At 34.8% G+C, this 60,948-nt stretch overlaps 2 protein-coding genes and 3 long non-coding RNA genes across 7 annotated transcripts in view; 2 read left to right on the top strand and 3 right to left on the bottom strand.

Annotated features, from left to right (window-relative positions):
* Positions 1 to 568: 568 nt before the first annotated feature.
* Positions 569 to 15,943, bottom strand: LOC145736803 (uncharacterized). 2 transcript variants are annotated; one of them, XM_081991228.1, is made up of 6 exons: positions 7,295 to 7,429; positions 7,044 to 7,237; positions 3,289 to 3,506; positions 2,988 to 3,232; positions 1,091 to 1,214; positions 569 to 1,034 (listed from the first exon to the last, which is right to left on the bottom strand). In XM_081991228.1, exons 1-6 carry the CDS (start codon positions 7,392 to 7,394, stop codon positions 623 to 625), a joined length of 1,293 nt encoding a protein of 430 aa, XP_081847354.1. In that variant the 5' UTR covers positions 7,395 to 7,429; the 3' UTR covers positions 569 to 622. The 2 variants fall into 2 exon arrangements, with proteins under 2 accessions (XP_081847354.1, XP_081847355.1); XM_081991229.1 differs by lacking the exons at positions 7,044 to 7,237; positions 7,295 to 7,429 and adding an exon at positions 15,682 to 15,943.
* Positions 15,944 to 24,940: 8,997 nt separating this feature from the next.
* LOC145736633 (uncharacterized) lies at positions 24,941 to 26,432 on the bottom strand. Its single transcript, XR_014180059.1, has 3 exons — positions 26,205 to 26,432; positions 26,029 to 26,148; positions 24,941 to 25,973 (listed from the first exon to the last, which is right to left on the bottom strand). It is a non-coding gene; the product is annotated as an uncharacterized LOC145736633 (long non-coding RNA).
* A 22,078-nt stretch (positions 26,433 to 48,510) lies between these two features.
* Positions 48,511 to 49,401, bottom strand: LOC145736819 (uncharacterized). Its single transcript, XR_014180118.1, has 3 exons — positions 49,044 to 49,401; positions 48,868 to 48,952; positions 48,511 to 48,810 (listed from the first exon to the last, which is right to left on the bottom strand). It is a non-coding gene; the product is annotated as an uncharacterized LOC145736819 (long non-coding RNA).
* A 118-nt stretch (positions 49,402 to 49,519) lies between these two features.
* Positions 49,520 to 50,316, top strand: LOC145736748 (uncharacterized). 2 transcript variants are annotated; one of them, XR_014180089.1, is made up of 3 exons: positions 49,520 to 49,746; positions 49,912 to 49,995; positions 50,054 to 50,316. It is a non-coding gene; the product is annotated as an uncharacterized LOC145736748 (long non-coding RNA). The 2 variants fall into 2 exon arrangements; XR_014180090.1 differs by having other exon boundaries at positions 49,520 to 49,750.
* A 10,158-nt stretch (positions 50,317 to 60,474) lies between these two features.
* Positions 60,475 to 60,948, top strand: part of LOC145736597 (uncharacterized) — a 5,605-nt gene continuing 5,131 nt past the window's right edge. Inside the window, exon 1 of the mRNA XM_081991037.1 lies at positions 60,475 to 60,882. Within this exon, the coding sequence (XP_081847163.1) occupies positions 60,544 to 60,882 (339 nt within the window). The 5' untranslated portion in view covers positions 60,475 to 60,543. The remainder of the gene's footprint in view (positions 60,883 to 60,948) is intronic.

Below are 60,948 nucleotides of genomic sequence, written 5' to 3'. Positions count from 1 at the left end.
TCTGTTGTAATAAGTGGCCCTCGAACTTTTGGCAGTTTGCAAGTAATAATTAGGAATCAAGATCGAACAACAATTTGTGCAAAAGCTGAACATTTCGTGGCCGCAGCAGTGCATCGAAAATTCAGTTTGTGGTGAAAAAAAAAAACTGTTCGTGCAATTAACGTTTGACATGACAAGTGCGATATTTATTAGCACATCGCTTGTTATTCGTCAGATTTAAAAAGACTGTGTATATGCTCTTCAAATAAGAGTTTTTCGAGGTTCTCCCTACCAATTGCAGAGCATACTTATTGGCTTAGAAGTTCTAAGTTCTAATACCGATAACAAAATAGCTGAAGGAACTGTAACATTGACGGAAGCCCAATTTGAACGCTTATTGTGTAGATTAGGCAGTACTAACATTACACAAACCCAATGTAGTTTTCCTTCTTGCTCCTCGCGTTATAATGGTGATAAAGACAGTGACGTACGGGCATTTATAGATGCTGTTTTTGTTTCATTTCTCCTTTTTTTATTTTGGTCGCACAAATCCACACTGCACCCTGTATAGTTATAATAAGTCATCTAATTAGAATCCATAAACATTTTACTTTATTTATCATAACATAACGTATGCAAGTAATTAGCCAAACAAAGAAGACAATTTGTTGCGTACACGTTTAGATATACGATCCCCTAACGAGCTTGGAATGCGCCTCTTTTTCTGAATAGGTTTTTTGACGGTGGAATTGTTAAAGCGATATAGAATTGTGGGCATTTTGCTAGACAAAAGGTTGAGATGTTCGTAGGTCTTGATCATAGGTGCAACGAAACCTCCGTATCCATGTCCACCCTTGTAGAAGATGCCGGCCCCCTTTAAAGGCACCGCCGGTTTGCTGTACACTGACTGCATATCTATGAAGGGTATGGTGGTCTGGGCCGCGTCGGCACTCCAGGAGGTGTGCGTAAACTTCACGTAGTTGGTGTTCCATACATGATACGAAGATAACTGGCTAGTTCGAGTTGGCACGCCCAAATCAATCGGTTGCTCGATCCTGTAAACCAAATAATTTTGTGACATCATTTATTTTAAAAGATATAACAAATAAACCATTGTTCGTGAAGTTTGTAAATCTCCTGGGTTTGACTGGTATACAAAGTGGCGTTGCGCCAATCAAAAGGGGTAACGTAGATTCTGAGGCGAACCTGCCAGCCGATGTAGTAGAAACTCAGCCCTAGAAGAGTAAAAAAACGTAAAGTAGTAGGTTTTACATGTTCCCATCTTACTTTTTAGAGGTCTAGGTTACAACGGTACATAATTTAAAAAATTTTCAGAAAAAAAAAATACTAAAAACTTGAAAATATCATTTTAAGATAGATCATCTTACTCAAAAAAAGGAAGATGTAAACGGTTTTGCTCTATTTTCAACCGTTCAATTTATACAGAAACTGATTAGAATTAAAATTGTCTAGATGAAGCAACAGAATCAAGAAAAAGCAACAGTTACTAGAGATGTCGAACGAAAATTCGTTGTTGTCACTGATTTCATGTGAATCGGCAACGTTGATATCACGAACATATTTTAGATGACTATGAAGGCTTTCACGGCCGGTTAAAACTAAAATACAAAAGTTATCCGGGCTTATAAGCTGTGGTCCAATGGAATTTCTTCCTTAATATTTTAGATGTATTGTCACGTTTAAATTGTAAAGCCCTTTTGGCCCAACAAGTTAAACGAGACGTGCGTTTATTACTTTAATAACAGAAGACTCAATTCGCAAAGAAAAAATGAGTAACTCATCTCAACAAACATATAAAACATATCTCCATACAATTGTATACCTAGACCGTGAAATACCATTTTGTCAGGCAAAAGAATGTTTTTTGTCCGAGGTCGTCTTACGGCGGAGGACAACCACCTTGAGGACGACAAAATAATTTCACAGTCGACGTGTACACAAAATTTGTTGTTCAAACGACATGCACTTCGAAGTTCTTAATTTTTTATCAATAAAAAGGTTTAGCAATCACCGAAATAATATATTACATACTCAGGTGGAAAGTGTTTGTTTTCTGTCGAGAAATTAGGTAGTTAACTTTATCTCGAGACAGAAATTAAACTTTCTACCGTGGTTTGTATACTATTTTATTTTCAACCATTTATCAAAATCTCATCGAACTTCTAATAAATCATTAAGTTGAAATACTGATTGCTAATACTCTCTCACAATAAGGTAGTATAGGTGTACGAGTAGTTATGACTTCAACCACAATAAACGACTGGTGATTTGTTTACAATCTTGACAACGTTATTATTATGCTATTCTGTCTTTAATATTTTGAGCTAAAACGTTTCTTAAAGTGCTTTTAACATGGAGATTTCTGAAGACGCATATGCTACTCATCATTACCAAAAGTGGAAAGTGAGTACTTTCCCCCCGGGTGGAAAGTAAAAGCAGGTAATTTTCATCTTTCCACCTGGTTTACACATAAGAAATAACGTTATTACATACCTGGTTGAAAATAAAAGTTTTTTCTTATGTTTGTTGGTTATGCATTGTTAATGGGACTTCAAATATTAAACTGATTCCTATCAGAAACAATTTCACTTGAAAAATGAAAGCGTGCAAACAGAATCCTGTACTCTTTTAGTTAAAATAAGCGGCACATTTTTCACAATGGTTACATCGAGAAATCATAACCAGCAACCATAACAATAGACGTCACAGTGATTATTAATTAACTTTTTTCTTATATTTTACATTTTCTGCCTTTACTATTGACACCGACCATAATTGTGAATTTCACGGCCGCTAGGCAACACGTGAAGTGAGTACTTCACGTCTATTTAAACAAAAAATATTTTAATCAAAATAATGCGGCGTTATCATATGTAGCAATCTATGAAAAACTCCCGAAACAAGCAGTAGGTTATTAGTGCTTCCTTTACGACCATTAATGGTTATTAGATTTGCAGACACATGAGTAAAACGATTGTAAAGCTCACCTGTCACTACGTGAAAATTTAGTCCGTAGGCCGTTGGTTCATTAAGAGTCATTCGATTGTTTGTGCTATCCATTTCAAAATAATCTCTATTACGTGCCACTCCATAGTCAGTGATTTTAAAGTTGTCCACCGGCTTCCAACGCACACTGGCCTGGTCAATTTGCCCGTAGGGTATCAGTTTGCCTTCCTGGATTTGCAGGTGCAAAATACGATTGTATTTAACAAATCTGAGTCCCGTAACAACCCTAAAATTTTTACACTGATAAATAACAGCGCAAATTTGGCAATGCGATTCGTTTACATGTTCTGTTTCACATCTGATTTCACAGATCTCAAACTGATATATCGGTCCGAATTCGGTCCTGATTCATCACACAGACATAGGCAATAGTCACATCGAAAGAATATCCACCAGCTCCAAAACCTCAAATAAGTTTTGTTATTGCAAGAGCCATATCGTCCTAAGACTTTACCAGTGTTTTCCGATCGTATATAGTCATATCTTCTACTCGCTGAACCCTGAAAAGAAACAGTAGTAATAGTTTGTTCACCGATTTTTCTGTGAGAGCCATAATTCACGTAGGTAAGTCATCGAGGAGATTCTATTACAGGAATATTGGTTAATTTTTTAACAGTTTAGAGAATTCTTATTATTGAATTCCTATACAGGTGTGATAAACCGAAAATCGACTATAGAAAGCCGTCTATCGGACAGAGAAGCATAGATAATTGCATGCGCGGGATTGAAAACAAAAACGAAAAAAATATCAAGTGGGCCAAAATTTTCTACCAGTGTTGTGAATTCATCGACTGAATTATAACTAGTTACCTAACTTGGTATTAGAAAATTCCTATACAGGGTGTCCCACGACGAAAGACATCGATTGATATTGGAAAAAGTATAAATAGCAGAGTTTTGAAAATTTGGCAGGATACTGATGTCGGCATGCCCAATCTAACTAAAATATTTTCAAGATGGTTGCACTTCCGTTTATACCGGAAGTTGATCACAACTTTCTTATTTTAAATAGAACACCCTATAGTATTACATATTTGGATTCCTCACAAAATTTTGACCAACTTTTGTGTACAATGCCCTATGCCTATCTCTAGCCGTTTTCGAAATATTTGATGTTTTTCCAAAAAAGTGACAGTTGCAACGCTCAACATATTTTTGTACTCTGTCAAAACCGTATTTTATTTTGCTATAAAACTTTGGGTTATTGTAAATAAAGGATCGTTTTATCAAACTGAGGGTGCGTAGTGACTCATTTGTATAAAGGGTCGTCAAAAAAAAAAAAAAATCATAATCTTGCCACTAAAAAAAAAATGAAAAATTTCAAGTTTTTTAAATAGAAACCCACATTTTTTATGACGGAATCATTTTGAGCATTAAAAATTACTATACGTTTCAATTTACTTGCCTATACCTAAATCCAACCCATTTCGTTTTATTTGAGAATAAAGATTTTTTATTATTAAAACTCCAGATTTCTTCAAAATTTCTCTCTCAAATTACGTGTGGATTTATGTCACACCAGTAGTGTGAATTATGTCTATTGAACATTTGGCATCGTCGCTCTAAATAATATTATTCAAAAACAATTCTTCTCCATAGTGACTAGTCAGCAAAAACTCACTAAAAACCACTCTCTTCGGAAAGTCAACCTCTTTTAAGTGTTGCACTAATATATATATATATATACAATCTTTATTCTCCAAAAGAAAAGGCTATCGGCCCTAGTGGCCTTTCTGCCCATAGTAATAACATCGTTTAGAGATTAATAATATACACTATTTATAAGCTATCTATATGTATGTACAATTTCAATAATACAGTACTTATATCTAATTGCACTAATTTAAATGAAAAAGGGTAAAATTTATGTTTTTTCAAGATCCTTTGAATTGAGCTTTTGGATTATTTGCTTGACAGCTTTTGGTGATGGCTTTCGTTTTTCTGGATAACTAGCGGCAAATACCTCATATGTTCTACTCACAACTTTATCACGATCTCCGTAAATAATAAACAGATTTAAGTAATCTTGGTTTGAATAACGTAACCGCGACGGCGTATTTTCAGTTGTCAAAACACTCAAAACTAGTGTTATTAACATGCCCTGCAGGTCTCCAACATCACCGTGTGTCAAAAGCATGACCAACTAGAGTACCAGCTAATCCCAACCATGTAGCCTAATAAAAAATGTTTATTCTCAAATAAAACGAAATGGGTTGGATTTAGGTATAGGCAAGTAAATTGAAACGTATAGTAATTGTTAATGCTCAAAACGATTCCGTCATAAAAAATGTGGGTTTCTATTTAAAAAACTTGAAAATTTTCATTTTCTTTAGTGGCAAGTTTATGATTTTTTTTTGACGACCCTGTATACAAATGAGTCATTACGCACCCTCAGTTTGATAAAACGATCCTTTATTTACAATAACCCAAAGTTTCATTGCAAAATGAAATACGGTTTTGACAGAGTACAAGAATATGTTGAGCGTTGCAACTGTCACTTTTTTAGAAAAACATCAAATATTTCGAAAAAGGCTAGAGATAGGCATAGGGTATGGTACACAAAAGTTGGTCGGAATTTTGTGAGGAATCCAAATATGTAATAATAATAATAATAATAATAATAATAATAATAAATATCTTTATTTCACAATTATTAATATATAAGGTGTTCTATTTAAAATAAGAAAGTTGTGATCGACTTCCGGTATAAACGGAAGTGCAACCATCTTGAAAATATTTTAGTTAGATTGGGCATGCCCACATCAGTATCCTGCCAAATTTTCAAAACCTTCCTATGTGTACTATTACTTTTTCCAATATCAATCGATGTCTTTCGTCGTGGGACACCCTGTATATTTCCCCATTTACTTTTATAACATATTTATTCCGGTTTCTGTGTCATTAGTTTCAAAACTTGAATAATAATAATAACAATATATGTTATAATAATAAATGTTTTTCGTTTATTATTCGAACTCACGAACTGCTACTAAGTTGCAATATCTCTCTAACGTGGTAATCTTTAACTGTCAAATGCATTACAACCTAACCTAAATAAAATCTGTGTCCTACCAAATGTTTAAAAACAATAACACACAGCCATAGCAGTGACTACCACATAATAAGCAAGTATTCTACCTCTATATTATAACATTTTGGTAAAACAACAAAGAATGATCCTTTTTACGTCATATTAAAAGGTCACTGAAGGAAGCGGCAAAGCTAACATGTACTACTTACATTACATTCACATTGAGACTTGAAGTAACTGAATTGAATTGAAAACGAAAAGTAATGAAGGCAAACAACACCATAACTTATTCCGTCCAGCAACCAAAGTGAGATTTAACAATCCAATCCATAAAGGATTTTTTTTTAAATAATAAAGCAACCGTATCATCAACAATGACCTGTTTATCCGCTGCTCGACAACCGCTTATAGAGTGCAGGCTAAAAGTTTAAATTTCCTCATTTTTGTTCGTGTTTTACGACAAAAAAATACAAAAAACTAGTCCGTGATAGGTACTACAACTTTCATTAATACGATTTTTCAATCAAATCAACCGTACAGGCGTAAAAAAATCAAAGCCGTTTTCCCATGTTAATCTCCTATGTCCAGGGTGTTCTTGGACACCTGGTATATAAACCGACCGAGCCGACGGACAGTCAGTTGTGAAATAACAGGGGCGCGATAAGCAAAGAACGAAGTAGTGAAGTGGTAAAAGTGACTTTAGTGGTTTAACAACTGATCTCTAGTGTTGTAAATTGTTGTGTAATTGGTAAATAAAGTTTGTTGAGTTGATTCAAAGTCTCACTTATCAAAAAAGAAACCAGTAAAGTGTAACAGTATGTAATATGAAAAAAGTGAACGCAAACTTTTAGGGAGATTTCTGACTTCCCCTCTGAAACTATCATTATTTCATTATTACTTCAATTTCTCCTTTTGTAATAGGACGTTACTTATTGTATGTAATTTATTATTACAATTGAGAGTGAATGTTTAAATCAGTTTAACGTAAAGGCTACTAATTACTCACCGATAAGCATCCTTCCAAATACGTATCATAGAAAAAGCAATTATAAAGTTTGCCACCGGGACAAGAAGGACGATGATATAGTTCGTCTGAAGAATAAGCATTGCAGTCTTCATGGCAGAACCCTTTCGGGTGCAACTCATTTTCCTGTTCGATACGGCCTTGCACCAATCTGGTAAACTCGTCGTAGTTTGTACCTTTGATTTAGAAATACAGTATTAACGGTAATTTTGTTAAAAAATTATTCATTTAACCTTTGATAAAAGTACTAGGATTGCTCGTAATGAGTTGATACGAGTGCCACTCGGTCTTAATCAATTGCTGGTAAACATTTAAGGTGTTCTGTTCAAACATTTTGCGGGCATTTTCTGACTGTTGCACAAAGTGTCCTAGAATTTTAGTTCTTATAATAATCAGGATAAAAAAAAGTGAAAAATGAGCAAATCGAGAAAGATAATACCACACTAGTACTTTCCTAGGTTGTACAGGATGATTGTATATATTTTTCACAATAGCTCAATCCGTTAGTTTTGATCTGACAGCATAGTGTAAATTAGCAAAGTTGCAGTGTTTTTCCTGAATCGCCAAAATCTGATGTCAAAATTGACATATCTTAATCACTGGTCACTTTTTTGATATATGTTTTGATTATTTTAAATGAAATACCTCATATTTGAATTGCTCAATAAGAAGATCTCTTTTTTTTTAATTTATATAATTTATTGAGATTATGTTGCTCACTTTCCAAAAAATATAAATTCTTTAAAAAAAAAAACTGAAAACAAAGAACAATTAAACTTTTACTGGTAATAGATAGATTTGAACTTTAAACGTCAATGTCGCACACTAGATGCTTAACGATTATGTTATTACAATTGTCAGAGCTAACAATATTGATTCCATGTATACTACTCGTAAAATAATTAAATTATTTTATTGATATTAGCATTATTATTTTATTCAAAGTTTAGAGGTTTAAACCTTAAGGAAAAAATTAAATTAACAATCACTATGCCACCGTCTACGCTTATGGTTGCTGGGTATGATTTCTTCTATGTTACCACTGTGTGCACCGTTCACAGTAGTACACCCACCCATAGTACATCAATCTTTGTCTCCCGATTTCATTTCCGCGTATATGAAAAACAAACGGAAAATATTTCTGTCAAGAGTGAGTTTATTTTTTAACGTGCCATGCCCGGCAATAACCGTCACCGTGATTGCTTGCTAAGTGGATATCGTTTGATCAAAAAATTTTGTGTTCACCTCGGCCGTGAAATAATTTTTTCGCCCTCAAGATTGTTGTCCTCGGCCGTAAGACGCCCTCGGACTTCAAACTTTCTTTCATTCGAAAAAAATACCACTTTACGGCCGAGGTATACAAATAAAATATCGATTTATCTATCGTGGTGTGAACACTGCAGTTCTCTATCTCTTCTGTAACACGAGATATCAGGAAAAGTCGGTAAAAAAACTAAAAAGCTTTGTTACAGTTCTAAACATTACATTACTGATAATAAATAAGATAATTACTGATAATAAATAAGATAATAATTAAAATTTTAAAGAAGATTACTATATGTTCCAAATGCGGTGGTTATAATGGCAGTAATTAGTATACACAACTCCGTTTCATATCGAAGCATTTTTTGTTTTCCATCCCGATCACTTTATATGAAGAGCTAGAAAGAAAAGTTAAATAGCAAAATTGTTTGTCGAGAACAGGCAATTACGTTTATCGTATTTTTGATATACTATTCCATTTAACTTTTCATTTTTTGGGTATTTTTCATTTTAGTGGTATCAAAACGCACCCTAGTGATGGATTTGGAAAACTGAAAATTATTTCCAGCATTTTTCGTCTTCACATTTACTAGACATATTTATTTTCCCGAAGCCCTACTATGTATAGTTTTCGAGAAACAGCCGCGTGCACAGCTTATTCGAACACCCTGCACAAGCAGTGTACAATTCACTTTACATAAAGCAGCGGTCGAGATTTTGTGGTTACAATGTTTATTTTGCCCCTAACTTTTTCTTCTACTGTTAAAACATTTTCTATAATCGTTTTATGCACTTTAGGAATTTTAATCTCTCAGTGATATAATAGTTATTTAACCAACAAGTGTATTAATGAAAGCGATTAATAATCGAAATGGTTTAATTAGTAGTACAATTGAAATTATTAATCACTTAATAATATAAGAGTTGGTTACAACATTTTTACCGTCGACTGTAGTCTATAATAAACGTTTATTATCTTAAAAAGTTTGAATAAAAACTAATTGTCAATTGTATACGCGACACTGCAAACCAAAATCATAGGCACCCTTGACATTGACAGTTAGTTCTGTCGGTAATGGTGGATGTCAACTAAATAATGTGCGTCTATTTCTCTCTGTTTAATACAAATAAAGAAGGATGGAACTATACGGTGAGCGTATTAGGTTGCCTATGGTAAAATCGCGCATTAAAGTAAAACAATTGAAAATGCATTATGGGACTCATTTATAAACCCAAACAACTTGACAATTGTAAATCCACTATGCATAACCAGACAGACTAGACAATCCCGTTATCTTTTCCCCGCTCTCACCCTGTTAGAACATTTTAATTAGAACTTTTTTTTTTCTCAATGTATAATTTGTATATATTAATTAGAAATAAGATTACCTGTACATATTAAAAAAACATGTATACATAGGCAGAAAGACCGTAATGGTCGATAGCCGTTTTTTCTTGGAAATAAAGATTGTTTATATATATATATAAAAAAAAATTTGAATCACTCCGACATTTGCTTATTTACAGATGTAAACAAACAAACATCCATGTCAAATACAACAAAAGTACAAATTAATAGAACTGTAATTTTCGTTATTTTTAATATAAAACTTCGAAATTCAATAAAATATTGTATAAAACACGTGATTTAAACCTGTTTATTCACTCGAAGAACTTAATGTGTCTCTTAAATTGTTCTTTTTGTGAATAAAAAATGGTTGTCACTTGCTGTATAAATAACTATTAATTCTAATAAACTTTTAATGAACGGCTTGGGTGGCTAACCCTGTAGTGTACAGGGTGATTGATTGAATTTTGACCACCCTCTTAACTTTCTTAATTTTGATTTTAGCAAAAAACGTTAAATACAAAACTAGTAGATATTTAGGTCTACTTTATTTTTAGATAAACAGTTATTATACCAAACTTATGTTTTTTTAAATACGATGACTAACTTTTTATCCGATATTTGCATTCTACGTCAAATTTTAGGAATTGATGTAAAATTTCTGTATCGATATTCAACTGTTTCCTCAGCATCTGTTACTTTAACAATATTTCCTCGACTATGTGATTAAGGGTTAATTCAGTTACTCAAATTTGGGGCAGCCTGTATAATAACTATTGTGTGTATTAGTAATAATATAACATGTGTATATCTAAGAGTAAAAGTAGACCCAAATATCTATAACTGTTGCTACAACTAGTTTTTTTACTAAAATCAAAAATAGGGAAGTTAAGGGGGGTGGTTAAAATTCAATAAATCAAGGACGCTGCTGCGGAAACATTTGAATATCGATACAGACATTTTACATCAATTAGGCCTAGAATTTGACGTTGAATTAAAATATCGATTAAAAAGTTAGTCATTGTTTTTAAAAAAAACATGTTTGGTTAGCTACTTAAATGTGGGACACCCTGTATAATAACTCTTTATCTAAGAGTAAAGTAGACCTAAATATCTACTAGTTTTGTATTTAACGTTTTTTGCTAAAATCAAAATTAAAGAAGTTAAGAGGGTGGTCAAAATTCAATCAATCACCCTGTACTACTTGGTGCAGTTTGTCCCCCACCTGGGACTCGGCTTTATCGATATTTATGGCCTCGGCATTAAATTGATTACCGGCATGTGGTCGTTATTAAGAGTTCTGCGTGTGGTCGGCTTTAAATCAGACCACGGTAGGGATAATTTGCATGGATTGTTTTAGTGGCATGTCAGGGTTGTACTGGCATTTTAGGTAACGTTTCCCAAGCTGAACGGGTTTTAAAATAAAAGAGGTCGTGGGCGCCTTCTTGGATCGATAGAGGGTGAGAAGTCTGGGGGGCTGGGAACGAATCTGTCCCTACAGTGCCATATATCAATTAGGGGCAACTGCTTTTCGGGCAAAAATACCTGGGACAACAAACACGAAACAGTGGACGCTGTTCGTTTTCGTTTCCTAGGTGATTTACGAAGTGTACGTTAAGGGATGGGCGGGCAGCGAATTTCTCCTAGTCCACCCATCCTTTTCGAGGGTTGTTTTTAAGGCTTTTAAGCTTTTAAAGGCGGTTTACGTTCGTTTCAACCCTTCAAGACGAAAAAATACAGGGCTTTTAAAACAACCTTGGCCAGAACTTCAGCGTATAATGCAAGCCATTATTTCTCGGTCTCATAATTCCATAAAGCGGGAATAAATTCCCAACATAATGCTACCTGGGGGTAAGTTAGTATCCTTATTAAACCCCTTTCGGGGCTTCTCAGCTGTCCTGGATTTATTAGCGCTAATAAATCGTTTCGGAAAAAGATTTAATCCGCATTAATCTTCACACACAGTTAAGCCACTTTTGGCATAAAAATAAACTTTTTTAAAAAACTACCCCAGTGTGGAAAATCCAATCTTCTTTGAATCCTACAACAAATTCTAGACATATTTCATTCATTGTCATTTACCCATCTGTATCTCTTTCTGAGATATTTATTATTATTATTAATTTATTATTATTTACATTTTATGTAAAATTGTACATTTGTAATACCGAAAACCATTGTAATTTTCACATTTCAGAAAACGTTTTTTTCTCGGGTATTATGTTTTGTGTTGTTAAACGAAGTTGGATGCATAAAAACGTTAAAAATACGTGGTGGTCAAAAATTGACCTTAAAAAATGAATTTTAATAAGCTACTAAAGTCAAGATCTCTAAATGGTAAACACCTGTATTTTTTGACAAGTTTGTATTATGGTGCCTATTTGAAAAATGTATACTTTTTGAAATAAACACAAATAAAAGAATTTCGATGATACATAAGCGTTCTTCGCTATTTCAGTTTTGCTTGAATAACCTCAAAGTAGGCGTTGCATATGTTTGACATGTTAAAGACGGCAAATTTTACGTCACAATGACGTAATTGAACAAAGTAATATTGTAACGTCAAATTCGCTTGATAGAAAGTCAAAGTGATATTGTAACGCGATATGAAATGTACAGCTTACTACCATTAATAATCACGAAACGGTATATTAGGCGTTTGAGGGATAAAAATCGTTTATTTGTGATTATTTCAGAAAGTATCAGTTTTCTAAAGAAGTAACATAATACAAACTTGCCCTAATTTTAGACAGAATAACAAGATAAATTTTTTAATTAGGAACTTGAATTCTCGCACTTTTTAAAGTCTACCCTGTATCATTATTTGTGTCAATTGATTGATTTTGTATAAAGCAGTGGCAGAGATTTTGGGTTGATAATGTTTTGTTGCCTTTAACTTCTACGCCACTGGAAAATGGATGCTTTATAAATTTTTCAAGAAAATGGCATTTTATAAGGGTAACTGTTAATAATATATTATCAAGTTCAATCTTTATAAAAAATATCAAAATCTAACTTTTTTTATGATATAAATGTTTCCAATTCATTAAACTGTTTTTCTTTAAGTTTCATGTTTTTTAGTCATAAAATGTCGTTTTGTTAAAAACCAATTTTATTGTCGGTTTTTTGCAAAGTTACGGAAAATATTTTTTGACGTAGAAAACTCCAAAGCTTGAGAGAACGTTTCTAAAGCACTAATTTTTATTGTGATGTAGAAGTTAGGGGCAAAAAACCTCTTAAACCACAAAATCTCCGCCCCTGCGTTATGTAAAATCAATCGTTTTTGATCATAACCTTCAATTTACTTCAAAAACGGTCAGTTTTTTGAAAAATTATCAAAAGCAGTTTTTCATAAAGTATGCAATAAATTCGATTAAAATTTAGGGAGTTAACTTAAAAAAAATGCTCGGATACGCATGTTATCATTTTTAATTGCACATTTTTTGAAAAAAAAAATTAGATATTCAGGGTGTCCAAAAATTGAGAGACGACCTTCCAATTGACATTTTCAAATACGAACCCCCATTTTGTATTGCATACTACGTCAATTTCTTGCTACTTTTCATGTAGCATATCCTATGTCGATATACAGATGTTTTCTAAAATGTTGAAAAAAAACTTCCACCGTACCCATCGGACTGGTGTTTAGTTTATTGTCACAAGGTTTGATTTTTTTTTTAAATTTTTATAGCAATGCCATTCTCATTCATTTTGAAGTTTCTAATTTGTCTGATTGCTTTGTCTGTGACTTTATTTCAAACAAATAATAATATTACAATGCGTTTATCAACAGCACAAAGAATTGAAATTCTGATGATAATTGGGCATGGCGATAGAGTGCGAACTCAACATGAGGTGAGTGTTTTATAACAAATATCCAGAAAAGCCAATAAACCAGTCAGTAGTTAGTAAAATTGAAAGGAAGTTTTGAGATACACGTTCTGTAGAAAATAAGTAAAAAAATAAACTTCCTGCGATAAACGAAGACGAAAAACGAACTGTTTTATTATCTGTGGAAGTAAATCCGCATATTAGTATTCGTCAAGTTTCCCGCGACTATGATATCCCTCGTTACCTCATTACAGCAGGATGGTGCATCCCCACATTATGCAATACAAGTCAGACAATATCTTAACGATGTAGCATTTCCCAACAGATGGATTGAAAGGCGTGGATCAATTGAATGGACTTCAAGATCTCTTGATCTCAATCCTTGGGATTTTTTTTTTGTGAGGCCTTCTCAAAAATCTTGTTTATTAAACTAAACCTGAATCAATTGACGACTTAAAAATTAGAATTAGAAGAGAGTGGGGCAACATTAGTCAAGAAACCATAAATTGGGTCCAGCGTGATTTTATCGATCGTTTGGGATAATTCCAGGCACAAGAGGGGTTTCAGTTTGAACATTTAATAAACGAATTTATTGTTTTTTGTTATTAAACAATATTTTCATTAAAACATGTTATATTTTTCAACTGTTATTTTCTCGAAAATAGCTGATTATCGACATAGGATATGCTACATGAAAAATACCCAGAACTTGAAAAAAATGGGGTTTCCCATTTGCAAATGCCAACTCGAAGGTCATATCTCAATTTTGGGACACCCTGTATATTTAATTTTTTTCTCAAAAAATGCACGTTTAAAAATAATAACATATTTGTCCGAGCATTTTTCTGAATGATGGGTGGCTGAATTGTAACCGAATTTATTCCATACTTTATCGACACACTGTATATAACACTCCCATGCTTTAGAAAAGTAGCATCTATTTGCTCAGTGGCTTAAAAGTGGCAAACAAAACATTGTCAACCCAATATCTCCGCCACTGCTGTATGCAAAATTAATCGACTTACACCAAAATCGACTCCCTGTATCTTGAAGAAAGGGCATTTAAGAAGATATGTTTAGATAAACTTTTTGTCATATTGTTGGATATACCACCTCTCCTTACAGTTTGTGACAAATTTAGAAACCCCGTGTATAAGAAAAAAAGTGATAAGTCTACAAATACAAAATTAAAGATTTTAGACAAAAATTGACTACGCCAATGAAATTTATGTAACAAACCCTTTAAGTGGCCGTTCTCAGTTTTCGGCTAACATAAATGACAGCTGAGATATCTGAAATAATCGAATATAGCCAATTCCCAAAAATCCTTTGTATTTCCGAAACAAATGACGACAGGCCAATTTTGATTGGACCAGCAAACTAAACTCGAAATTCGAGATCGCAACACCTCGCATCTCACTTTTTGTTCTATTACCATCTGCTCTGTACCCCCGAAAAACCAACCGAAAAGTGACCACCCTCTACACTGTGTCTAGAATATGGTGGGTCACTATGAGGATCTTGAAAACGTTTAGAGATAGAGATTTGGTTAAATTGAAGAAAGGTTGCTTAGCCTTAACAAAATGACATTTACTAAACGTTAATTGTTTTTTGGTTGTAGAGACATTTTAAAAAAAGGTAATTTTTTAATTATACGTTTTCATTTTTCGTAACGTTAATATTGTACTTAAACCAAAACTAATAACACTTTTCTATCCTCTTGTCTGCAGTTAGACAATACTACATGGTATTCACCTGGGATTTTTTCAATTTCAAAATAATCTGGACAGATTTGAACCCAATCGAAAAGTTTGACAGCTTCAAATTTCTTTAGGCTGTAATTTTAATGCGTTTTGAGGTGGCACATGTGACAACCGATACTTTTTCCTAAGAAAAGTTTGTCCGGACATTTATTTTAATTTTGCATAGGTTATTTTAAAAATTTTAAAAAAATTTCAAACAACTATTTCAAAATGGTGAACAGGCAAGTATTCTACAATCAATTTAGACCACCTTGTATGTAAGTTAACGTATATTTCTTGTCAAATTTTAATGGTAAATCGAGCACAGTGGGTAGTTTGTGATTGGTTACAAAAAGCAGCTCGGACCAGACACAAACTACGAACAGATCTGCGATTTAGAGAAATACGAAAAGTGTTTTATATTAAAACCACTAACCTTCTGTAATTGATGGTCAATCTCGCCGAATTTCTTTATCAGATACATTTCTCCTTTCTCCTTTCTCTTCCTCAGCAAACCGTTTACCGTTAAGTTCCATAGAGAATTCTCTACTTCCAAAAAGTTGTATCTTATCTCGTCGACTTGCAACCATGTTGCATTTTTATACGCGCAACTCAAAGATAATAACTGTGATAACACTAGCGAAATAACAAGGAAATATAGGCAATACATTTTGCGCGACGCTGCCCGTTTGGACGAATTTAAAATTGCGCTTAATTTATATTACACCGGAGGCTACCCCTCTACAATAATATTTGAAATAAACAAGATAAGCGTTAATTTAGTAAGTAATAAAATTGGCTAAACTTATCGTAAAAATAATAAAATAACCAAGTTTTATGATTCAGTAAAAAAATTCACTTTTCTGCTGCAGTGCAACAAAGTTACTTTTCCACAATAGTGCAGAAAACTATATTGATCAAAAATTAATATCTTGGTTCTTTAAACTTTTAAATTATAAGGGTAATACCCCGACCCATATTTAAATTAAAGGTATTTAGTAGTAGATAATTAAGTGAATTAGCATGTAGTTTAGTATCATCTTTTTTCTCCAAAATAAAATTTATTCAGCTTGGTTAAGTGATGGGTTAGTTGTAATATAGTGAGCGGCAATACTATGGGTTACTTCCTTTATTGTTCTAGCAACCAACAAAATTCAATGAACTTGTCTAGTTTGACCAATGAGAGCCGTTTTATACTGATGATTTCCCTCATTGTACTAGCAGCCAATAAAATTCAATAAACCTTTCTAGTTCGACCAATGAGAGCAGTTTTATACTGATTAAATCCCTAGCTGCAAAAATTTAACAGTGATTATTTCCCTCATTGTACTAGCAGCCAATAAAATTCAATGAACCTTTCTAGTTCGACCAATGAGAGCCGTTATATACTGAATAAATCCCTAGTTGCTAAAATTTTCCACTGAATAAACACCTCCTACCTTTTTCGAATACGTTTTTTTGAAGAACATTTGATATTAAACGAAATGGGATTTAGACACATATAAAATTTAAGCTATTTTCTTCAATATTAACAATTAATAAATCACTATAACGTAGTTTCCATTAAAAAATTACATAAATTAAAATATTATGACGTCTGATTGTCAATCTGAAATGTAAACAAAAATATACATGGCTGAACGAAAATCTGTCGTCTGCTGGGGTGAGTTCAATATTATCATTAATTTCATCACGTTTAGTTTAGTATTTGTGTTCTAACTAAGGTGTTTTCTTGTTAATAAACTAAAATGTGAGTTTTCAGGAAATAATCTTGACATAACCCCTCGGCGTTCACGTTTTATCACGTAAAATGTGCATTGGTAGGTTTTTTGCAAAATTTTTCTTTTAGGCAAATGGTTTCGACTAAATAATTCTTTGGAAAAAATCCTTCGACCTGCGGTCTCAGGATTTTATCGTCGAATTATTTAGTCTCAATCATTTTCCAAGCAAAATTTTGCAAAAAATCACCTATGCACAGTTTACCCGATAAAACTTGAACGTCTCGGGATATAACCTATGATTAAACACCAACTACCTTTTTCGAATACGTTTTTTTAAGAACATTTGATATTAAACGAAACGGGATTAAGACACAAAAAATTTAAGTTATTTTCTTCAATATTAACAATTAATAAATCACTATAACGTAGTTTACATTAAATAATTACATAAATTAAAATATGTTGACCTATGATTGTCAATCTGAAATGTAAACAAAATTATACATGGCTGAACGAAGTTTAATATTATCATTAATTTCATCAGGTTTAGTTTAGTATTTGTGTTCTAACTATGGTGTTTTCTTGTTAATAAACTAAAATGTGGGTAATAATCTTGACATATAGCCCTCGGCGTTCACGTTTTATCACGTAAAATGTGCATTGGTACTTTTTTGCTAAATTTTTCTTTTATGCAAATGGTTTCGACTAAATAACCTGCGGTCTCAGGATTTTATCGTCGATTATTTAGTCTCAATCATTATCCAAGCAAGTTTTTTCAAAAAACCACCTATGCACAGTTTACCCGATAAAACCTGAACGTCTCGGGATATAACCTATGAATAAATTTGTTTCAAAGTCAAGAAATATTTTTTTAACATTCTGCAAGCACATGTAATTTATTATTTTCTGTTGCTCATTGATTGACGTAGAATCGGCATATACATCAACGTAATAGTTATGATGCCAAACTTGACTTTTTCAAATAAATGTGAATTCGTCTCAAAAAGCAAATTATTAAAAAATATATTTCCCGATTTTTAAACGAATTTATTCCATTGGATTGCTGTGCACTATAGTGTGTCCGTAAAGTCGCGCATAAATTTTATTAAAAATCAGGGATTTGTTTTCTGGGAAAACGCTCGGACACGTCAATATTTATTTTTTATTTGCGATTTTTTTGATAATAAATTTATGTATACAGGGTGACCCAAAAACAAGTTACGACTGTCAACTTTATTTTTTCAAATGGAAATCTCTATTTTTTATTTAATTTTTGGATTCTGCATCGAATTTCAAGTATAACCTAACTTAACCTAACCTAACTTAATCTAAATATTAATTGAGTTATTTTAACCTATTTTTGGTTCACCCTGTATACATTAATTTATCATCAAAAAAATTGTAATCAGAAATAAATATTGACATGTCCGAGCATTTTCCCAGAAAAGAAATCCTTAATTTTTAATAAAATTTATGCGTGACTTTACGGACACAGTGTATAATATTTAACATGTGTTTTGCTGTCTCCCCTATACAGGGTGTCCCACGACGAAAGACCTCGATTGATATTGGAAAAAGTATAAATAGGAGAGTTTTGAAAATTTGGTAGGATACTGATGTGGGCATGCCCAATCCAACTAAAATATTTTCAAGATGGTTGCACTTCCGCTTATACCGGAAGTCGATCACAACTTTCTTATTTTAAATAGAACACCCTATATATTATTACATATTTGGATTCCTCACAAAATTCTGACCAACTTTTGTATAGAATGCCCTATGCCTATCTCTAGCCGTTTTCGAAATATTTGATGTTTTTCCAAAAAAGTGACAGTTGCAACGCTCAACATATTTTTGTACTTTGTCAAAACCGTATTTCATTTTGCAATGAAACTTTGGGTTATTGTAAATAAAGGATCGTTTTATTAAACTGAGGGTGCGTAACGACTCATTTGTATACAGGGTCGTCAAAAAAAAATCATAAACTTGCCACTAAAAAAAATGGAAAATCTCAAGTTTTTTAAATGGAAACCCCCATTTTTTATGACGGAATCATTTTGAGCATTAAAAATTACTATAAGTTTCAATTTACTTGCCTATACCTAAATCCAACCCATTTCGTTTTATTTGAGAATAAACATTTTTTTATTAGGCTGCATGCTCGGGTGCATGGTTGGAATTAGCTGGTACTCTAGTTGGCCATGCTTTTGACACACGGTGATATTGGAGACCTGCAGGGCATGTTAATAACACTAGTTTTGAGTGTTTTGACAACTGCAAATATGCCGTCGCAGTTACGTTATTCAAACCAAGATTACTTAAATCTGTTTATTATTTACGGAGAATGTGATAAAGTTGTGAGTAGAACATGTGAGGTATTTGCCGCTCGTTATCCAGAAAAACCAAAGCCATCACGAAAAGCTGTCAAGCAAATAATTGAAAATTTTAAGAATACGGGATCTGTGAAGATAAAAGCTATTAAAACAAAACCAATCCTTAATAATACAAATGTAGAAATTGCAATTTCTAACCAACTTTTGTGTACAATGCCTTATTCCTATCTCTAGCCGTTTTCGAAATATTTGATGTTTTTCCAAAAAAGTGACAGTTGCAACGCTCAACATAACATGCTTTGCAGTTCTCCAATATCACCGTGTGTCAAAAGCATGGCTAACTAGAGTACCAGCTAATCCCAACCATGCAGCCTAATAAAAAAATGTTTATTCTCAAATAAAACGAAATGGGTTGGATTTAGGTATAGGCAAGTAAATTGAAACTTATAGTAATTTTTAATGCTCAAAATGATTCCGTCATAAAAAATGGGGGTTTCCATTTAAAAAACTTGAGATTTTTCATTTTTTTTAGTGGCAAGTTTATGATTTTTTTTTGACGACCCTGTATACAAATGAGTCGTTACGCACCCTCAGTTTAATAAAACGATCCTTTATTTACAATAACCCAAAGTTTCATTACAAAATGAAATACGGTTTTAACATAGTACAAAAATATGTTGAGCGTTGCAACTGTCACTTTTTTGGAAAAACATCAAATATTTCGAAAACGGCTAGAGATAGGCATAGGGCATTCTATACAAAAGTTGGTCAGAATTTTGTGAGGAATCCAAATATGTAATAATATATAGGGTGTTCTATTTAAAATAAGAAAGTTGTGATCGACTTCCGGTATAAGCGGAAGTGCAACCATCTTGAAAATATTTTAGTTGGATTGGGCATGCCCACATCAGTATCCTACCAAATTTTCAAAACTCTCCTATTTATACTTTCTCCAATATCAATCGAGGTCTTTCGTCGTGGGACACCCTGTATAGAAAGACAGTCGGCGCATTTTCGGTCTGATAAGCTCATGATGGGCACTTAAGTCCTCGAAACATGTTGAGCGCTTCTTTTAATTAGAGGCTTAATAATCTTATTGTGAAGAAAGCTGTGTGTTTCTTCATCTTTTTTCGTATGCATACATCTCTACTGTGAGAATATGGGCTAGTGTTTCACTTTAGAAACAGAAATGTTTTGAATGTAAGGCTCGATGTAAGGTTTGTCACTTGCCACAAGTCCGTAATGTGTTATTTTTCCTCTGTCCAATAAAATCTAACCTAAAAATAAAAAGTTATGTATCTGTGTGTCAGTGTGAATAAAGATTTTCATTTAAAAATTCAATTTCATTCAAAGTGTGTGCATACCCAATAATGGCGTTTGACAAGTACTGTCAAGTAATGTTCATAAAACTTCTCACTAACTCAAAGCCAACTTACGTAAAATTAGTTTTAATTGAATTATTTGGTCATTTTTGAAACAAATCATAAGTGACCACACATAATGAAAAGTGCCATTTTGTTGTTGAAAAATCCAATATGGCCATAAGAAGAAAGAAAAGTTGATGATAACATAAAGAAATATCCGACGAAAACGTTTTCTTCGGTGCTCTTTACTTTTTCTTCTTTCCTGTAAAGTGTTAATTTGGAGGTTACTTTAAACCTGGGTACTTGGTCCTTTCTATTGCCTTCCCTTTATCCTTCTGCATCCCTGTCCACTTGTCCATATTTAGATTAGTATGATTACGATTTTATGCGCACTTTAAGGAAAAATTGTTAATAAGTCAGAAATGATTGAAGTTAGGTATAGGCAGAATATAATGTTCTTTTATTACAAACCATAATACATTGGTGTATCCATTAAAAAATGTTTTTTTTTTCTGTCCGACTTAACGGTAAATATTGTTACGGTTTGGGCCTACTATGCTCGATACTCCATGAAACCGATGCGCCGCAATATCTGGCCGCGCGCGTATTAAAGTAGGCCACACAGTTAGGAAGCGCTACCTGGAATATTCTTGAATGGTCAAGGCAACCCGCGAAGCGTTTCGCGGTCATTCTAGAACGTGGTTTGCGAATATAAAAGAAGCGGCGTTGACGACGGCGTAGTGAGTTAGTAGTGTAGAGAGTAGTGAATTTGGAAACGCGGTAAACTTTAAATAGTGGAATAGTTGTGGAATTGTAGTAGTGTTTTAGTAGCTGTGTTAATTATTGTACGGAGTGTTTTGAAGTGTAAATAAATTTATTAATTGTTCAGTTAAATTGACTTTGTGTGAACCCACGGGAAAACCGTAACAATATTATTGACCATCCTGTTGTTTTTTTCAACGAATTTAAAAATGAGATTAGTAACAGGGTGTTCTATTTGAAAATCAAAAGTTAATGTTCTTTCCAACTGATCTGGCAACACCGAAACGTCCAAGATATTTTAAAAATAGAGTTTGAACTAAACCTAGGCTACACTTCAAATTTCAACGAAAAATATAGAGCCGTTTTATAGTTATTTTTAATATACCATCAGCGTGATTTACCCTGTATATTTTAACGAAATTTTGTTGGTGACCTGTTATGAAGGGGCATGAAATGAAAAAAGTGTTTTTCAATTTTACTAGTGTCGTCCATAATATTTTTAGAGAAAAAACGGTACGGCACTGCTTTTTCAGGAGAAGAAAATCAGTCCTGAATTCCTCATTCAAATTAGAAAGAAGATCTTTTGTTATTTCTCGCTGTTGTTTTCGAGTAAAAAGCATCATCATATACAGTGTGTTCAGGATAAGGAGGGCCACTATGGGGATCTTAGAAACGGTTAGAGATACACATATGGTTAAACTGAAAAAAATTGCGTAATTATGCCCTTAATAAAGCGACACTTAGGAATTGTTTTTTTTTTTGGTTTTTGAGATATTAGAAAAAAGTTAATTTTTTTTTGTTTTATAATTTATTTTTTTGTGATGTTAATATTGAATTTAGAGCAAAACTAATAACACTTCTCCACAGCAACTTTGAAAGCTCTTTAAAGTGGCATTATCAGTTTTTCATTCCGACGTATCGTCTTTGCGGAACCATTATCAACCTCATTTTTGTAAGTGTAGTTATTGTTTTTTAATGTCAGATTCTCAAAGCCCACTTTATTCCGAATTTACTGATGTATGTCATTTTGTGCTTTAAATGTGTTTTACTCTGTTTTTGACCTTAATAAAGAAATGTTCTATTAGGGATCTAACTTAAATTTTTTCTTAAATAAAAATTGCCTTTTGCAAACGTTTTTTTAATCCTAAAATAAAAAAAAGTTAAGTTGCTTACATTATGGAATTCGGAATAAAAAGGGCTTTCAGAAACTAACATAAAAACATCAGTACCGCATTAAAAAAAAAAAAAGTTGATGATGGTTCCGCAAAGACGAAACTTAAAACAGCTTTAAAAGTTGCTGAGGAGAAGTTGTTACGTACGAAATAGAGTTTTCGTCCGTAACTCGTTTGGTTTGTGTTTTTAATGTCCGTGGGCCTAGTTACACTAGTAGACCGATTCCGATCGTTTAATAGCTCCATTTGAACTTTGTGCACATTTTGTGGTTAATGTGGGTGCGTGACCTGATGAGTTATCAGGTGCCGTAGTCACGTGATTCGTTTCGATTTTTGTCGGGGAAGCGTCGGTTTGTGGTCGTGTTTCTTTGTGTCAGGTGCCATGTGGCCTATTTAATCACCCCACTTTGTGATATCGGTCCTTTCACCACTACAGCACCCGAACTGCCGACATCTGACCTAGGTTCTGAGCGTTGTGGCACGTGTGTGACTTAAAATTTTTAATCCGTGATCATCTGGCCGAATTACAGTATTGTGTTCGGCCCGACCGGAGATTCAAGGGCTTTCCGACCAGAGATCTAAAAGATTTCCGACCAGGGATCTAAGGGCTTTCCGACCAGAGATCTGAGGGTTTTCTGACCAGAGATCTAAGGGTTTTCCCGACCAAAGAACTTTCCTCTCGGGGATTGAATAAATCTAACCGGGACTGCTCCGTCCAGAGTTTTCCGGACCAACCCACATGTTGGAAAAGCCGACCAGCAGCCACAGAGTTTCAGAAAGTCAGAGTTGAACCACCAGGTCAATTCCTTACTTGATTTAGATTTATTTAATTTTTTTTAGTTTATATTAGTTTGCTTTAAACAACTTCAACACTTGTCATCGCCTCTGGTCACCTTTTTGGTTGCCGGAACAAGTGTTGAAGCTGTTTGTTCGTTTTCCCTGGTGTTCTGCTGTTTTCTGCCTTAGGTACCTGTCACCAGTCTCTGGACCCCATTTCCTACCTGGAAATCAGCGGTGGCCACTACTGACTACTGGGGAGAGGATACTGGAGGTTCCAGGACCCAAACATCGTCCTTAAAAACTGGTAAGGCCAGTTAGAGACAGTTTGGCACTGGGAAAACTTTTCCGGTTTTTTTCTATTTTTAACTAAAATTCTGTTTTTTTAATTTTCTTTAAAATTTCTTGGCAATTGTAATTATTTGTAAATTGTAAATATTGTTTTTTCTGTAATATACACTTGTACATAACATAAAGGTCAGTTTTTTTGATTTCCTGCAGAATATCCAAGTGTGTTCATTTATAGCTAATTATGAACTCATGCAATTAATCCACGACCTTGAGCAATCTAATGAAAATGTTTTAATCTCATTAACGTGAGGTTTCATCATAACAAAGTATCATTAGTTTTGTTTTAGGTCCAATATTACGTTCATAAAATGAATAAAAAAACGTAAAATCAAAAAATTCACTTTTTGCAAAATATCTCAAAAACCAAAAAATAAGTCGATGTTTTCTAAATGTAATTTTATTAAGGCCATGATTATGCATCATTCCTCCCATTAAACCATATTTGTAAATCTAACTTCTCTCAAGATTTTCATAGTGGCCCTCCTTATCCTGAACACACTGTATAGGTACTTAAAAGTTAATAATAAAATATCAAATCCGTTTATTATTAAAAAAATTATTGAAAAAAAAACGGTACGGCACTGCTTGTTTCTTACAATTTCAGAATATTTTTGATTATTAAAACAAATTTGAGCTGTAAAATTGCATTTTATTTATTCAAGTTTGAACACCCTGTATATCCGTAACGAAACCACTTTGGACCGTAGTGTATATATGAAACTTGGGTTATTTTTTGTTGCACTATCAAACCCTGAAATATGACGCATTTATCGTGAAACAGCCTGTACTAAAAATTAAATAGACTTGCCATTAACTAGATATTATACATTACAGCAGCAATTAACATAAATTTAAATTTTTTATGACTTAATGTCGCAAAACAACTCGCAATTGTTTTAGTTCGTGATGTGAATAAAATGCAACTATAGATTTACATATTTGTTTCAAAAAACGATTGGTTTTGCCATAAAACCACGGTTTTAACTACTGAGATTAAATCTATTTATCACAAACTAACACTATTACAGATTACACATTAATAAAATTATTACAGTAACAAAAGCAGCTATGTTACTAAATTAGGTTTCATCATGTAATAATTATATTACTTATCAAACGTATAAAAAATGTATTTCTTTTTTCACGAGGAACCTATACTTTTCCGTTGCGACACTTATTTAGACAACGTGTATGTGTGTGTGTGTATGCGTCAGAGCATCCACTGTGACGTCACTAGCGGCTTTGCTTGCAGGAAACGAATTCTGTCTATTGTTATGAAACTTCACGATAATGAAATTCCAATATTTTAATTCTCTGCTCTGCTTGGTCGTGGATTTGTAGCATGTGTCAGGGGTCGGACGGCGTTTAGTGAAAATCAAACAATAATGCACAATGTCAGGAATATAATTGAAAAAATTCATAAAAACTTAACTCAGGTCCATGAAACCGTAATTCTCAGAAAAATTGTATTTCTAATTGTCAAATTGTCGTAACCCCCCTTTCTACCCTAACTTAACCTCACTCTTCTTTATACATAGTTGGGCTACTAACATAACAATGAAACTATTAATAGTGGTAACAATATTCACTAGTGTCAATATTTGCGTTTAAACATATAGGCTTGTGCTACGATTGTACCGACCACCGTCCGTGTCTCCATCAGTCGCGTCTGAGTCGAAATCAAAGTGTATGTCAATTTATATCAAACCCGCATGGCATAAAAAATCCAATCAACCCGCGACAATCATACCACAGCATGTACAGGGTGATTGATTGAATTTTGACCACCCCCTTAACTTTCTTAATTTTGATTTTAGCAAAAAACGTTAAATGCAAAACCAGTAGATATTTAGGTCTACTTTATTCTTAGATAAACAGTTATTATACAGGGTGTCCCAAATTTGAGTAATAAATCAAACTTATGTTTTTTTAAATACGATGACCAACTTTTTATCCGATATTTGAATTCTACGTCAAATTCTAGGCCTAATTGATGTAAAATGTCTGTATCGATACTCAACTGTTTCCGCAGCAGCGTCGTTGATTGGTTGAATTTTGACTACCCCCTTAACTTCTTTAATTTTAGTGTGAAGTAGTAGTCCATTTTTCTCAAAGTGGAGGTGTAAGTGTAAAAGTGATGGGAAAGAACACACAGCCTTCTCCACAAAAAATTTATTCAAGCCCCCCAAAAATGTTAGAGGGGTCGCTCGACATATGTTTCGGGCACATAAGTACCCATCTTCAGGAGCTAAAAGTTAGAAAGTCTACAATGTATTACCCCTAAATGGTAGAATCAAACATACCCCATATGACAAGGTGAAACGCCGGCTGTCTTTCTTCAAAGGGGAGACAGCAAGACCCAAGTTTTTTTTTTAAAAATTAATATGCCGTAAGGCCAAACATTACTGTTGTGCTTAAAAAATCTGTAATTAAAACTAGAATGTTATATAAAATAGAGAAAAGTACCAAAATTTTTTACCTTATTATGGAGAAAAAAACACTAAAACTAAAGTAATACTAAATAGTTCACATTATGTGTTTAGGTCGGGGCGACCCTTAGAATTTAGGATAGAAAGTTCAATCATCTTAAAATTTTTAACTAATGTCCGGTTGCACGAAGCTAACAGAACAAAATGGGCGATAAACGTTCTAGAATTTACAAAAAAGTTTTTTATATAAACATTCGCAAAGCGAAGCCGTTATTTTGATGGCGGGGGGATGGCGCAGAAAATAGTTGCAATGACAACATAGGCTGTAACAATAGAATTTGCTAGATGGAAAGTACTAACCGAAAGATTCTATTTTACAAAACAAGATTGGGTGGTCACGGGACCTCTTCAAGCCACTCGGTGAATGCCCCAGGCTAACTACTCACGGAGAGTGGTGTAGGTTAACAAGCTAAATTTCAATGGCGCCACCCACTTTGCACCGTCGTGTAGGGCTTGAGAAGAGCAGTAAACGATCGCTAAAGCGGGAAATCCCCAAACGCTAGACCAAATATCAGTAATGCAAAATACAAATCTTAAATAATACCACCAAGTACCCCGTTTTATGGCAAAGGCCTCTTCTTTATTTAAAAACAAAATTAACGACTGTCAAAAATCAAAAGTATACGGTTTATGTACTGAGTGACAATTCAGAACCTAACCTTAAAATGTCAAGTTTAAAAGCACAGCAATATGTACCACATGTTGTGTATGCTAATTGTAATCAAATCAGTTTACAAAAAGGGAGATTAAATGGTTATTTTAATGATGGACTCAAAGTTGGGTATTTGGGAATACGGAACCTTAACTACGGTACAAGTCTGGATAGGTGAGTGTTAGATTGTGTTCACAGAAGGTTGGCAAAAGAAAAAGGTAACCTTCAATCAAATATTTTAGATCAAATTAGACAAACTTGTGCTTTCAAGCAGCACTGGACCCCAACTAAATGCATTTAGTGTGAGCTTACAAACCCAAAAATCTTAGTAAGCACACTCTCACTGGTAATGGAGGATGTCAAAGTTCCTTACTACTACTATATATCGACTGCTTGTGCTCAATGGTGAATTAGAGACCAGGAAACTGTGTTTGCAGCCTGCAGATCTGCTTATGACTAGACTGACCTTATTTCAAGATTGCTAATACTCCCTGGACACTTCAGTTAATGCTGCACAGGCAGGCCTAATGTGTCAACTAATCAGGACAGCTTAAACTCTCAACAAGGGCTGATTGCAAGTGTATGTGCTGGTGTTCGTTGAGTTGGTGTTCGTTGAGTTGGTGTTCGTTGAGTTGGTGATCGATTGTGTCAAGTGCTGTTTTCCTTGTGGAGCACCGGAGGTAAAAGTGGGAAAGGAAAAAGCCTAGAAAACATGTTCTAGTTACAATGACCGTCAAGCACGCTAGGATTGACAATAGCAACCTACATTAAGTGAGTATTTACAAGCACAATTGCAACTTAAACTTACCCGAGTTGTTGATGGGCTTTTCCTGGCAATACAAAATAGGAATTTACCAAAGTCTTTTCTTTAAATCCCCAAGAAGGTATTTCAGAAACTTAATTCTATATTTTTAAAGACTGATGAACCTACTTTGATTTGAAAAATCCGCTCAAGCGTTAATGGTTAGTGTCCACCATGTGGAATCAAAACCCAAAAAGAAAATGGCAGTTTGCCTAAACTAGATTCTAGACCATTCTTAAGTTAAGCTGCAATTGGTCAAAATAGACACCTGTGATAAAACTATTTTACCATTGGTCGTTAATTTGAACTCTAAATATGACAGAATACAAAACCACAAAATCAATACATCAATCAATACAGTCAACCGTCTCTGAACCATCATGTCAATGTCAAACCAGAGAATGTTTACATGTATTTATTTAGTGAAATTAAAGTTTTATGTTATTACTATCTTTAATGTTAGATTACTTTAGAAGAAGTGAAACATTTTGCTTACTTGCTCAGATAGTGCGTGAATTAGTTAAAAAAAAGGTAATTTGTGACAGCCGGCCTACTGTAAATTGCAGTAGAATAGCAAAATGTAAGTACCCCCCCCAAAATCAAAGAAAACAAACCTTTTGCCAAAAAAAACCCGTAACAAACTTGCTCAATTTCACGATGCTTCTTATCATTATATTCGATTTCATGACAACGAAGAATTAAAGGAAGTTTCAGTATGTCGTAAAGCATTTCTGTCAATACACGGCATAGGTAGGAAAAAACTAGAAGTGTTACAAAGATCATTAAAAGAAAAAGGTGTAGCACCCATTGATAAAAGGGGCAAACACCATAACCGTCCTCATAAGCTCTCGGAGGTGTCAAAAAACGTAATAAGAAATCACATCAAATCCTTCAAAGGGAGAAAAACTCATTACAGTTTACACAAAACATCAAAGCTGTATCTTCCTGAAGAACTAAACGTTAAAAAGAAGCATAATATGTTTTCACAAAAGTTTCCAGATGTTAAAATATCTTATGAAACTTATAGGACGATATTCTCTACAGAATTTAATATAGGATTCGGATTTCCTAGATCGGACACTTGTAGTCAATGCGACATAAACATCGCGAAAATGAAGGGTCTGGAATCTGAAAGATTCAATTTAACAACTAGAGGAATGACTGAATCTTTACAGTTTAGACAAGTAGAGAGGAATATCAGAAATTTGAAAATAGAAATTAAGCTGCATAAATTAAAGGCTGACCAATTTTACAAGAGGAAGAGAGAAGCCAAAATAACTTGTCAACGAGTTTTATCTACTGAAGCAATTTGCTTGGATTTCTCCAAAAACCTTCCACTTTCCAATATAACGACCAATGACGTCTATTACAAAAGACAGCTATCTCTATATTCGCTAAATATTCATGTACTTTCGACTTCTCAAGCAATATTTTATACATTTCCAGAAACTGTTGGAAATAAGGGAAGTGATTCGGTCAGTTCCTTGCTTCATCACTTTGTATTCAACTATCTCAACGAAGAAGTTCAACATTCAGAAATATTTTGCGACTCGTGCGGGGGGCAAAATAAGAACTATACTGTGTTCCGACTTCTTCACTATATAGTCCACGTTGAAAAGAGGCTACAATCGATAAAACTTACTTTTCCAATAAGAGGGCATTTCTATTTGGAGTGCGACAAAGACTTTGTTTTGATTAATCAAAAGAGCCGAGCTGAAGTACCGGAAGATTGGATTGAAGTATTCAAATCAGCTAGAGTTAAACCAATGCCCTTTGAAGTGGTTGAAGTTGAACAAAGCAATTTTAAGAACTGGACGTTCTTTTTTAAAGAGAGGTACAGAAGAAAATGTCTCTTTCCAACTCGACCGATTCGAGAACTAAAAATAGTTAAAGAGCATCCTCGCCTAATTTACTACATATAATGGGATGTGGGAATCCAGCCCTGTAACAGACCCAAAATTTAAATCTACTCAAAAGTGCAGAGACGGAGAATTTGAACTGCCCGATTATTTATACAATGGTACGTAAGTTTTCTACTGATAATATTACAATGGTATAATCATAATTTATTTAAAAATTTTAGAGCTTTTACCAATAAGTCACATTAAGTGGAAAAATCTGCAAGATTTGAAAAAATTTTGTGGGCCCGAGGCGCAGAATTATTTTTCCAATATTCCACATTCAATAAATTAAAATACCTGAAGCCTCTCTGACTCGAAGTTAGTTTATAGTATCATGCAGGGTAAGTTTTCTATTTAAAAACAAAAAAAAATTAATAAAAAATCCTGTTTTTTAATAGATCAAGCATGCAAGTATTTTGCTGAAAACACCATTACTTGAGTGTTCACTTAATGACATGGCGCCTTCTTAGAATGTCGCGCATGGACATGGCGCGTATTTCCATTTTTTTTTATGACGTCAAGTGAAAGAATGTTGTTTTTGTAAACCACGCTACATGCTACATTAAAATCTACCTAATAGGTGCTACTACAAATGCTGAGTCGTCATTTCTACCCTAGTTCAAAAATCTAGTTAAAATTTAAACAAGACTGTAAGGAATTAAAACCTTTAAACTGGTTTTTCTCGAAATCGATTTTTTTGACAAAGCGCCTTTTTCCCCTGTGGTCTTCAAATCGAAATATTAATGTCACCTCCTATTAGCCAGCCTAATTTGCTAAATTGCCCAATTTTCCCAATTTAATTTGATTGGTTAGCAAAATGTCATAAAAAATACTTACACCACATAACATGTCAATATCTTTACTGATGTTAAAGTCAGGATCGGCTAGATTTACATGCTCCGGTATCGAAATGCAACTTGAATCAAATGATCTTATCGGCATCGCTTCAGTAATGGCCTTTATGAGTACTCTTAAAATCTGAAGTAATATACAGTGTGTTAGGTTTGAAATAAGAAAGTTGGTTTACTTTGTGACTGACCCTGTATACTTGCGAACCTCATTTCACCCTCACGTCATGCGCTGTTATTTACTATAACAAGACGCAAATTTTGAGAAAAATAAAATCAGCAGTTTTCGAGATATTTCCAATATTCCAGACTTTTTAGACACCCTGTATATATATTTTATTATATACTATTATTGATATCTTTCTTGTTTGTCTTGACTAATATTATCAGCTGATAATGCCAATTCATCATTTTCGGTGTCAATTAACAATTCTATTTCGTCCTGGTACTCCCTAAACTCATCACACAATGATTGAGTGCGTGCTAAACGGCTATCTATTTGCATAAAAGCACTATTATCAACTTGGAAGGGATCAAACAACTCAACACATTCTTTGAAACGAGTTAAAGGTGGTTTAAAACTAGCTTTATTTTAAATTGCAAACGATTAAAATGGTCTCTAACGTCCGTCATTTTGTCTTGATTTTATAATTGAAATGTATTTATTTTTATAAGGCTTCGTCGATTTAAGTTAATGTAAGTAAGTGTTATCAAATTGAGCCAAATTCAAGACTTACTGTTCTATCTGGTAGATTTTCCTTTTTGGTCTGCTTATTGTAACCAATGGTGATCGTCGTCACATTTCAATATACCAGCCGCTGCTGGAAATCCAGGTCTCCAGGTTTTAAATTCCACCCTTCAAGGTTATCGCCGCGGCTTGACGACCTTCTAATCAAAGACTGCAATCTTCCAAAGGCGTTTCGTCTTCTTCGCCTCCACACCAAAAGACCATTTTCCTTTTTCAAGTGGACTGTATTAATTAAACTAGTGGAAAAGTCAATTCCACAACTAATAATCTTAAAATTTAATAACGGTTTTAAACCAGAAAGAAATCAAAAAAAGAATTGATGACTTATTGCTGACTGGCGATTGCAACACCTTAGCTAGCTTCCGTTCTAAAAAGGTTAGATTGCTTATTTTGCAACTCAAGTGGTCGACGACTTGTTTCGGTCAGTGGCCGATTATTTGCTGAATAAGTAATTAACGAAAATCTACTTGTGACAATATATATATATATATTTTTTAAATTAATAAACAAAGAATCCTATAACATGTACTTGGACTTGACTTAGTTTTAAATAAACACACGATACTTGCACTATTTTGCTGTCTCAGCAAAGAACCTAGGTCAGAAATAGCGTCACTGGCTTAGAAAATTAAGACAATGTTATTACTAAACTGCAACTATGCAAATTATATACTTATTTCTATGATACCCAATTACTCAGTTAAATTTTACATTACTAAATTAATACAAATTATACATATTGTTGCAAAGCAAACTTTTGATTATTAGTTAGCATTTCTTTAGTTGTTTGTTGTTACCCCTGTATGTTACGTTGCTTTGTTTACGTTCTACATTCTTTTGTCTGTGTTCTAGAAAATCCTGGCTCCGTTGCTTATATAGAGAGAGATTTATGTTATAGCTTAATGAGTGTGAGAGAGAAAGTCAATTTCATGAATATTTGGGAACTTTCTAGAAACCATGGAAGCCTATATAAGCAGCTGAACCAGGCCTGGTTAGTTAGTTGTTGAGTTGATGGTTGTAGTGAAGTCGAAGTTGTCAGATAACGAGGTTAAAAGTCAGTGTCAGTTTATTGTTTGTAAACAATATACAGTGTTGTACAAGAAGTGTGTTATTAAGGAGTACGACGGTACATTTGGTGTCAGAAGTGGGATTGGAGAATCGAAGAAGAGTTCCAGAGGAAGACAGAATAAACCGACAAAAGCAGAAGGTGTGTTGAATGCCTGTGAGTACACGACAACAAAGCGCCAAAATGGATGAAGTAATGTAACAACTTATGGAGATGATTCAAGCAATGAAAGCAAGCCAAATAAGTCAAGATCAGTTCGAGGAGTTAAAAGCAAGTCAGGACCAAAAGTTCGAAGAAATGAAAGCGAGCCAAGACCAAAAGTTCGAAGAAATGAAAGCAAGCCAAGACCAAATTAAAGACCAGTTTCAACAACAAGATGAAAAATTAGACCGAGTAATAAATGAAATAAAAGGAGAAATGGACAACAGGATGGAAATTTTGGAAGAAAAGGTAAATGAGAGGATAACCGGTATGGAGGAGACCGTTCAGACCTTGCTGAGAGGAATTTGACAAACTACAGGAAAAGTCTTCAAAGCCAACCGTAGTCGCCAGTTCTAGTGTCTGCTCACATATTAAGCCACCAGTTTTCGACGGTAAGACCTCATGGCAGGTTTACAAAAAACAGTTTGAGGCTGCTGCAGAGGCCAACAATTGGACATCAACTGACAAAGCCACTGCCTTGGTTTTGTCACTTCGAAAAGAAGCACTGGAGGTTTTGCAGACTTTGGACACATTTGGAGATGAGATTTGGAAATAAGCACCTAGAACAAGTATACGAAGCTCAGTTGTCTAGTAGGACCCAAAGAAAACACGGAAACACTTCAACAGTATGAGGCCGACATTGCTCGATTAGTTGGTCTGGCCTATCCAACGGCCTCTCACGACATTAGAGAGCGAATGGCAGTACGGGCTTTTCTACGAGGTCTTAAAGATTGTGACACAGAGCAAGCAATACGATTAGCGAGATGCCAAACATTGCATGATGCTCTTGCCTACGCTTTGGAGTTTGAGGCGGTCAAGCAAGTATCACGAGGACATACTCGAGTGCGTCAAGTCAGAAGCCTTACACCGGAACCGAGAAACCGATCTTCCAATTCAGATCACACAATCACTCAGTCAGACTTGAATCGTCAGCTGGAGACATTTCGAAAAGAACTAATGGGAGCGTTAAATAGAAGAAGTCAGAACAACCGAAACGCTCAAACCACCACGTTTACTCGGTCATTGGAATGCTGGAACTGTGGAGAAAAGGGGCACATCCAATCGCAGTGCCGCAAACCTAGAAGAATGCAGAACCAGGAAAACGAAGAGTAGCCAGTTTTCCGGGGCAAAAGCTGGCTAGGCAACACTGTCAAGCCCCACCAACCATAATCAAAGTAGCCCGTCTTCAGCATGAAAACACCAGCTTAATAGTGACCGGTAAGATTTGCGGCCGGGATTGCCAAATGGTTGTTGATACCGGTTCTTGCCATACTATCGTAAGGCCGGACATGGTGAAACACTGCAGGATTAGCGACACTGGTACAAAGTTTATATTGGAAACTGCCGCTGGTGAGTCAATGCCTGTTCTGGGAATCCATGAAGCTGAAGTGAAAAGCTTGGGCGGCATGTCTTCAACCATACCGTTTTTGTGGCCAACATAACTGATGACGTCTTAATGGGCTTAGATCTTATGGAGTGTAACGAAGTTACTAAGTTTTACCGTTTTCTTAATTAAATCGATCAACCGGAATCATCATTTAAATAACTTAAGTTCCAACAGTCGGATTTTCTCCGTTCTTGTCAGTGTAGGTTCGGGACGTCGGTTACTTTTCGTTAGGGTCATAGCGATGTGTCGCGGAAAACCGCTAATTGATGAGTGCGTGGTTAATAAGTTTTACGCGGCCGAATGTTCAGCGGCTATAGTACCGCAGTTAACCTGCAAAGGCGTCCTGCCGGCACCCAGTGTGTGGCAGTGCGCGCGGTTCCGGTCCCCCATACATGGTACGTAGGTGAGTGGGAGATTGCAGGAAATAAAACTGGCCTGCACGTGGCAACCGGTCTCTTCCACCTGCGGTCAGCGTCCGAACCAGACAACCTGCTCCGACTCGAGATCCGACTAGCAGTAAGTACCATTCAACCACGTGTACCGGTACGGCATCTGTTCTGGGCCTATACCGCAATACCTGTCCGTTCCTTTTGGTTTTCCCCAGTATTTAGTACATCGTAGTTAGCCGTCGTGGACTCGTAACGACCCGGCGGATTTTCCCCAGTATTTAGTACACCGTAGATAGCCGTCGTGGACTCGTAATGACCCGGCGGATTTTTCCCCAGTAATTAGTACACCGTAGCTAGCCGTCGTGGACTCGTAATGACCCGGCGGATTTTTCCCCAGTAATTAGTACACCGTAGCTAGCCGTCGTGGACTCGTAATGACCCGGCGGATTTTTCCCCAGTAATTAGTACACCGTAGCTAGCCGTCGTGGACTCGTAATGACCCGGCGGATTTTTCCCCAGTAATTAGTACACCGTAGCTAGCCGTCGTGGACTCGTATTGACCCGACGGATTTCCCCAGTAATTAGTATACCGTAGCTAGCACCCGGATTTCTCCTGTTCTTAACCGCCAGGACAGCTGCCGTAGACACCGTTAACGTGTACACCTTTTATTTGACCGCTTTTATTGGTACGTTTAACTGCTTTGTCACCCGCGTCCCGACTTACACGCTTTAGGTTGAAATTGACCACTTAAACAAAGTTACGCGCTCTTTCTCATATTTATACTTGCTTTTGTTTCTGTTAAGACTTAAAATACCGTTAGGGTACCGACTTTTGTTTTTCCGATTGGTTCTGTTCGTTAACCACCGTAGGTCCTGTCAGCCTTGCAAAACCTTAGCGCCCGCTTTCCTTCTTCGACTGTCTTAAAAGTTACCCCGGTAGACGGAGCGTTTTCCTGGTTTACGCTCCGCGGTTATTTGAAACCAGGTGGCGCCCGAGGCAATTAAAATCAGACTAGTGTCAAAAGGGGTATTTAATTTGCATCCCCAACAAAAGAGCGTCACAGCATTCCTTACAATCAATCCTGCCAAGTGACCTGACGCAGAAATTATGATCGGATGTTTTTCACTGTAACTTAGTAATGAGTGTTGAAGCCTGCCTCCCACTCTAAGTACTCCATGGTAATCTACGAATGGATGTAAATTTAGAATTTTGCTCTTTTTTGATACTCTATTTTTGAGTCTTAGTTTGCGTATATCCTCTGAAAATGAATCTTATTGATCTAATTTGATAATTCTATTCATCGCATCTTGTAGCTCTTGAACTGTGAATGGGCCTACTAGTTTCTCGGTTTTGGGACTGCAATTGTTAATAAACCGAAAACATACAGCTACCACACGTGTTGCGCGATGTAAAGATGAGAATTTCTCTAGAACATTGATTTTTTCGACTTCTGTGCTTACTCCCACATGTAAGCATTTTTTACGCTCCACCTCAGTGCTGTAATTTTTGTTGTATTGTGGCCATTGGTCTTCACTTTGGTTTAGCCAATGTGGTCCATTCCACCATAGTAGATTGTCCTTAATTTTTGACGATTTAATTCCTCTTGTTATTAGGTCTGCTGGGTTGTCTTTAGACCCAACATGAGGCCATTGTACCTCTGAAGACAGTTGTTTAATTTCTGAAACTCTGTTTGCTACAAACGTCTTCCAATGTCTTGCGTCGCTCTGAATCCATGACAAGGTGATCATCGAATCCGACCACTCGTGAATATTCCAACTTGGTGACCCAAGTTTTTCCTTGACTCTCCTTATTAGTTTACTCAGTAGTACCGCTGCACATAATTCTAACCTAGGTAGTGTAGGTTTAGTTCTTATTGGTGCAACCTTTGATCTGGACACCAACAACGAGATCTGTATTTGTCCTAACTCGTTCATGGTTCTCACATATACTGCAGCTCCTAACGCCTTTTCTGACGCGTCGCAAAATCCATGTATTTCTGTCCTTCTGGAGTTTGAAGTGTAACTCCACCTCGGAATATTTATTTCTTCCAAGTGGTTAAGTTCTTTGTAAAATTCCTTCCACTTGGTTGAAATCACTTCTGACATAACGTTGTCCCATGAATTTTGTTCTCTCCACAATTCTTGGATAATGAGTTTAGCCGTAATTACAACAGGTGATAAAAGTCCTAATGGATCAAACAGCTTTGCTACACTTGACATTATTCCTCTTTTTGTTAATTTGTTCAAGTCCGTTAGATTAACTTTGAATTTAATTGAGTCATTGTTAGTTGCCCAAAATATGCCTAATGTTTTTTGAAGTTCATTATCATTCAAATCTATTTGTTTTATCTCTCGGAGATCTTCTGAAATATTCGTAAGTATCGCAAAATTATTACTACTCCATTTTCTCAAGTTAAATCCTCCTAATTTAAACATATTTATTAAATCTTGCTGCAGTTTTGTTGCTTCTAACTCAGAGTCAGCTCCAGCGAGAACATCGTCTACGTAGCAGTTTTTTCTTACGATCTCTAACATATTAGGAAAATTATCTTGTTCATCTTCAGCTAGTCTTTGGATAGTCTTTACTGCTAAATATGGTGCTGCCGCAGTACCATATGTGACTGTCGTTAATTTGTATTCACGAATTGGCTCATATTCTGTACCCCTCCAAAGAATTCTGTGGTATTCTTGATCAGGCTCCTTGCTCTTTATCTGTCTGTACATTTTTTCAATGTCAGCTGTAAACGCTATCTTGTAACTCCACCTAATTAAGATGTCGCAAAGCTCTTCTTGGATGCGTGGTCCAGTGTGCATTAATTCATTCAAGCTTTTTCCGTTTGACGATTTGCATGATGCATCAAACACAACTCTTAATTTAGTTGTTGTGCTTTCTTCTTTTATTACGTAATGATGTGGTATGTAATATTTTCCTTTCTTTTCGTCTGCTTGGCTGACAAGTTTCATGTGGCCCAACGTTATATAAGTTTGCATAAACTCTTTATATGCAATGTTTTCGTTCATTTGTTGAGGTAATCTTTTTTCTAGTTGCAATAACCGTGCCATTGCCCTAGTTCTTGACTCACCTAAGGTCAGGTCTGTGTTTTTAAATGGAATGCTGACAGTGTAAGTCCAATCGTCGTTTCTCATTGTCTTTTGATTATAGTCACGTTCACATTCTTGTTCTTGGTTATTTACAGCTGGTTTTGACGTTACTTCTTCTAGCTCCCAAAATCTCGTTATGTCTTCTTCTTGCAGTGTTCTTGTCATCATACTAGCAATTTCTATGGTGCCATTAGTTTTTCCTGGGCTACACCCAAGTAAAATCCATCCGAATTCAGTATTTTGTCCTGTTAGTCCAACATCCGTTTTCTTTATACCATTCAACAAAATTTCCTGATATTCCTTTGCCCCTAAGAGAATGCCTACCGGACCTGGCTTGTAAAATAGTGGGTCTGCTAACATTACGTTTTTCCAATAATTCTCGTCGTAATCAATTTCACGCTCCGGTGAACTTTTTGTTAGTTTTGGTAACACTAACAATTCTGTACTTAGCGAGTACGCACTTGAAGCTCGCGCTTTATATTCTACTCTTATTTTATTATTGCTGTACGTAGGCTGTTCTTCTCCTAATCCGGTAATTTCTGCTCGAACTTTTTCGCGTGGCAAACCTAACAGTACTGCTGCCTCTTCGGTAACAAATGCCGCCTGAGATCCAGGATCCATTAATGCTCTAAAATATTCCCATGTCTTGTTCACGTTTTTAACTTTAATTAAAGCTGTTGCTAATAACACCGTTTCGCCTTGCACAGTCATGTGGTTTGCAACCCGTGCAACTCTTTCTTGGCCTTTTGCCTTGTCTGAATTATAATTGTGGCTATTTTTTGAATTTCTGTAGTTATCTATATGAATCAGCGTATGATGGTTTTTGATACAAGTTCTACATTGAAGACGAGAAAGGCATCTTTTACTACTATCATGATTTAAACAGTTAAAACATAATTTTTGTTTTTTTATAAATTCATGACGCTGTACATTGTCTAACCCTTTAAAATCTACACATGAATAAATAGAGTGCGATCGATTACAATACTTACAATTAGTTACTGCTATTCTCTTGTCCTCGACATCTCTGGAGTTTGCCTGGAGCCCTCGTTCGTAAGTGCCCTTGTAGCCTCCTCTCTCCTCAAAGCCTCTGTAGCCTGAGTGTGCGCCTCTTTCCTCAAAGCCCCTGTAGCCTGAGGGTGCGCCTCTTTTCTCACTTGATTTCGTCTCTGACGCCTCCATGGTTTGAAATCGCTTCAGTATAAATTTCAGTACACTCTCCAATGATTGCACTTCGAAGATGTTGTCAACCGTCGACTCATACAAGTCGTTGGTTCTGGCATCCCATTTATTGCTGACGATGCATACTATAATAGGATCCCATGATGCTATGTCAATTTTTTGCATTTTTAACGCTTCCAAACACTCTTTTACTGTATTGTACAGGGTTTTCAAATGTTCGGCTGATTCTCTTTGCGTCTGTGGAATATGTAGTATTTTGTTAATGAGCTTATTGACAATTCGTCTTTTATTGTCATATCTCTCTTTAAGTTTATTCCAGGCACTAGTATAGTTTGTTTCTGTTATCTCGTAATGTTGAATTGCTTTCTCTGCTTCTCCTTTCACGTACGTTTTAAGGTATTGCATTTCTTCAACCATGCTAATGTTGACGTTCGTGTCGATCATCGTTGAAAATATGTCCTGGAAGGTAGGTCATTCGTCATATTTTCCATTGAAAAATGGTATTGTTAGCCTAGGTAATGCCATAGTGTTGGTGGTGTGTGTAAGTAAACACCGTTGCTGTTTAATTTGTCTGTCTAGTGCTATTGTTGCAGTTCGATACTCCCTTTTAATGTTATGAAATGTATCTTCCGTATAGTATTGACGGTCAGAATATTCGTGCCTTATGCGGCTTAGCTCTATATCCTTGTCTACCACTATCATAAATTGCTTTTTTATGTCTTCCAGATATTGCTCATATCCTTCAGTGGCCGTTTTTGAGCTTTCTATGTCAGCTCTTAGGAGATCAATTCTTCTTTCCTGGTCACAAATTTTCTGCACTTGTGCATCGTTAGTTCTGTCTCTTAGAATTTCTCGCTGTTCTTTCAAGTAGTCCTTTGCTTTCAAGTATATTACCTCAACTTGATTAAAGTAGTTTGTTTTTATGTACGGGTTCTCGGTGCTCTTACCAGTAATTTTTGCGATCTCCTGGAGAACTAAACTCTTGCCATATGTCGTCAATCTCCTTCAATTTCCTTCTCACTACCCTCTAAAGATACATCATTATGAGCCCTATAAACGTACCAAAGGGAATTTTGTCACATTATTATTATTATTAGGAATAGTATTATCAAACGCGCTTATATGTAGATCGTAGATGTGGCAACGCTGCAAAACCTGATATACACCATACAGGGTAGATAAGAAGCCTGTTTGTTGGTTTTGTTGTTGATTGTGCAGATGTTAAGCGTTAAGTAGATATATGTGGAATTATAGATATAAAAGGAGAATGCTGGAAATAAAGGTATGCAATTATGTTGTTCTCAAATGTCCTGTGGATAGTGAAAGAACGAAGTAACTGCTCACAATGTTTATTTAACACATTTTAAGTGAAGAAAAAAATAAGTCCGGCGCCACTGACCGATTGGACATCTTCGGCTCCGGCTTGCTGCCTTCACACCAGTCCTAACCTAAATAATCTCTGCTGATGCATCACTTGTATACATTACTAAAAATTTGTCTAGTCTGACAATTTTTTAAGGGTGGTTCAACTAACAAATTGGGCCTATTTCACAGTTCTGTATCCTGTATATGCTGAATACTTCACTACTTTTCCATGTGGATGAGAAAATACAACTTTTATGAAGAAATTGAAATAAGCGAAGAACAGATTACCCACTAAGAAGATTGCAACTAATCAATCAAGTTGAAGAGTGAAATTGTGTGCAATGGGTTCAACTACTTACATTAGAACAGTGATTAAAAAAGCAAGTTTTAAGGTCAGTATATTGATTTTACTTAAATTAACGTTCAAATCATTGCTTTATGATTAATAATTATCATTGTACACTTTAGTAAACGGCATTGCTCAACATTGAGTTAATATGTATTATACAATGTCTTGAATGTGATGAAATGGAAGGGACTTAAGCCTAGTTTATAAAGCAAAATTTAATTTTAGTTATATTATTAATATTAGGACTAAGAATAGAATCAATGCTTATGACCAAAGAAGTTTATAAAAAAAATAATTTAAATTTAGTATTAGTAATAACTGAATTCACTTAAAAACCAAAATTTTTTATGGCTAATACTAAAATTAAATCTTTTTGCCTTTTTCGCACCTGCAGGATGGTTAACCTGGCATTGACAGATGAATATTGTCACGTTTAGGGGGTAGCGTAGGAAGGGAAACAAGACTGTAGCTCAAGTAAGTCTTCTTTATTAGGCACTGTATTACTCTTAGCATCGAACACCGTCCAAGAGGGGGTGTGAGGGTGTGGGTGTATGTGCGTAAGGCCTTCTGAAGTGCCGCCAAGCGGAACCCGCTCGATACGAGCAGGGTGCCCCTATGTCCGACACGCCCAAAAGATTTACTTAAGGCACTGCAACAGGGTAACGAGCCGTCCGGGCACTAGAAAGTTCGGACTGTCGCTCGTGACCTCCCTCTGGGGATGACCCCAGAGTTCGGTGCCTTAGCCGAGCTACGGTGCATCCTTTATACTCGTCAGCGACCTCATTACGCTAACCTTGCTGACTATGGTGGTTACTGGGTGTGCACCGTAACTATTAACACGGGTGTGACATCTCCCCCTTCCAACAAGTGTTCGCCCCGAACACTAAAAGTCTATGTTTACTAGAGCAACTTACTTATTCTCTATTCTTACTTTATAAAGCAGGTGGGGATGTACTTTATTCAAACCAACAATTATTACTTCTTAAAACTAAAATATGTTACTTATTTGCTAAAAAAAAGGGGTGGGGAAAGCTTTATTGAAAAAATATCTTAATTACTTCTCGATTTTTAGACGTTGCCATGTTTGCATACTCAAAAAACAATTATTCCTTTCATTGGGTCACCTTTCAACCTTGTTGTTGCGTCCATCTTATTGCCTTCTCATTTAAGCGTAAATTGTCCCCTGCATCGGGCACCATCTTCTAGTACCTTCTCTCGGCACTACATTGTCTAAGCGGAAATCCATCGCTTAGCTTCGACATCTTTGGTCCATTGCGTGCTCTCTTTTTAGCACACGTCGCTTTGGACTACTATACATCGTCATTTCTTAGCCCATCTGGAGAACCTTCTTCAGCCCTTCATTTAAGGGACTCTGGGTGCACGTGGGTGTAAAACCGACGGTGCGGAACCCATCCGAAGATGCTGGTTTCTCCTAGGCTTGCTCCTCTTCTTCTTGCTTCTTTAATCAGGTCAATTTGTCGATAGACGCAACGAGGTAATTAGGTGGCCCCTAAAGTAAACAATTAATTAGGAAACAAGCCCGACTCCAATAACATAAACAGACATAACATGTATTTATAAACAAAACACCTGATACTTGCGCGATTTTGCTACCTCAGCAAAGTACCTAGGTCGGGAATGGCGTCACTGGTCTAGAAATCGAGATATTGTTATTGCAGTAACTATACATACACTTATTTTATGAACCCTAGTCATCAAAAAATTTAGTTTTATCTTACCCACTAAAATACAAAACTAATATGTGCTCCTATGCACTAAAATGTTAAGGGCAACCTACAGGCCGCTCTGGACATTGCCCTACTCAGTTCAGGCAACTGCGGACCTGCAGGCTGGTCCTTCAAAACTCGTCTTGATTCTTCTGGGGTGTGTTTGAACTTGTGGGGGTGGGCATTGTTGTGTCGTCTTCCTGGTCTCTCTAACTTTCTCTCTCTTCTTTCTTCTCTGTTATTCCTTCATCTTTTCCCTGTGACTTAATTGGCTTCAATTTGCGAGGGTGTGTCTATCAATATGAAGATTAATAGACGGGGATGAACGGGGCGCCTCCACCATGTCACGTTTAGGGGGTAGCGTAGGAAGAGAAACAAGACTGTAGCTCAAGTAAGTCTTCTTTATTAGGCACTGTATTACTCTTAGCATCGAACACCGTCCAAGAGGGGGTGTGTGGGTGTGGGTGTATGTGCGTAAGGCCTTCTGAAGTGCCGCCAAGCGGAACCCGCTCGATACGAGCAGGATGCCCCTAAGTCCGACACGCCCAAAGGATTTACTTAAGGCACTGCAACAGGGTAACGACCCGTCCGGGCACTAGAAAGTTCGGACTGTCGCTCGTGACCTCCCTCTGGGGATGACCCCAGAGTTCGGTGCCTTAGCCGAGCTACGGTGCATCCTTTATACTCGTCAGCGACCTCATTACGCTAACCTTGCTGACTATGGTGGTTACTGGGTGTGCACCGTAACTATTAACACGGGTGTGACAATATTATCACAAACGTGATAGTTTTTAGGTACATGATTTTATTAACTTTTTCGTTTTTGTTTTGGATTCCAGCTTAAAGAAAAACGATTGCAGCTACAAGCTACAACTTTTTATTTAATATTTACTACTTATGTACTGGCACTTGTCAGTCTATATGTCATGTAATAACCTCCATAAACTTATCATTTATAATAACCTTTAATTTTTACAGTGAATACTAATACCTACTAATACTTAAACTAAATTTTGTTCTATAAAGTGGGCTTTACTTTTTGCAAAAACACCTGGAACCTTATTTTTATAGAAGGTTTTGGATTCTACAAACAATTCTTTAATATTTCATGCAACATACTCCATACTGATATTCAATTGTTTTTAAATAACTAATATGTTAAAAGTTCCTCTGGGGAGACCCCAGAGTTCGGTAATTTAGTCGAGCTACGGTGCATCTTTTATATTCGTCAGCGACCTCATTATGCTAACCTTGCTGACTGTGCTGGTTACTGGGTGTGCACCGTAACTACTAACACGGGTGTGACATCTCCCCCTTCCAACAAGTGTTCGCACCGAACACTAAAAGCGAAACTTATACATAAAGTATACATATGCTAATGTTAACCTTAAATGCTATAGGGTGTATGAAGGTGGTGGAACGAGTCCTTTGTTTCTTCACCAGATTACAATATATTAGCTTAATATAATCCTATTCTTAATGCCTGCGAGAGATAGAGGTGTACTTTAAAACATCACAAATGTTACATTGGGTCACCTTTCAATCTTGCTGTTGCGTCTATCTTATTGCCTTCCTTATTAAGCGAAATTCACGTAAATTGCTCATTGTACCCTTCTTTGGCACCATCGTCTAAGTGGAAACGCTTCACCTAGGCTTCATCTCATCATTGTTCCTTCTCTTGGCACTGTATTCTCTAAGCGGCAAACTCCATCGCTTAGCTTCATTCCTTCATATTCTGTCCTTTTGCGTGCTCCTTTAGCACACCTATCCTTGGACATGTATATTTCTTCCTAATTAACGTGAGCCCATCTGGAGATGCTTCTTCAGCTCGACTTATTAAAGACTTCGGGTGCACACGGGTGTAAGTAGAACCGTCGTGGCGGGACCCATCTGAAGATGTCGGCTTCTCCAAGACATAAGGCTAGTTCGCTTTTCAACAAGGCTGTAGCAGTTGATCGATAGACGCAACAAGATTGCCAGGTTGACCCTAAAAAAAATAAAATAAGATTCCAATTATTACTTTGTTTACCATTCATCTCTTAAAACATAAATAAAACCTTTTTGTATACCAGTACATTTTGTTGTTGTAACCTAAAACTTTATACTTGCACGAATTTGCTAGGTCATCACATACCTACACTTAGGTCAGGGACCGCGACACTGACCTAGAAATCAAGATATCGTAAATAAATAATTACGCTAACTATACACTTATTCTATGAAACCTAATTAAGAAAATTTGCCTTTTACCATACCCAATATAATGCGAAAATAATGTGCTGCTATGCACCAAAAATGTTGCGCTATGGTTGCCTTCTTAGAGCGTCCTACAGGCCCCTCTTGACATTGCCCTACTCAGTTCAAGCAACTGTGGACCTGCAGGCTAGCTCTTTTTCTTCCACAACCTATCATTGTGTTTTCGCTATGTCTCTTCCTTACCCTTCTGGCCCTTGTCTTAGCTTATCTTCTTCCACTTGAGCTTCTGTACCTTAGTGCAAATGGGCAAATGTCAGTCTTTGCGGATCTCAAATTGTACCCTTTATTCATTCCCTTTTTCCTGCGCCGTTAACTGCGTCTGCGAGGGCGTGTCCACTAATGTGGGGATTAGCAGACGGGGATGAAACGAGGCGCCTCCACCATGTCACGTTAAGGGGTAGTTGAGGGGGAAGAACACACAGGTTTCCACACGTAACCCAATTTTATTTAAAACGTACTGACTTAGTGACTAGACAGTAATCTTACCCCCAGATTGCCAAGATGGCGGGGAGCATGATGTGGTCCGGTTTTAGTCAGGAGGAACACGGGGGGCGACGCTTTAACGGGGATGAATGAACCCTAGACTTAGGTCCGAGGGCATTCACCGAGTTACTTAGCGGGAACAGATCTAGATCGGATGCGGCGGGTTGTGGACGATGATTTGGAAGGTTTGTTTAAGTGGCTTTGTCACAACAGACTTTCAGTAAATGCTCTAAAATCAAAGTTTTGTGTATTCGGTAAAAAAAGTAGTTTAAAAAATGTTAATTTTGAGAATTTAAATGTAGCTATAAATGGCGAAAGAATCATGTATGAGACACAAATAAAATACTTGGGAGTTATATTTGATTCAAACCTAAATTTTCATATGCATGCTGATTATGTAACACGTAAATTTTCAAAGAAAATTAGTTTTATCGCAAGAATAGGGAATCAACTCTCGCTGGGAACGAAATTATTGTTATATAACAGCATAGCTGCACCACATTTAGAGTATTGTGCGACCCTTCTATACGGTCTATAAAATTGATCGAATCCGAATTGTTCACAACCGTGCTATGAGAACGATACTGAAGTGCAATAGGTACACCCCTGTTGCGACAATGCTTCAAGTTTTAAATATGTTATCCGTGAAACAGAAGATTGCATTTAATGTCCATGTATTTGTATTTAAATTAAGACATAACCTGTTACTGAAGTATATTTGTGACAATTCCACTCATGTACAAAAAATGCCATATATACGTCATCAAAACACGGTTTGCTATCGGCTAATAAGGAAGGAAGAGAGTTTGCTAGCGGATAAAAAAATCGGATAAATTTTGCTGTTGATTTCATCGTTTCCACGGATTTTCACTACACTTCTATTGTTGCAATGTCTCACCTTGAGGTTTTTGCTGGCACTGTCAATTTTGATGTTTGTTCGTATTGTTTTGGTTATGGCTCGCTTCGGCTAGAGTTCTACTGCAGAAAATCAAAAGAACCAGAAAAATTTATTTCTGCCAGTACAAAGCAGTCGTATATTATTGATTATATTCATGGAATTGTCTTATCAAATACCATTCGAGCTCAGATTTTGAACAGGATAATTTTTCCGCTTGTCTTCTCATACTTTCTTTATGGTACAAAACTCGACCTGATGTTTGGCAAAATCACTCGAGCTGCGCTCTCGTGATTTAGTTACAACAGGTCTCGTGCTGTTACACCACAAAGAAAGTGTTCTAAGACAAGCACAAAAATTATCCGGCTAAATCTGAGCTCTTGTGGTATTGCCCCCGATAAAACCATTATTTAGGGATGTACACGCTTATAGCACAAGAAATGCTTTGGACTTCATATTGACACAGAAATGTAATTCTGGTCAGGAGAATAATTGGGTGTTATGTAAGGGCTTGAGTGATTTTAATATCTTACCGAGTAATGTTAAAGAGTGTGACGTTCTTCATGGTTTTAAAGTTTTATTAAGGAAACATTTAGTGTCGTAGGTGGATGGTATAGGTTAAAGGATTTTATGATTTGTGACTGTATGATTTTAATATTTTATGCTTTATAGGCGCTGTTATTTACTTAAGTGATTCATATTGTTTTTTATACAGGGTGGTCCAGTTTTAAATGTCAATAATTCACCAATCCATAGCCAATTAAAAAATAAGTTGACATTCATTATGTCATTTTCCTGAAAAGTGCTTCTTAAGGAAAATAGAGTCCTTCAAATTTCTGTTTAAAAAATCGTTTTTTTTTTGTCATAACTGTCAGACCGCTGGAGCAATATTGATCAAATTTGTAACTAGCACTTTATTACACGTTATTACGGTCAAAGACCCAAAACTAACCCAACCCAACTTAAAAATTGTCTTGGAAACGGAAAATTCACTTAAGAAGTTTAAATAATATTATTGTAGCCAGTTTTCATTCATTCTAGACTTTAGTTTTGAAAATTGAATTAGAAAAGATAAAAATTTCAGAAGCTCAAAAATTGTGTTTGTAACCAGTTTTCATGCAAATCGAGAGACTTTAATACTAAAAATTGACTTAAAAACTACTTTTGCAAGAATTTGTTACTACAAATTCATACATTTAAACCTTAAAAATTGACTTGAACCCCAAAATGTAACTGAACTAATGAAAAGTGACATCAGAAGTTTAAAATTTGCATTTGAAATAATTTGAAGACAAATTTCAATATTTTAGTCTTGAAAATAGTCTTAGATGCAGGACATTGACATCATTTTCTTCAAATTCTGGACTATTTTTAGTGCTTCAAAACTGCTTTCAGCTTGGAAAATCGAGTTTCAAGACTATCTTCATCAAGTTATTGACATAACAAATCGACTTCTAGAAACCTCAGTGCTCAAAATTCGGGTATTTCTTAATAAACTAGACTGTGTTTAGTATTTTAAGGCTGTTTTCAGTGCCTCAAATCGAGTTTCAAGACTATCTTTACAAAGTTTTTGACTTATCAGGCCTAAAAGCCAGTGTGTCCACTGACCATAGTCTTGAAAATGTTATTTCAAGCTTCTTCACTATTAAATTGACTTCTACACTCATAGGTGCAATAAATTGTAGCATCTCTAAGAAATTCAGACTGTTTTTAATGCTTTTTAAGACTGAAAAATCGAGTTTAAGATTATTTCCAAAAGTCAAGTTTCTTCAGTAATAAAAGTAAAAAATTTTGGTACCAAATGCTACAATAATAGTCTTGAGAACTAATTTTTAGAAATAAGTCCGAAAATTTAATTTACTTCTAGACTTGTTGTCCAGTCCAGAAAATTGAGTTGTACACCAATTAAAGTCTTGAAAATATACTTTTGGACTCTTTAGTCCTAGTAAAGTCAGTTCTAGCATTAAAAGTCAACTTTTATATTATTTTTAGTAGTAAAAAATGAGTTTCATGCACAATACAATCTTTGTCTTGATTTCCGGAGTTCTTGAATGCCAGTTTCAGACACTCAACCAGGATGGCAGTCTGAGAAAGCGAATCATAAGACTATTCCTAGTAGTAAAAAAGTTTCTAGACTATTCAGTACAAATTTGGACTTTCACAAGTCTTGGATGTTCAGTTTTAAACTATAAAACGATTTTTTAAATTGAAATTTGGAGGACTGTATCTTCCTTAGAAAACGTTTTTCAGAAAAATGACACAATGCAAGTCAACTTATTTTTTGATTAGCTATCAAATGGTGAATTATTGACACTTAAAACTGGACCACCCTGTATGTAGCTATTATGCTAAATAAATCTCTCTTACTTACTTACTACTTACTATTGATAGATAAGAAGTGTTTGAGTAAAATATAAAATTGAGCTTGTGTTATTTTAAAATTCCGTTATATATTATACCTAGGTGTTTAGTGTCTGTTTTAAAATTAATACTGTTAGGATTTTTAATTATTTCGATAGTCTCGAACAACTCTCGTTTTCTTTTATTATTTTCTGATTTTAAAACCTTTGTTTCTGTGAAGTTGAAAGAATGTCCGGTTTCTCTAGTGTGTTTGGTCAAAGCAGTTGTATTTTTTTGTCATATTTATGTCCATTTATTCTGTTTTTTAATAACTGACTTGTTTGACTAATATAACAAACACTACAATTACTACACGGGATTTCGTATACCACATTTGATCTTCTATCTGTTTTAATTTTATTTTTAATTTTAGAGTAGTTTGTGTTTAGCAGGTTGTACCCTTTGTGACTGACTGTTATATCTTTCTCTTGAACAACCCTTTGTAAATCCTCGGATAGGTTTTTTATGTATGGGATAGTGAGGTATTTGTTTGGGGTGGGCTTGTTTGTTTTACGTTTTTCTGTATTATAGAAACAGTATATCCTTTCTTTTAAATTATTTTAATGTTTATCACCAAAATTTGTCTTATATTAAAGCTGCTTCTACACTACCTTTACAGATTTGTTTAAAAATAATGATAGGTTAGGTTAATTACAAATAACATAATAAAAACAAAGAGTAACAGCTAGTTAAGTTGAAATAGATATCTAGCTGTATGACAATTATTATTTAAATAATACAATTCAAACACTGGTTATTACACTTCATACTTAATGTTGTCTTAAAAATACCACTTTCCAAGACTCTCCACATTGAGTGAAGTTCCAGAAGTGCACTGTCAACCTAAACAATACAAAAATAAATAAGTATGTAATTAAAATAAATTCTAGCAAAACTTACCGGCTCTAACATTAGTGCTTGCTCTGGTTTTTTCTTATTGTTGCAAAAGACCAAATCTTCTGAGCCTTTTGAGCATTCCTTTATCCTGTGAATATAATCAGTTCAACAAAAGTTAAGGTAATACTTATTTATTTTGAAATGATTTAATATTATTATTCAACAATAACATAACTCACATCACTACTTAACGGCTTCCTAAATTAAGCCATTTAAAGCTCATACCAGCTAAAAGTAATTACAAATAGTATACTTGTAATTAATTGTTGAAGTCATTTATCAAACATTTTCAAAGTTTTAAATTATGTCTGCGTCTTTTTCCCGTCTAGAACCAGAAAGTCACACCAACAGGCCAGCACCACAGCTAGTTTGAGACCTGAAAATGTAGTTTGCAGTATTTGTTATTACAATATTAAAATAATCAAAAACAAGAAATTTCCAACCAAACAAAACAAACTATATTTTAGTAGTTATGTGAGGTTAGATTAGAAGTTAGAATAGGAACGAAAACCGATGATCATTTGCCATTTCCCCCTCCACCAGTAAAACCGAAGATTGCCGAAGTTGCCCTTACGCTGAGATGGGCTCAAAACAGCGACCGGTCAGAACAGGGACATGAGAGATCGGGATGAGCGATCGGGTGGAGGGGGAAATGGCAAATGATCATCGGTTTTCGTTTCTATTCTAACCTCACATTATCATTAATTAAAATATTGTTTTGTTTGGTTGGAAATATCTTGTCTTTGATTATTTTAATATTACAATAACAGATACTGCAATCGTCTACGTGTTGGTGTAATTATTTTTCAGGTTGTGGACGGGAAAAAGCGCAGACTATTTTGTAGTGTTGGAGATGCTTGTTTCTGACTTCAACAATTACAAGTAGGTATACTATTAGAAATTCCTTTTAGCTGGTATGGGCTTTTTAATGGCTTAATTTAGGAAGCCGTCAAGTAGTGATGTGTATTATTTTGTTGTTGAATATTAATATTAAATCATTAGAAAATAAATAGGTATTACCTTAAATTGAACTGATTATGTTTACAGGATAAAGGAATACTCCAAAGGCTCTGAAGATTTGGTCTTTTGCAACAATAAGAATAAACCAGAGCAACCATTAATGTTACAGATGTTAAGTTTTACTAAAATTTATTGAGATTACATACTTATTTATTTTTGTATTGTTTAGGTTGACAGGGCACTACTGAAATCCAATGTGGAATGTTTTGGAAGAGGGTATTTTTAAGGCAACATTTTAAAGAATGAAGTGTAATAACCAGTGTTTAAACTGTATTATTTAAATAATAATTGTCATACAGCTAGATATCTATACTATAGCTGTTACTTCTTATGGTTTTATTATGTTATTTGTAATTTACATATACCATTACATTTAGACAAATCTTTAAAAGTGTAGAAGCAGCTTGAATAAAAGACATTTTGGTGATAGTATTTATTAGAGTATCTCCAATGCCTGTCTTATTTTATTTTAATATTAATATATATATATATATATATATATGTTGGGTTCTTCTTCTTATGAAGCACTTTTTAAAAAAAAATATTTATTTCAAGAAATCCCTTAATTATATTGGAATAATAAAATAATGGTACTATTAACTACTTATGCAAAAGTTTAATATTAATAGACGCGATTTTTACACTACACCTCTAATTTATAATATTAGCCTATGCTGACACAGCTTGATTGCACAATTTTACTATAGCTATGGTTTTGTAATTGGAACATGATTTCCGTTTAGCTGACTTGGCAATCTTATGGGTCAGTGTCCGTCTCTGGTGGGTGACCATGATATAACAGCTCCCCTTTTTAGGAAAAAGTTGTAGCCATGCAACAACTTTTATGAATTAGCTTGAAGTTCCAAGGATTCATCAAAAGATGGTTCTGGGTGGATACTAGTCCTTCTTCTTGGTAATAGCTTCTTCCATTGGGTTTGTTTTAACTCGCTGCGTTCAGATCTTGGAGATGGCGGTGGTCCACTGTTTCCGGTTAGGCAAAGTTTAGGGTACTTCTTTTTCCTGCATTTGCATAAGATGAGTACAACAAGAATTAATACAATAATTACAATTGAAGCGGTGGTAAACCAATGATAATGTTTAGTGACAAAAGGTTCTTGAATGATTTTGTCCAATTCTTCCGAGTATTGGTTTAATCTGTGTTGAGCCACGCTTAAATCGTCGTAATTGATTTTGCTTAATTTTAAAGGCTTCAAATCAGGGACATTGTATCGTTCTGGTAAATGGTTACAGCATTCGTAGGGGATCTTAACAGGATGGCTTTGATATGTAATGTTTTTGAAGTTTTGAACGAGATATTTCGAATGGATTCTGGTACTTCCAATGAAGGCATTGCAATTAGGTTGGAGTTTGATGATTGAATTCGTCTTCAGTATCTGCGACTCTGGATTTCGATTTCCGCATCTTACAGTGACAGGTAGTGGTTCGGAGATTGTTACTAACCATAAGTTGTAGTCAATTTCTTGAACGTTGTAGTCTGTAGCGGCTAGAATTGATGTTTGGCATGTCCTTGGAAGAATTTTCTGTTGTCGTAACAGTTGTGCTTCACATATAGCATCGCTGTCAATTGGATACTGGAGTATGTTTGAGCAAATTTTCAGTCTTGTCTGAAGGTTTTTACAGCTTTCTAAATTTTGAAGTGATACGTACAATAAAGAATCATCATCTCTCGCGATATATCTTTGCGTTGTTGGAAGAATGTGAAAGAAACCTGTACGATTATCCAAAATTGGGATGGGAAATGTTTTATAAAGTGTATAGGTTTCAGGTTCTACTAAGGGTATAAGAAGAACGAATACAACTTGATTTTCGGATTGATAGGCTTCTAACTCAATTACATCAAGATACTTAGCAACACTTGAAGTATAAGTTGGTAAGGGAAAATTATTTCTAGTTAAAGTTCTTGAAATTTCCTGGAGAGAAGTGATTAAATCGATAGGAGTGATTATTGAGCTGTGCAAGATTCTTAAACGAGCAAAAGTGATGGCATTTAAAATATCATCAAGATAGTTTTCCAAAAATACATAGCTTTCCATTAATGATTGGCAAAAATTCAATAATTTTACTTGTGCCTCATAAAAAGCTACATTATCGGAAATTCTGTTTAGTGCATTCTGAATTGTTACAATGTTTTCGTTGAAATTTTTCTCGTCTATCTGAAATTGCTGAATAGTAGAATTAAAGTTTCTTAGAACGGAACTTGTAACCGATATTTGGTTCTTAAGTAATTGTTCTATTTCACGTTCGTCGCGTGTAACTTTATTAATGCATTCATTAAAATATTCGCCATCAGCGTAATCCAAGTTTCCGGTAATAGATTTAAAAATACTACCTATGCCATTGACTAAACCTCGTTTACTACGAAAAGCGTAATTGTTTGTATCAGCTAGAATTTCTTTATATTTTTGTTCTACTGATGTTGCAGTTTGTCTGATAAGACTAACATGAGTTTGAATTTCAACTTTAAATGATGTCATACGAGGTGAAGGATCGTCAAACAATGTTATTAATTTATCGAGTATCTTATTATTGTCACGTATCTCTTGAAGGTCTTTGTATACAAGAAGCGTCCATTTGTCATTTGATATTTTGACTGTACCTGCTTCATGGTAAAATATTCCTATCGTATTATTAATTGGTGATATGTTGAATTGAGCGATGACTTGCGATGTAATTCCGAGGAATCTGGAAAGAAAAACTAATCATAGAATGGTTTCATTCTGTCAAAGTTTATTTTTGAAAGTGAATTAGTATCTAAATTTCTAACTTTAGCTGATGTTTCATAAACTTCAATAATTTCGAACGGACCATTAAATTTATTATGGGACTTGTCTTTAATTTGAGATTCTTTTACATACACTTTATCACCTACTTTATATTCAGGGATATTTCTGGTTATTAAATTATCGAATCTCACCTTAGCTTTTTCTTTTTGCGCGATTGATCTTGATCTTGCTATTTTGTAATAGTGTTCCATACGATTATTTAGATCTCGAATGTATTTTGAGATTAGTTCTTTTTGATTGTAAAGTGTTTCAGGAGGTCTAATAGACGTATGTCCGAATAATAATTCGTAAGGACTGAAACCATGAGTTTTATTTTTTGTGTTGTTATAAGAAATTACAGCATATGGAAGAATATTAAAAGCATGTTCATCGGGATGTTCTGTTTTGGGGATATTTATCATTTCATTTAATGTAGCATGAAATCTTTCTAACGAACCGTTAGATTGAGGATGACTAACGCTTGAAAAAGTTAATTTTATTTCAAAAAGACGGCAAAGGTCTCTTAAGAGGACGTTATCAAATTCTCTGCCACGATCACAATGTATTCTTAAAGGAGTTCCATAGTGTTGGAAAAATACTAATAAAGTATTCGCAACATTTGAAGCTTTCTTATCAGATAGAGGATAAGCTTGAGTGAATTTTGTTAATTCATCACGAATGGTCAGTGCGTAATTGCGAGTAGGATATTCAAACAGATCGATGTTAATTCGTTCAAAAGGTGTTTTTGGTGTCTCTGTGACGACTAAAGGTGTACTAAGATTTTTCCTACAAATTTTCACTTTTTGACAAATTTCGCAACTTTTAATTAACTTTTCGACATCCTTGGTTAAACCTGACCAATTATATTTTTCTTTAATTCGCTTAATAGTTTCATTTATACCTCGATGTAAGTTGTTTTTTCCACTATGGTATTGCTCCAAAATGATTGGAATTTGGTCATCGTCTGGGGTTCTGACAATATTTTGGCATATTTTCAAATGAACATCTTTGTCGGCCAAAATAAAACATAGAATTTCAGTTATAGGTAACTGTAAATTATTTTCTATACAATATGTTTTATTAGGTTCAAAATTTTCACGATCTTTATATAAAGTTAAAAAGAGAATTGGAACTACGGAGTCATTATCGTAAGGTAGTGGTATTATGAAATATTTACGATCTTTGACACTTTTACTAGAAACAATATTAATCGTTTTAGATTGAAAATCGAAATCTTTTTCTAGTATATCGTCAATGATTTTCTCATGCAGTTCTTCGAGTTTATTTCGCCAAAAGAATGTAACGATGTTTTTGTGAGATTTATCTAAAAGTTGTAAATTAGATATTTCTATTTTTGAGTAGTCATTCATAGATGTGGTTTTATATAAATGCGTAAATGTATTGTAATCGTTAGTTATTTCTTCGACATTCATAAAACTGTTGTCTTCAAAAGGTGGATCTTAATTATTAATAGATGGTCCAGCTTCTTCGTTTAAAGCAAAATTTCGAACTTTTGAGTGAAATTTCACACATTCTTGAAAATGATTAACTCTTATTCTTGATAATGCATCAGCGTTGTTATTGATTCTTCCGGGTTTGTATTCGATTTTATAATCATATTCCTCTAACTTTAGACGCCAACGTGCTAAGCGACTTCCGGGGTCTTTAATGGAAAAGAGCCATGTTAAAGGACGATGATCGGTAATGAGAATGAATTTACGACCAAAAAGATATGGACGAACATGTTTTACTGCCCATACAATTGCGAGGAGTTCTCTTTCAATTGTGGAATATTTTGTTTCAGCACTACATAGAGTTCTTGAGGCGTAAGCAATTGGTAAATCTTTTCCAACAGGACCTTGGGATAAAACGGCACCTATCGCAAAGGAGCTTGCGTCTGTTGTAAGCAAAAATGTTTCGTCAAAATTGGGATAAATCAAAATGGGATTTGAAGTTAAAGCTTTTCTCAATGTGTTAAAAGAGTTTACACATTCTTCATCAAAATGGAAAGTAACATCTTTTTGAAGTAATTTAGTTAATGGTTTAGAAATCTTTGCGAAATTAGGAATGAATCGTCGGTAGTAACCGGAAAGACCTAAGAATGATTTTATTTCTTTAGGTGAAGTAGGGACTGGGAATTTTTCAATGCATTTAATTTTGTCTGGATTGGGTTTTACACCATGTTGAGTAATAAGGTGTCCAATGAAAGCTACTTCTTTCCTTAAAAATTCACATTTGTCTGGTTGAATTTTTAAGTTTGCGTTACGTAGACGTTTAAAGACTTCCGTTAATCTGGTAATGTGTTCGTGAATAGTTGGTGAATAGACAATAATGTCATCCATGTAAACTAGACATCGTTCGTTTTGAATGCCTAAAAGAATGTTGTCCATGACGCGTTGGAAAGTGGACGGTGCATTCTTGAGTCCGAATGGCATACGAACAAATTCGTAAAGACCATTTTCAACTGAAAAAGCTGTTTTTGAAATGTCTTTAGGATCTACTTCAATCTGGTGAAAACCAGAGGCAAGGTCGAGTGTTGTGAAATATTCACACTTACCTAATTGGTCTAGTAAATCAGAAATATTTGGCAGTGGGTATTTGTCGTCAACTGTCAGTTCGTTAAGTTTGCGGTAGTCTATTACAACTCGCCACTTTTGTTTTCCAGAAGCGTCTAGCTTCTTTGGGACAACCCATACAGGGGAAGACCATGGAGATGTAGAATGACGAATAATACCTTGATCAAGCATTTTATTAATTTGAGATTTTACTTCCTCTTTATGAATTTGCGGGTATCTATAAGATTTTGAAAATACAGGTCTGGCACCATTAGTTTCGATTGAGTGTTTTATCTCACTAGTGAAAGATAAGATGTCGCCATCTAAATAGAATATATCGGAAAATTCAAGACAAAGTTCAGTAATTGCACATTTTTCTTCGTCATTAAGATGATCTGTTCTAAGTTGCTTTTTTATTAGCGCGTGTCTGTCTTGTGGTTGGTCAGTATAATTATCGGGATTCAAAGAATAAGCAAGTTCGTTGTTCTTACATTCCGGGACAAATGGTTCTATAATTATGTCTGAAAACTCGACAGTTTTATTAATTACGTTAGCATTTATAACAGATGTAAGAAATTCACCTTGTTCATTGACTTTAACTAAGGCGTTAGGTAATCGGACCTTATCTTTTTCTTGGGCATAGAGAATTGCACTTGTATTAGCTAGATTGCATTTTAATTTGCATATTTTTTCGATTCGGCCTTCGATAGAAATTTTATTATTACATTTTTTATTGCAAAAATTGTTCTCTTGACTTTGATAAGGAGAGTTTGAAATTGAATTGTTACTTGAATCATTAGTTACTTTATGTAAAGGAATAGTTTTAAAATTTGTAATAAGTTGTTTTGATTTTAAATCGACAATACAATTATAGTGATCTAGAAAATCTAAACCTATTATACCATCAAAATCAATATCCAAATCGTAGATATAAACTTTATGATCACTTCCAGCTACAAAAGGTATACAAACAGATTCAGTAATTAAAATTTTTTGATCTGTTATTCCTTGAACTGTTATATGTTCGGGATTTCTACGAGAATAATTTTTCACTGTGTTTGCTTTAAATATTGAGATTCCTGCTCCAGTATCAATAAGTAATTTAAATGTTTGCGAAGCGTCGTAAATATAATAAAGATTTTTTGAGTTCACTGTTAGTAGTGGACTTAAAGAAACTGTTGTTCCGGGAAGTTCATGTTCGGGTTCATGTCGTCGAAATTCAATGTTTGAAGTTGAGATTGGATTTGTGAAACTGGGTTTGAGATTGTAGAATTTTCTGGGGGATGGTTGCTTGACGTAGCAATCTGAAAATCCTGACTGCTTTCAGTTTCATAGGAATATGATGTGTCAACAAGATTTTCATTTATTTGATACAATTCATTATTTGGGAGTTGATGAAACGTTTCAGTTTCAATTTGTTCATTAAATGATTGATTAGGAAAATCTTCATATTGAACATGTAAAGTTCTTTGTGCTCCATTAGAATTAAAAGGACGTTGATACGAATTTGATCTAGGTTGAAAATTACTTTCATTAGGGGTAAAATTAGTTGGTCGATTTGAGTGTGCGTTATTATTATTATTATTATTAATAATAGGTCGCTGCATAGAAGAAGAGTTTGTTCTTTGATCAAAAACTGGTCTTTGAAAATTATGGTTAAATTGGTTAAATTGTGGAGGTCTTTGATTTGATGTTTGTCTACATTGACTTGAAATATGACCAGATCGGCCACAATTGTTACATCTGGGAATCAAATTGGGTTTGGTTTGTGGTTTAGGATTTTGAGTTAATCTACTTGATTTTTGTTGTTCAAAATAAGACAATTGAAGTTCTCTTCGAATTCTGCTTTGAGCTTCTAATAAAGTTTGTGGATTACTAGCACGAATTAATTGTCCTAAGCGAAAATCTAAACCGGTTAATAAAACGTTCAATGCCATAGTTTCTATTAAACTAGTTTGAGCATCTTTTTGTTGTCTAGATAAGCCTGATTTTTGAATATTAGCAAGTAATTTTGAATTTAATACTTGAAGTCGATTATAAAATGTAAGGGGTGATTCGTTTGGCAATTGTTTTAATCTTTGTAAATCTTGAATTAGCGATGAGAGATCTCTTGAGTCTCCAAAATGTAAGTTTAGTATATGTTTAAGTTCTGCATAAGTTCCTGGATTTCTAGAACTTATTAATTGAGCGGCTCTACCTCTCATTTTATTTTTTATGTGAATTAAAAGAAAAACTTTTTGTTGTGTTGTAGCCATATTAAAAGCACAATCACAAGCATCAATAAAATTTCCTAGAAAGATTTGATCACCATCAAATTCAGGAATAATTGAAAAAATTTCTGATAGTTTGTATGGTTCTACTTCTACAACTGTTGCTGTTGTATCTGGCATTTTGATATGTTAAGATAATTTTTTTTATAACTAGTATTAAAATTGTTTTTAGTTTAAGTTTACTTTCTTATAGCTTAAACCAAAGATAGGATAGGGTATTAATAGTTTGGTGTAAGGAAATGCGATATTTGGAAAATCGAACAGTTTCACACAAAAATGTAAAATTGTAAAGTAAATCGAGATGATTCTTTACTTACATAAAAATTAACATTCCGTCGTGTTCTCGCTGCTGCTACTGGACTTTCCGGACGTAGTTTTCACGAGTGATGATCGGATTGCTTCTGACTTCTGAGTCTGAGGTTCTTTTCTTCGTTAAGGGATTGGAATCCGCCGTTACTAGTGAGAATACTCGTGTTCTAGCAACGTTTACGAATCCTACTGCGACTGCGCCAATTTGTTGGGTTCTTCTTCTTATGAAGCACTTTTTAAAAAAAATTATTTATTTCAAGAAATCACTTAATTCTATTGGAATAATAAAATAATGGTACTATTAACTACTTATGCAAAAGTTTAATATTAATAGACACGATTTTTACACTACACCTCGAATTTATAATATTAGCCTATGCTGACACAGCTTGATTGCACAATTTTACTATAGCTATGGTTTTGTAATTGGAACACGATTTCCGTTTAGCTGACTTGGCAATCTTATGGGTCAGTGTCCGTCTCTGGTGGGTGACCATGATATAACATAGATGAAAGTTTGATAGCAGCCCCGTCAGCTGAAACTTTAAATCAGCATGTACCCCAAACCTACAACGAGGCAATTGCTATGGGACAAGGTTGGAAACTGGCCATTGAAAGTGAGCTGAAAGCTCTTAGAGAAAATGAAACCTGGGAAATTGTTCCATATCCAGCTAATGAGACAGTAATTGACTCGAAATGGGTTTTTCGATACAAGGATGTAAATGGCAATGCAAGTGAAAAGGTTCGACTTGTAGCTCGTGGATATCAACAGTGTGACGAAAGTATGGATATGTATGCTCCAGTAGCCCGGATGTTGACTCTGAGAATATTATTTTCTTTATGTGTTCAGGACAATTTACACATAAATCAACTAGATGTAACGTGCGCGTTTCTAAATGGTGAGCTGAAGGACTGAATGTAAGTAAAGACTTTGTTAAAAATAATGTTTGTAAACTGAAAAGATCTTTGTATGGTCTTCGTCAGGCGCCCAAGTGTTGGTATGAAAAGTTACATTCGCATTTGACATATATCGGTTTTAGTCGTTCACAGTCTGACCCCTGTCTATATTTTAGCTCTGATATATATCTACTTATTCATGTGGATGATTTAATTTTAGTGTCAAAAACAGAGTCAGAACTAAAAAGTCTTAAAATAAAGTTAATGGAAAAGTTTCAAATGAGGGATTTAACTCCTGTTAAATCAAATTGTTTAGAGAATAATAAAGTCAAACTAAAGAATGCATATTCATAACACAATTGTTGAGCAAAATTTAAAAAAAAATGTACTTCCTATTGTTATTTATGAGGATAATCAATCATGTATTAAAATGGCTATGACTTTAGAGACGAAACGCACAAAACATATTGACGTTCGTCATCATTATGTAAGAGGCTGTGTAAGTAAAAATGAAGTAGTTATAAACTATATCCCAACTGGTGAACAAATTGCTGACATTTTTACTAAAGCACTAAACATAACAAAGTTTGAATATTTTAGGGAAAAACTTAAAGTTATGTCTTTAGAGTAAGTTTGTTTTATAATTTGTTTTATTTAATAGTTATAGGAACTATAGAATTGCGGGGGAGTGTTGATAACAATTCTATATGTATATGAACACTGTATTAGTTTATAAGTCAACTGTCATGTGTGTCATGTAAAAGATGTCAAGGGTAGTAGTTGTAAGAAGTCATCGTGCCTTGTCATGTATTTTGTTTAAACACTGATTTAAAGTGCAATAAAACCATTAAAGTTAAGTTATCTTTTATTGAAAACTACATACAAAGAATTAACAAATCACAGTTTTTTAACAGATAATTTTGAATAACAATATTAGTCAATATTGAGGTTTTTTTTGTCTTTTTGTAAGCAGTTTTTAGTCAAGTCATCAACAACATAAACAAAAGCAGCAAACGGTCAACTAGTAATCTGGCAACAACGCACACAACTCGTTAGACGTCGAGATCGAGAAGGTCACGTTTGTATCAGAATTGCGTTCAAGTAGCTACAAGTAGCAATTAATCGCTAAGCAATACGAATGCATGTTCAAAACGTCAAACTCACTGATGACGTGCACCGCTCCCAATAGTGCCGCCGACCATACGTTGAACTAACCTTTTAAAAGCTAGAGTCAATTACATAGCTAGGTATTATTAAAAATACATTAGTGATAGTATTAGCAGAGCGTTATTAAGCTTTTTCAATTACTTTTATATGTCTTTCTAAACAGGTTGTACTAGCAGTAATGTCTATTAAACTAATTAATTTGGTCTCCCAATACTTTTACAAGTCACGTAAATATATTTAGTAAACAAAAACACAACAGACATGTATTATATTGTCCAAGCTTTAAAAGTACTAGTCAAATATTTACTCATATTTTACGGATTAATACCTACAGACAACCAAAAAATTCTACCTTATTATAAATTTTACTTATGTTTACATACAGTGTTATTAAGCGCAATTCAAGCAAATTATATGGTAATTCTGATTAGCCGTAAAACCACTCCTGCTCCAATTAGACTATCTGGTGTGTTTTACGCTATTTGTTTGCTGGTGATGAATACGTTATGCAATATAAACATGTTGAAGTATTTTCGAAAGTTTAATAACTTACTTTGTTTGGTTGATAAAAAACAGTTTTCTCCAATCACTTTGACTGCTATAGTTTATGGCGGAGTGATTTTAAGTTTTAGGTTGTTTTTCGTAATATTTTATTATAGAATAGATTTTCTATCGAGCATGACATTTTTTCTGATCAGTATAGTGACACAGAAAGCGGAATTTCTATTTATTTGCTGTAGTCTTTTTGCTTGGGAGTTGAAAAGTCAGTTGAAGAATTGTAATGACAAAATGGAAACAAGTTTATCTCCGTTGTTATCCATAACAATTAGAATTCACAACAAGATTGTAAGAAACATTTCAGATTTCAACATCGTATGTGGATTGCCAATGGCTGGAGCAATTTTTATTGGCATATCCATTCTTGTTTATGTGTCCTCGATAATGATATTTAATGATCCAACTCAAAGAACTTCGTTAAAAAACGTAATGACGGTGATATATCAAGTACCATTTGTGGTAAGTATTATAACCTGTTTTAATGGCTATTTTTTTTGTCAAAATTAAAATTTAACCCTTTAAGTG

The sequence above is a fragment of the Ips typographus genome, linkage group LG12 (genome assembly GCF_016097725.1).
Source record: "Ips typographus isolate SLU linkage group LG12, UJ_Ityp_2.0, whole genome shotgun sequence".
Taxonomy (NCBI): Eukaryota; Metazoa; Arthropoda; class Insecta; order Coleoptera; family Curculionidae; genus Ips; species Ips typographus.
The sequence above is the reverse complement of the archived record's forward strand: the minus strand, read 5'-3'. Positions and strand labels throughout refer to the sequence as shown.

Excerpts from the sequence above, each read along its gene's own strand:
- LOC145736803 (XM_081991228.1), bottom strand. The coding sequence starts at position 7,394 with ATGTTTGAACAGAACACCTTAAATGTTTACCAGCAATTGATTAAGACC. Across the intron at positions 3,233-3,288 it reads TCAGATGTGAAACAGAACAT|GGTTGTTACGGGACTCAGAT; the intron begins GTAAACGAATCG and ends TAAAAATTTTAG. Across the intron at positions 1,035-1,090 it reads TACAAACTTCACGAACAATG|GATCGAGCAACCGATTGATT; the intron begins GTTTATTTGTTA and ends TTTGGTTTACAG.